The following is a 70,491-nucleotide window of genomic DNA, read 5'->3' as shown; positions in this document are numbered from 1 at the left end:
CCCGCATGTCACCCCACACCATCGCCTCCAGCTTTCCAGGCGCTGCCAGCCCCTGCCCACTCGCCCCCCAGCCCTGCCCCGGCCCCCGGTGCCTGAGCCCGTCACAGGAGAGGGCTCCCCGCCAGCCCCGGGGATGCGGGACCAGTGGCCCCATGGGCTGCACAAGGGCCGTCAGCGCTGGGGCTGGGGGCTCGGGGACGGGGGGCTGAGCCGAGCCCTGCCCATGCCCCTGCCCACGTCCCGCGCACCTGGGGATGGGCTGTCCCCACAGGGGTCCCCGCGATGGACCCCCGCGATGGACCCCCAGGGTGGAGCCCGGAAAGGAGCCCCGGACACGCAGCCCAGGCACACACAGGGCTCTGTGCCGGGCAGGGGCCGCTCCCAGCCACGCTCCGAACCGGGGTCTGCTGCCCCCACCGGGCAGGGGGCAGGGAGGGCGTGGAGGGCAGCGGGGAGCCGGTGGTGGGGGACGATGTGCACCGCCGTGACCGGAGGATGATGCCGATGGCCCCGGTGCAGCCGGCAGTGACACTGGGGTGGGTTGAGCTTGGCTGGGCGCTGGTGCCCACCCAGCCGCTCCGTCACTGCCCTCCTCAAGGGGGAGAAAACACGACAAAAGGCTCGTGGGTGGAGGTCAGGGCAGGGAGATCACTCCGCAAGTACCACCACGGGCAAAACAGGCTCGAGTCGGGGAAATTAAATAAATTTATTGCCAATTAACAAGGAAGTAGGATAATGAGAGATAAGAACAAATCTATAAACCCCTTCCCCCCACCCCTCCCTTCTCCCCAGGCTCAACTTCCCTCCCAAATTCTCCACCTCCTCCGCCCGAGCAGCGCAGGGGGATGGGGAATGGGGCTTGCGGCCAGTTCATCGCACATTGTCTCTGCCGCTCCGTCCTCCTCACGCTCTTGCCTTGCTCCAGCGTGGGGTCCCTCCCACGGGCGTCTGCTCCAGTGTGGGTCCTCACCATGGGGCACAGTCCTTCCGGAACTGACTGCTCCAGCGTGGGTCCCCCACGGGGTCACAAGTCCTGCCAGCAAACCTGCTCCAGCGCGGGCTTCCCACGGGGTCACAGCCTCCTTCGGGCGCATCTGTCCCGGTTTTGGCTGGTATATTTTTAATTTTCTTCCCAGTAGCTGGTACAGAGCTGTGTTTTGGATTTAGGAGCAGAACAATGTTGACAACACAGCGATGTTGTAGTTCTTGCGGAGCAGTGCTTACACTAGGCAAGGGCTTTTCAGCTTCCCGTGCTCTGCCGACTGAGCAGGCTGGAGGTGCGCAAGAAGCTGGGAGGGGGCACAGCCAGGACAGCTGACCCAAACCGGCCAAAGGGACATTCCATACCATGGGACATCATGCTCAGTACCTAAACTGGGGGAAGCTGGCCGGGGGGGCCGCTGCTCAGGGACTGGCTGGGCATCGGTCGGCGGGTGGTGAGCAACTGCATCGTGCATCGCTTGCTTTGTATATTCTTTTCTTATCATTGTTGCTGTTATTGTTACTCTTTTATTTTATTTCAACTCTTAAACTGTTCTTATCTCAACCCACGAGTTTTCTCTCTTTTACTCCTCCCATTCTCTCCCCCATCCCACCCAGCGAGCGGCTGCGTGGGGCTCAGTTGCCGGCTGAGGTTGAACCGCGACAGTCCTTTTTGGCGCCCAACGTGGGGCCCGAAGGGTTTGAGATAACGACAGATTAACCAGAGCGCATTAAGGAATTTATACCCGTTAGCAGTTGCGGGTCACAACATTGATTCATCTGTTCTCGATATTGGTTTGTGTGATCTGCGCCATGCCCTTTTCTTGGCTGTACACGTTAAAGATTAGTGTTGGGTTTTGCAGTTTGCTGTGGCCTGCGGTGATTAGTGATGTTTTGCCCGGGAGGTTTGTTATTAAAGCACCGGCCTTGAGCTTAACCTGGTATTTGAGCTTTGCACTGAAGCCATTCCTGTCCTTCGGGTACCACTGCGTGGGGACAATTAGCAATTACAGTTCTTCCTCTGAGAGGTTTTTTATGGAGGAGGTACAGCATGGCAGCGCCGCTACCTTCTTCTATGGTGTTTCCTCCTCCATCACAGTCACTTTTCAGTATCTTGAACATCCTTGGGTAGTTAAGATACTGCTCTTGGTACTTCTCGGGAATATTGTTTCGGTTTTGTCCGAGGTTAATAAGCAATTTAATTTTGGGAGACGGTCCTGAAGGGCAAAGGGGTCCAGGAAGGCTGGACGCTCTTCAGGAAGGAAGCCTTAAAGGCGCAGGAGCAGGCTGTCCCTGTACGCGGTAAGAAGAACGGGCGGGGAAGACGACCGGCCTGGCTGAACGGGGAGGTCTTGCTGGGACTCAGGAAAAAAAGGAGAGTTTACCGCTTGTGGAAGAAGGGGCAGGCGACTCAAGAAGAGTACAGGGATCTCGTTAGGTCGTGCAGAGAAGAAATGAGAAAGGCAAAAGCCCAGCTAGAACGCAATCTGGCCGCTGTCGTTAAAGACAACAAAAAAAGCTTTTACAAATATATTAATGACAAGAAGAGAGCCAAGGAGAATCTCCATCCCTTACTGGATGCGGGGGGGAACATTGTCACCGAGGATGAGGAAAAGGCTGAGGTCCTCAATGCCTTCTTTGCCTCAGTCTTTAACAGGCAGACCAGTTATCCTCAGGGTACTCGGCCCCCCGAGCTGGAAGACAGGGACGGCGAGCAGGATGAACCCCCCGTAATCCAAGAGGAAGCAGTCAATGACCTGCTACACCACCTGGACGCTCACAAGTCTATGGGGCCGGATGGGATCCACCCGAGAGTGCTGAGGGAGCTGGCGGAGGAGCTTGCCAAGCCGCTCTCCATCATTCATCAGCAGTCCTGGTTAACGGGGGAGGTCCCGGGCGACTGGAGGCTTGCCAATGTGACGCCCATCTACAGGAAGGGCCGGAAGGAGGATCCGGGGAACTACAGGCCTGTCAGCCTGACCTCGGTGCCGGGGAAGATGATGGAGCGGTTCATCTTGAGGGCGCTCACAAGGCATGAGCGGGACAACCAGGGGATCCGGCCTAGCCAGCACGGATTCATGAGAGGCAGGTCCTGCTTGACCTTGAGAGGAAACGGCCTCAAGTTGCGCCAGGGGAGGTTTGGAATGGACGTGAGGAAAAATGTCTTTACTGGAAGAGTGGTTAAACATTGGAAGAGGCTGCCCAGGGAAGTGGTTGAGTCCCCACCCCTGGAGGTATTTAAAAGACGTGTAGATGAGGCGCTTAGGGCCATGGTGTAGTGGGCATGGTGGTGTTGGGTCGACGGTGGGACTCGATGGTCTTAGAGGTCTTTTCCAACCGTAATGCCTCTACGATTCTCTGATTCTAGTGCCCGGGAGGCATGGAGATGGGCTGGGGACGTGGAGGTGGACTGGGACATGAAGATGGGCTGGGACATGGAGATGGGCTGGGGACGAGAAGATGGGTTGGGACATGGAGATGGGCTGGGACATGGAGATGGGTTGGGGACGTGGAGGCGGGTTGGGGACGTGGAGATGGGGGTCAGAGCCAGCACAGGAGCAGTCAGGCTGGGGCATCTCCATCCCCGGAGATGTGTGCTGGTCCTGGACACGCGCACCCATGGGACACCCCCCCCCCCCAGCAGACACGGACACCCACCCGTGGGACACGACACCAGGGGACACGCAGCCGGCGCACAGGGACACCAAGGACACGCACACCTCTCATTCAATCATTCCAGCTTTATTGATGGAGCCAGGGCCGCGGTGCTGCGGCGGCCGGGGGTCTCGGGGACACTGGCTCCGCAGACGCCCAGTGCTGGCGTCTACTCAGCGGCGAAGGCTGTGTCCCCCACGCCGCCGCCGGCTCCTTCCGGACCGGCGGCTGCGTGCCCCAGGCCGCCGGCGGCTGCTTCCATACCTGCGGCTGCGTGCCGCAGGCCGGCGGCAGCTCCTGCCATATCGGCGGCGAGGGCGTCTCTGGTGGCCCAGGCTGCGGCGGCGGCGCCGGCTTCTGCTACGGGACCTGCTGCGCCGGGACCGGGCCATGCTGGGGCTGGCCGAGTGGGGTGGCCAGCCGCCCTGCCCTGCCGCGGGTTGGCTCTGCGCCCCCACCCCGCTTTTATAGGGGTGCCGGGGCGAGGCCCTTTGTGACAGAGGCGCGTTACAGGGCCAGCATCACCAGCGGCATCACAATGTCCCCACGGTGCCGCCCGGCTGCACACAGGCGCCATGGCTACGGGCCGGCCCCAGCCCGCAGGAGGAGGGTGGCCGCCCAGCGTCACCACCGGCCCCGCGTCACCACCACCATGTGCCGGCGGGTCCGCTTGTCACCGCCCCGGCAGAGGAGACGCAAGAGGAGCCCCCGGGCCGGCTGGCAGTGCAGGCGGCTTGGCAGGAGGAGGTGGCACTGGGCAGTGCCCAGAGGTGCCGGTGCCTATGTTGGTGGCGGTAGCGGTGGTGCCGGCTGGCCCCATGGCCGAGGGGTCCCAGCTCTCGGTCCCCACAGCCGGGGCTGGGTGCGGCGACGGGCGCAGCCGCTCATCATCGCTTCTCCCCCAGGTGTCATAGCCAGGACCATCTACTACTGCAGGAGGGTCCCGTGAGCCTGGCCACAGCTGCACCCCGGGGACACCCATGGGCGCCGTCGTCACCCACCCCCACCGTGGTCCGCCAGGCTCCCAGGGACACGCCTGTCATTAAAGCCCCCGCATGTCACCCCACACCATCGCCTCCAGCTTTCCAGGCGCTGCCAGCCCCTGCCCACTCGCCCCCCAGCCCTGCCCCGGCCCCCGGTGCCTGAGCCCGTCACAGGAGAGGGCTCCCCGCCAGCCCCGGGGATGCGGGACCAGTGGCCCCATGGGCTGCACAAGGGCCGTCAGCGCTGGGGCTGGGGGCTCGGGGACGGGGGGCTGAGCCGAGCCCTGCCCATGCCCCTGCCCACGTCCCGCGCACCTGGGGATGGGCTGTCCCCACAGGGGTCCCCGCGATGGACCCCCGCGATGGACCCCCAGGGTGGAGCCCGGAAAGGAGCCCCGGACACGCAGCCCAGGCACACACAGGGCTCTGTGCCGGGCAGGGGCCGCTCCCAGCCACGCTCCGAACCGGGGTCTGCTGCCCCCACCGGGCAGGGGGCAGGGAGGGCGTGGAGGGCAGCGGGGAGCCGGTGGTGGGGGACGATGTGCACCGCCGTGACCGGAGGATGATGCCGATGGCCCCGGTGCAGCCGGCGGTGACACTGGGGTGGGTTGAGCTTGGCTGGGCGCTGGTGCCCACCCAGCCGCTCCGTCACTGCCCTCCTCAAGGGGGAGAAAACACGACAAAAGGCTCGTGGGTGGAGGTCAGGGCAGGGAGATCACTCCGCAAGTACCACCACGGGCAAAACAGGCTCGAGTCGGGGAAATTAAATAAATTTATTGCCAATTAACAAGGAAGTAGGATAATGAGAGATAAGAACAAATCTATAAACCCCTTCCCCCCACCCCTCCCTTCTCCCCAGGCTCAACTTCCCTCCCAAATTCTCCACCTCCTCCGCCCGAGCAGCGCAGGGGGACGGGGAATGGGGCTTGCGGCCAGTTCATCGCACATTGTCTCTGCCGCTCCGTCCTCCTCACGCTCTTGCCTTGCTCCAGCGTGGGGTCCCTCCCACGGGCGTCTGCTCCAGCGTGGGTCCTCACCATGGGGCACAGTCCTTCCGGAACTGACTGCTCCAGCGTGGGTCCCCCACGGGGTCACAAGTCCTGCCAGCAAACCTGCTCCAGCGCGGGCTTCCCACGGGGTCACAGCCTCCTTCGGGCGCATCTGTCCCGGTTTTGGCTGGTATATTTTTAATTTTCTTCCCAGTAGCTGGTACAGAGCTGTGTTTTGGATTTAGGACCAGAACAATGTTGACAACACAGCGATGTTGTAGTTCTTGCGGAGCAGTGCTTACACTAGGCAAGGGCTTTTCAGCTTCCCGTGCTCTGCCGACTGAGCAGGCTGGAGGTGCGCAAGAAGCTGGGAGGGGGCACAGCCAGGACAGCTGACCCAAACCGGCCAAAGGGACATTCCATACCATGGGACATCATGCTCAGTACCTAAACTGGGGGAAGCTGGCCGGGGGGGCCGCTGCTCAGGGACTGGCTGGGCATCGGTCGGCAGGTGGTGAGCAACTGCATCGTGCATCGCTTGCTTTGTATATTCTTTTCTTATCATTGTTGCTATTATTGTTACTCTTTTATTTTATTTCAACTCTTAAACTGTTCTTATCTCAACCCACGAGTTTTCTCTCTTTTACTCCTCCCATTCTCTCCCCCATCCCACCCAGCGAGCGGCTGCATGGGGCTCAGTTGCCGGCTGAGGTTGAACCGCGACAGTCCTTTTTGGCGCCCAACGTGGGGCCCGAAGGGTTTGAGATAACGACAGATTAACCAGAGCGCATTAAGGAATTTATACCCGTTAGCAGTTGCGGGTCACAACATTGATTCATCTGTTCTCGATATTGGTTTGTGTGATCTGCGCCATGCCCTTTTCTTGGCTGTACACGTTAAAGATTAGTGTTGGGTTTTGCAGTTTGCTGTGGCCTGCGGTGATTAGTGATGTTTTGCCCGGGAGGTTTGTTATTAAAGCACCGGCCTTGAGCTTAACCTGGTATTTGAGCTTTGCACTGAAGCCATTCCTGTCCTTCGGGTACCACTGCGTGGGGACAATTAGCAATTACAGTTCTTCCTCTGAGAGGTTTTTTATGGAGGAGGTACAGCATGGCAGCGCCGCTACCTTCTTCTATGGTGTTTCCTCCTCCATCACAGTCACTTTTCAGTATCTTGAACATCCTTGGGTAGTTAAGATACTGCTCTTGGTACTTCTCGGGAATATTGTTTCGGTTTTGTCCGAGGTTAATAAGCAATTTAATTTTGGGAGACGGTCCTGAAGGGCAAAGGGGTCCAGGAAGGCTGGACGCTCTTCAAGAAGGAAGCCTTAAAGGCGCAGGAGCAGGCTGTCCCTGTACGCGGTAAGAAGAACGGGCGGGGAAGACGACCGGCCTGGCTGAACGGGGAGGTCTTGCTGGGACTCAGGAAAAAAAGGAGAGTTTACCGCTTGTGGAAGAAGGGGCAGGCGACTCAAGAAGAGTACAGGGATCTCGTTAGGTCGTGCAGAGAAGAAATGAGAAAGGCAAAAGCCCAGCTAGAACGCAATCTGGCCGCTGTCGTTAAAGACAACAAAAAAAGCTTTTACAAATATATTAATGACAAGAAGAGAGCCAAGGAGAATCTCCATCCCTTACTGGATGCGGGGGGGAACATTGTCACCGAGGATGAGGAGAAGGCTGAGGTCCTCAATGCCTTCTTTGCCTCAGTCTTTAACAGGCAGACCAGTTATCCTCAGGGTACTCGGCCCCCCGAGCTGGAAGACAGGGATGGCGAGCAGGATGAACCCCCCGTAATCCAAGAGGAAGCAGTCAATGACCTGCTACACCACCTGGACGCTCACAAGTCTATGGGGCCGGATGGGATCCACCCGAGAGTGCTGAGGGAGCTGGCGGAGGAGCTTGCCAAGCCGCTCTCCATCATTCATCAGCAGTCCTGGTTAACGGGGGAGGTCCCGGGCGACTGGAGGCTTGCCAATGTGACGCCCATCTACAGGAAGGGCCGGAAGGAGGATCCGGGGAACTACAGGCCTGTCAGCCTGACCTCGGTGCCGGGGAAGATGATGGAGCGGTTCATCTTGAGGGCGCTCACAAGGCATGAGCGGGACAACCAGGGGATCCGGCCTAGCCAGCACGGATTCATGAGAGGCAGGTCCTGCTTGACCTTGAGAGGAAACGGCCTCAAGTTGCGCCAGGGGAGGTTTGGAATGGACGTGAGGAAAAATGTCTTTACTGGAAGAGTGGTTAAACATTGGAAGAGGCTGCCCAGGGAAGTGGTTGAGTCCCCACCCCTGGAGGTATTTAAAAGACGTGTAGATGAGGCGCTTAGGGCCATGGTGTAGTGGGCATGGGGGTGTTGGGTCGACGGTGGGACTCAATGGTCTTAGAGGTCTTTTCCAACCGTAATGCTTCTACGATTCTCTGATTCTAGTGCCCGGGAGGCATGGAGATGGGCTGGGGACGTGGAGGTGGACTGGGACATGAAGATGGGCTGGGACATGGAGATGGGCTGGGGACGAGAAGATGGGTTGGGACATGGAGATGGGCTGGGACATGGAGATGGGTTGGGGACGTGGAGGCGGGTTGGGGACGTGGAGATGGGGGTCAGAGCCAGCACAGGAGCAGTCAGGCTGGGGCATCTCCATCCCCGGAGATGTGTGCTGGTCCTGGACACGCGCACGCATGGGACACCCCCCCCCCCCCCCAGCAGACACGGACGCCCACCCGTGGGACACGACACCAGGGGACACGCAGCCGGCGCACAGGGACACCAAGGACACGCACACCTCTCATTCAATCATTCCAGCTTTATTGATGGAGCCAGGGCCGCGGTGCTGCGGCGGCTGGGGGTCTCGGGGACACTGGCTCCGCAGACGCCCAGTGCTGGCGTCTACTCAGCGGCGAAGGCTGTGTCCCCCACGCCGCCGCCGGCTCCTTCCGGACCGGCGGCTGCGTGCCCCAGGCCGCCGGCGGCTGCTTCCATACCTGCGGCTGCGTGCCGCAGGCCGGCGGCGTCTCCTGCCATATCGGCGGCGAGGGCGTCTCTGGTGGCCCAGGCTGCGGCGGCGGCGCCGGCTTCTGCTGCGGGACCTGCTGCGCCGGGACCGGGCCATGCTGGGGCTGGCCGAGTGGGGTGGCCAGCCGCCCTGCCCTGCCGCGGGTTGGCTCTGCGCCCCCACCCCGCTTTTATAGGGGTGCCGGGGCGAGGCCCTTTGTGACAGAGGCGCGTTACAGGGCCAGCATCACCAGCGGCATCACAATGTCCCCACGGTGCCGCCCGGCTGCACACAGGCGCCATGGCTACGGGCCGGCCCCAGCCCGCAGGAGGAGGGTGGCCGCCCAGCGTCACCACCGGCCCCGCGTCACCACCACCATGTGCCGGCGGGTCCGCTTGTCACCGCCCCGGCAGAGGAGACGCAAGAGGAGCCCCCGGGCCGGCTGGCAGTGCAGGCGGCTTGGCAGGAGGAGGTGGCACTGGGCAGAGGTGCCGGTGCCTATGTTGGTGGCGGTAGCGGTGGTGCCGGCTGGCCCCATGGCCGAGGGGTCCCAGCTCTCGGTCCCCACAGCCGGGGCTGGGTGCGGCGACGGGCGCAGCCGCTCATCATCGCTTCTCCCCCAGGTGTCATAGCCAGGACCATCTACTACTGCAGGAGGGTCCCGTGAGCCTGGCCACAGCTGCACCCCGGGGACACCCATGGGCGCCGTCGTCACCCACCCCCACCGTGGTCCGCCAGGCTCCCAGGGACACGCCTGTCATTAAAGCCCCCGCATGTCACCCCACACCATCGCCTCCAGCTTTCCAGGCGCTGCCAGCCCCTGCCCACTCGCCCCCCAGCCCTGCCCCGGCCCCCGGTGCCTGAGCCCGTCACAGGAGAGGGCTCCCCGCCAGCCCCGGGGATGCAGGACCAGTGGCCCCATGGGCTGCACAAAGGCCGTCAGCGCTGGGGCTGGGGGCTCGGGGACGGGGGGCTGAGCCGAGCCCTGCCCATGCCCCTGCCCACGTCCCGCGCACCTGGGGATGGGCTGTCCCCACAGGGGTCCCCGCGATGGACCCCCGCGATGGACCCCCAGGGTGGAGCCCGGAAAGGAGCCCCGGACACGCAGCCCAGGCACACACAGGGCTCTGTGCCGGGCAGGGGCCGCTCCCAGCCACGCTCCGAACCGGGGTCTGCTGCCCCCACCGGGCAGGGGGCAGGGAGGGCGTGGAGGGCAGCAGGGAGCCGGTGGTGGGGGACGATGTGCACCGCCGTGACCGGAGGATGATGCCGATGGCCCCGGTGCAGCCGGCGGTGACACTGGGGTGGGTTGAGCTTGGCTGGGCGCTGGTGCCCACCCAGCCGCTCCGTCACTGCCCTCCTCAAGGGGGAGAAAACACGACAAAAGGCTCGTGGGTGGAGGTCAGGGCAGGGAGATCACTCCGCAAGTACCACCACGGGCAAAACAGGCTCGAGTCGGGGAAATTAAATAAATTTATTGCCAATTAACAAGGAAGTAGGATAATGAGAGATAAGAACAAATCTATAAACCCCTTCCCCCCACCCCTCCCTTCTCCCCAGGCTCAACTTCCCTCCCAAATTCTCCACCTCCTCCGCCCGAGCAGCGCAGGGGGACGGGGAATGGGGCTTGCGGCCAGTTCATCGCACATTGTCTCTGCCGCTCCGTCCTCCTCACGCTCTTGCCTTGCTCCAGCGTGGGGTCCCTCCCACGGGCGTCTGCTCCAGCGTGGGTCCTCACCACGGGGCACAGTCCTTCCGGAACTGACTGCTCCAGCGTGGGTCCCCCACGGGGTCACAAGTCCTGCCAGCAAACCTGCTCCAGCGCGGGCTTCCCACGGGGTCACAGCCTCCTTCGGGCGCATCTGTCCCGGTTTTGGCTGGTATATTTTTAATTTTCTTCCCAGTAGCTGGTACAGAGCTGTGTTTTGGATTTAGGACCAGAACAATGTTGACAACACAGCGATGTTGTAGTTCTTGCGGAGCAGTGCTTACACTAGGCAAGGGCTTTTCAGCTTCCCGTGCTCTGCCGACTGAGCAGGCTGGAGGTGCGCAAGAAGCTGGGAGGGGGCACAGCCAGGACAGCTGACCCAAACCGGCCAAAGGGACATTCCATACCATGGGACATCATGCTCAGTACCTAAACTGGGGGAAGCTGGCCGGGGGGGCCGCTGCTCAGGGACTGGCTGGGCATCGGTCGGCGGGTGGTGAGCAACTGCATCGTGCATCGCTTGCTTTGTATATTCTTTTATTATCATTGTTGCTATTATTGTTACTCTTTTATTTTATTTCAACTCTTAAACTGTTCTTATCTCAACCCACGAGTTTTCTCTCTTTTACTCCTCCCATTCTCTCCCCCATCCCACCCAGCGAGCGGCTGCGTGGGGCTCAGTTGCCGGCTGAGGTTGAACCGCGACAGTCCTTTTTGGCGCCCAACGTGGGGCCCGAAGGGTTTGAGATAACGACAGATTAACCAGAGCGCATTAAGGAATTTATACCCGTTAGCAGTTGCGGGTCACAACATTGATTCATCTGTTCTCGATATTGGTTTGTGTGATCTGCGCCATGCCCTTTTCTTGGCTGTACACGTTAAAGATTAGTGTTGGGTTTTGCAGTTTGCTGTGGCCTGCGGTGATTAGTGATGTTTTGCCCGGGAGGTTTGTTATTAAAGCACCGGCCTTGAGCTTAACCTGGTATTTGAGCTTTGCACTGAAGCCATTCCTGTCCTTCGGGTACCACTGCGTGGGGACAATTAGCAATTACAGTTCTTCCTCTGAGAGGTTTTTTATGGAGGAGGTACAGCATGGCAGCGCCGCTACCTTCTTCTATGGTGTTTCCTCCTCCATCACAGTCACTTTTCAGTATCTTGAACATCCTTGGGTAGTTAAGATACTGCTCTTGGTACTTCTCGGGAATATTGTTTCGGTTTTGTCCGAGGTTAATAAGCAATTTAATTTTGGGAGACGGTCCTGAAGGGCAAAGGGGTCCAGGAAGGCTGGACGCTCTTCAGGAAGGAAGCCTTAAAGGCGCAGGAGCAGGCTGTCCCTGTACGCGGTAAGAAGAACGGGCGGGGAAGACGACCGGCCTGGCTGAACGGGGAGGTCTTGCTGGGACTCAGGAAAAAAAGGAGAGTTTACCGCTTGTGGAAGAAGGGGCAGGCGACTCAAGAAGAGTACAGGGATCTCGTTAGGTCGTGCAGAGAAGAAATGAGAAAGGCAAAAGCCCAGCTAGAACGCAATCTGGCCGCTGTCGTTAAAGACAACAAAAAAAGCTTTTACAAATATATTAATGACAAGAAGAGAGCCAAGGAGAATCTCCATCCCTTACTGGATGCGGGGGGGAACATTGTCACCAAGGATGAGGAGAAGGCTGAGGTCCTCAATGCCTTCTTTGCCTCAGTCTTTAACAGGCAGACCAGTTATCCTCAGGGTACTCGGCCCCCCGAGCTGGAAGACAGGGACGGCGAGCAGGATGAACCCCCCGTAATCCAAGAGGAAGCAGTCAATGACCTGCTACACCACCTGGACGCTCACAAGTCTATGGGGCCGGATGGGATCCACCCGAGAGTGCTGAGGGAGCTGGCGGAGGAGCTTGCCAAGCCGCTCTCCATCATTCATCAGCAGTCCTGGTTAACGGGGGAGGTCCCGGGCGACTGGAGGCTTGCCAATGTGACGCCCATCTACAGGAAGGGCCGGAAGGAGAATCCGGGGAACTACAGGCCTGTCAGCCTGACCTCGGTGCCGGGGAAGATGATGGAGCGGTTCATCTTGAGGGCGCTCACAAGGCATGAGCGGGACAACCAGGGGATCCGGCCTAGCCAGCACGGATTCATGAGAGGCAGGTCCTGCTTGACCTTGAGAGGAAACGGCCTCAAGTTGCGCCAGGGGAGGTTTGGAATGGACGTGAGGAAAAATGTCTTTACTGGAAGAGTGGTTAAACATTGGAAGAGGCTGCCCAGGGAAGTGGTTGAGTCCCCACCCCTGGAGGTATTTAAAAGACGTGTAGATGAGGCGCTTAGGGCCATGGTGTAGTGGGCATGGTGGTGTTGGGTCGACGGTGGGACTCGATGGTCTTAGAGGTCTTTTCCAACCGTAATGCTTCTACGATTCTCTGATTCTAGTGCCCGGGAGGCATGGAGATGGGCTGGGGACGTGGAGGTGGACTGGGACATGAAGATGGGCTGGGACATGGAGATGGGCTGGGGACGAGAAGATGGGTTGGGACATGGAGATGGGCTGGGACATGGAGATGGGTTGGGGACGTGGAGGCGGGTTGGGGACGTGGAGATGGGGGTCAGAGCCAGCACAGGAGCAGTCAGGCTGGGGCATCTCCATCCCCGGAGATGTGTGCTGGTCCTGGACACGCGCACCCATGGGACACCCCCCCCCCCCCCCAGCAGACACGGACGCCCACCCGTGGGACACGACACCAGGGGACATGCAGCCGGCGCACAGGGACACCAAGGACACGCACACCTCTCATTCAATCATTCCAGCTTTATTGATGGAGCCAGGGCCGCGGTGCTGCGGCGGCCGGGGGTCTCGGGGACACTGGCTCCGCAGACGCCCAGTGCTGGCGTCTACTCAGCGGCGAAGGCTGTGTCCCCCACGCCGCCGCCGGCTCCTTCCGGACCGGCGGCTGCGTGCCCCAGGCCGCCGGCGGCTGCTTCCATACCTGCGGCTGCGTGCCGCAGGCCGGCGGCGGCTCCTGCCATATCGGCGGCGAGGGCGTCTCTGGTGGCCCAGGCTGCGGCGGCGGCGCCGGCTTCTGCTGCGGGACCTGCTGCGCCGGGACCGGGCCATGCTGGGGCTGGCCGAGTGGGGTGGCCAGCCGCCCTGCCCTGCCGCGGGTTGGCTCTGCGCCCCCACCCCGCTTTTATAGGGGTGCCGGGGCGAGGCCCTTTGTGACAGAGGCGCGTTACAGGGCCAGCATCACCAGCGGCATCACAATGTCCCCACGGTGCCGCCCGGCTGCACACAGGCGCCATGGCTACGGGCCGGCCCCAGCCCGCAGGAGGAGGGTGGCCGCCCAGCGTCACCACCGGCCCCGCGTCACCACCACCATGTGCCGGCGGGTCCGCTTGTCACCGCCCCGGCAGAGGAGACGCAAGAGGAGCCCCCGGGCCGGCTGGCAGTGCAGGCGGCTTGGCAGGAGGAGGTGGCACTGGGCAGAGGTGTCGGTGCCTATGTTGGTGGCGGTAGCGGTGGTGCCGGCTGGCCCCATGGCCGAGGGGTCCCAGCTCTCGGTCCCCACAGCCGGGGCTGGGTGCGGCGACGGGCGCAGCCGCTCATCATCGCTTCTCCCCCAGGTGTCATAGCCAGGACCATCTACTACTGCAGGAGGGTCCCGTGAGCCTGGCCACAGCTGCACCCCGGGGACACCCATGGGCGCCGTCGTCACCCACCCCCACCGTGGTCCGCCAGGCTCCCAGGGACACGCCTGTCATTAAAGCCCCCGCATGTCACCCCACACCATCGCCTCCAGCTTTCCAGGCGCTGCCAGCCCCTGCCCACTCGCCCCCCAGCCCTGCCCCGGCCCCCGGTGCCTGAGCCCGTCACAGGAGAGGGCTCCCCGCCAGCCCCGGGGATGCGGGACCAGTGGCCCCATGGGCTGCACAAGGGCCGTCAGCGCTGGGGCTGGGGGCTCGGGGACGGGGGGCTGAGCCGAGCCCTGCCCATGCCCCTGCCCACGTCCCGCGCACCTGGGGATGGGCTGTCCCCACAGGGGTCCCCGCGATGGACCCCCGCGATGGACCCCCAGGGTGGAGCCCGGAAAGGAGCCCCGGACACGCAGCCCAGGCACACACAGGGCTCTGTGCCGGGCAGGGGCCGCTCCCAGCCACGCTCCGAACCGGGGTCTGCTGCCCCCACCGGGCAGGGGGCAGGGAGGGCGTGGAGGGCAGCGGGGAGCCGGTGGTGGGGGACGATGTGCACCGCCGTGACCGGAGGATGATGCCGATGGCCCCGGTGCAGCCGGCGGTGACACTGGGGTGGGTTGAGCTTGGCTGGGCGCTGGTGCCCACCCAGCCGCTCCGTCACTGCCCTCCTCAAGGGGGAGAAAACACGACAAAAGGCTCGTGGGTGGAGGTCAGGGCAGGGAGATCACTCCGCAAGTACCACCACGGGCAAAACAGGCTCGAGTCGGGGAAATTAAATAAATTTATTGCCAATTAACAAGGAAGTAGGATAATGAGAGATAAGAACAAATCTATAAACCCCTTCCCCCCACCCCTCCCTTCTCCCCAGGCTCAACTTCCCTCCCAAATTCTCCACCTCCTCCGCCCGAGCAGCGCAGGGGGACGGGGAATGGGGCTTGCGGCCAGTTCATCGCACATTGTCTCTGCCGCTCCGTCCTCCTCACGCTCTTGCCTTGCTCCAGCGTGGGGTCCCTCCCACGGGCGTCTGCTCCAGTGTGGGTCCTCACCACGGGGCACAGTCCTTCCGGAACTGACTGCTCCAGCGTGGGTCCCCCACGGGGTCACAAGTCCTGCCAGCAAACCTGCTCCAGCGCGGGCTTCCCACGGGGTCACAGCCTCCTTCGGGCGCATCTGTCCCGGTTTTGGCTGGTATATTTTTAATTTTCTTCCCAGTAGCTGGTACAGAGCTGTGTTTTGGATTTAGGACCAGAACAATGTTGACAACACAGCGGTGTTGTAGTTCTTGCGGAGCAGTGCTTACACTAGGCAAGGGCTTTTCAGCTTCCCGTGCTCTGCCGACTGAGCAGGCTGGAGGTGCGCAAGAAGCTGGGAGGGGGCACAGCCAGGACAGCTGACCCAAACCGGCCAGAGGGACATTCCATACCATGGGACATCATGCTCAGTACCTAAACTGGGGGAAGCTGGCCGGGGGGGCCGCTGCTCAGGGACTGGCTGGGCATCGGTCGGCGGGTGGTGAGCAACTGCATCGTGCATCGCTTGCTTTGTATATTCTTTTCTTATCATTGTTGCTATTATTGTTACTCTTTTATTTTATTTCAACTCTTAAACTGTTCTTATCTCAACCCACGAGTTTTCTCTCTTTTACTCCTCCCATTCTCTCCCCCATCCCACCCAGCGAGCGGCTGCGTGGGGCTCAGTTGCCGGCTGAGGTTGAACCGCGACAGTCCTTTTTGGCGCCCAACGTGGGGCCCGAAGGGTTTGAGATAACGACAGATTAACCAGAGCGCATTAAGGAATTTATACCCGTTAGCAGTTGCGGGTCACAACATTGATTCATCTGTTCTCGATATTGGTTTGTGTGATCTGCGCCATGCCCTTTTCTTGGCTGTACACGTTAAAGATTAGTGTTGGGTTTTGCAGTTTGCTGTGGCCTGCGGTGATTAGTGATGTTTTGCCCGGGAGGTTTGTTATTAAAGCACCGGCCTTGAGCTTAACCTGGTATTTGAGCTTTGCACTGAAGCCATTCCTGTCCTTCGGGTACCACTGCGTGGGGACAATTAGCAATTACAGTTCTTCCTCTGAGAGGTTTTTTATGGAGGAGGTACAGCATGGCAGCGCCGCTACCTTCTTCTATGGTGTTTCCTCCTCCATCACAGTCACTTTTCAGTATCTTGAACATCCTTGGGTAGTTAAGATACTGCTCTTGGTACTTCTCGGGAATATTGTTTCGGTTTTGTCCGAGGTTAATAAGCAATTTAATTTTGGGAGACGGTCCTGAAGGGCAAAGGGGTCCAGGAAGGCTGGACGCTCTTCAGGAAGGAAGCCTTAAAGGCGCAGGAGCAGGCTGTCCCTGTACGCGGTAAGAAGAACGGGCGGGGAAGACGACCGGCCTGGCTGAACAGGGAGGTCTTGCTGGGACTCAGGAAAAAAAGGAGAGTTTACCGCTTGTGGAAGAAGGGGCAGGCGACTCAAGAAGAGTACAGGGATCTCGTTAGGTCGTGCAGAGAAGAAATGAGAAAGGCAAAAGCCCAGCTAGAACGCAATCTGGCCGCTGTCGTTAAAGACAACAAAAAAAGCTTTTACAAATATATTAATGACAAGAAGAGAGCCAAGGAGAATCTCCATCCCTTACTGGATGCGGGGGGGAACATTGTCACCGAGGATGAGGAGAAGGCTGAGGTCCTCAATGCCTTCTTTGCCTCAGTCTTTAACAGGCAGACCAGTTATCCTCAGGGTACTCGGCCCCCCGAGCTGGAAGACAGGGACGGCGAGCAGGATGAACCCCCCGTAATCCAAGAGGAAGCAGTCAATGACCTGCTACACCACCTGGACGCTCACAAGTCTATGGGGCCGGATGGGATCCACCCGAGAGTGCTGAGGGAGCTGGCGGAGGAGCTTGCCAAGCCGCTCTCCATCATTCATCAGCAGTCCTGGTTAACGGGGGAGGTCCCGGGCGACTGGAGGCTTGCCAATGTGACGCCCATCTACAGGAAGGGCCGGAAGGAGGATCCGGGGAACTACAGGCCTGTCAGCCTGACCTCGGTGCCGGGGAAGATGATGGAGCGGTTCATCTTGAGGGCGCTCACAAGGCATGAGCGGGACAACCAGGGGATCCGGCCTAGCCAGCACGGATTCATGAGAGGCAGGTCCTGCTTGACCTTGAGAGGAAACGGCCTCAAGTTGCGCCAGGGGAGGTTTGGAATGGACGTGAGGAAAAATGTCTTTACTGGAAGAGTGGTTAAACATTGGAAGAGGCTGCCCAGGGAAGTGGTTGAGTCCCCACCCCTGGAGGTATTTAAAAGACGTGTAGATGAGGCGCTTAGGGCCATGGTGTAGTGGGCATGGTGGTGTTGGGTCGACGGTGGGACTCAATGGTCTTAGAGGTCTTTTCCAACCGTAATGCTTCTACGATTCTCTGATTCTAGTGCCCGGGAGGCATGGAGATGGGCTGGGGACGTGGAGGTGGACTGGGACATGAAGATGGGCTGGGACATGGAGATGGGCTGGGGACGAGAAGATGGGTTGGGACATGGAGATGGGCTGGGACATGGAGATGGGTTGGGGACGTGGAGGCGGGTTGGGGACGTGGAGATGGGGGTCAGAGCCAGCACAGGAGCAGTCAGGCTGGGGCATCTCCATCCCCGGAGATGTGTGCTGGTCCTGGACACGCGCACGCATGGGACACCCCCCCCCCCCCCAGCAGACACGGACGCCCACCCGTGGGACACGACACCAGGGGACACGCAGCCGGCGCACAGGGACACCAAGGACACGCACACCTCTCATTCAATCATTCCAGCTTTATTGATGGAGCCAGGGCCGCGGTGCTGCGGCGGCCGGGGGTCTCGGGGACACTGGCTCCGCAGACGCCCAGTGCTGGCGTCTACTCAGCGGCGAAGGCTGTGTCCCCCACGCCGCCGCCGGCTCCTTCCGGACCGGCGGCTGCGTGCCCCAGGCCGCCGGCGGCTGCTTCCATACCTGCGGCTGCGTGCCGCAGGCCGGCGGCGGCTCCTACCATATCGGCGGCGAGGGCGTCTCTGGTGGCCCAGGCTGCGGCGGCGGCGCCGGCTTCTGCTGCGGGACCTGCTGCGCCGGGACCGGGCCATGCTGGGGCTGGCCGAGTGGGGTGGCCAGCCGCCCTGCCCTGCCGCGGGTTGGCTCTGCGCCCCCACCCCGCTTTTATAGGGGTGCCGGGGCGAGGCCCTTTGTGACAGAGGCGCGTTACAGGGCCAGCATCACCAGCGGCATCACAATGTCCCCACGGTGCCGCCCGGCTGCACACAGGCGCCATGGCTACGGGCCGGCCCCAGCCCGCAGGAGGAGGGTGGCCGCCCAGCGTCACCACCGGCCCCGCGTCACCACCACCATGTGCCGGCGGGTCCGCTTGTCACCGCCCCGGCAGAGGAGACGCAAGAGGAGCCCCCGGGCCGGCTGGCAGTGCAGGCGGCTTGGCAGGAGGAAGTGGCACTGGGCAGAGGTGCCGGTGCCTATGTTGGTGGCGGTAGCGGTGGTGCCGGCTGGCCCCATGGCCGAGGGGTCCCAGCTCTCGGTCCCCACAGCCGGGGCTGGGTGCGGCGACGGGCGCAGCCGCTCATCATCGCTTCTCCCCCAGGTGTCATAGCCAGGACCATCTACTACTGCAGGAGGGTCCCGTGAGCCTGGCCACAGCTGCACCCCGGGGACACCCATGGGCGCCGTCGTCACCCACCCCCACCGTGGTCCGCCAGGCTCCCAGGGACACGCCTGTCATTAAAGCCCCCGCATGTCACCCCACACCATCGCCTCCAGCTTTCCAGGCGCTGCCAGCCCCTGCCCACTCGCCCCCCAGCCCTGCCCCGGCCCCCGGTGCCTGAGCCCGTCACAGGAGAGGGCTCCCCGCCAGCCCCGGGGATGCGGGACCAGTGGCCCCATGGGCTGCACAAGGGCCGTCAGCGCTGGGGCTGGGGGCTCGGGGACGGGGGGCTGAGCCGAGCCCTGCCCATGCCCCTGCCCACGTCCCGCGCACCTGGGGATGGGCTGTCCCCACAGGGGTCCCCGCGATGGACCCCCGCGATGGACCCCCAGGGTGGAGCCCGGAAAGGAGCCCCGGACACGCAGCCCAGGCACACACAGGGCTCTGTGCCGGGCAGGGGCCGCTCCCAGCCACGCTCCGAACCGGGGTCTGCTGCCCCCACCGGGCAGGGGGCAGGGAGGGCGTGGAGGGCAGCGGGGAGCCGGTGGTGGGGGACGATGTGCACCGCCGTGACCGGAGGATGATGCCGATGGCCCCGGTGCAGCCGGCGGTGACACTGGGGTGGGTTGAGCTTGGCTGGGCGCTGGTGCCCACCCAGCCGCTCCGTCACTGCCCTCCTCAAGGGGGAGAAAACACGACAAAAGGCTCGTGGGTGGAGGTCAGGGCAGGGAGATCACTCCGCAAGTACCATCACGGGCAAAACAGGCTCGAGTCGGGGAAATTAAATAAATTTATTGCCAATTAACAAGGAAGTAGGATAATGAGAGATAAGAACAAATCTATAAACCCCTTCCCCCCACCCCTCCCTTCTCCCCAGGCTCAACTTCCCTCCCAAATTCTCCACCTCCTCCGCCCGAGCAGCGCAGGGGGACGGGGAATGGGGCTTGCGGCCAGTTCATCGCACATTGTCTCTGCCGCTCCGTCCTCCTCACGCTCTTGCCTTGCTCCAGCGTGGGGTCCCTCCCACGGGCGTCTGCTCCAGTGTGGGTCCTCACCATGGGGCACAGTCCTTCCGGAACTGACTGCTCCAGCGTGGGTCCCCCACGGGGTCACAAGTCCTGCCAGCAAACCTGCTCCAGCGCGGGCTTCCCACGGGGTCACAGCCTCCTTCGGGCGCATCTGTCCCGGTTTTGGCTGGTATATTTTTAATTTTCTTCCCAGTAGCTGGTACAGAGCTGTGTTTTGGATTTAGGACCAGAACAATGTTGACAACACAGCGATGTTGTAGTTCTTGCGGAGCAGTGCTTACACTAGGCAAGGGCTTTTCAGCTTCCCGTGCTCTGCCGACTGAGCAGGCTGGAGGTGCGCAAGAAGCTGGGAGGGGGCACAGCCAGGACAGCTGACCCAAACCGGCCAGAGGGACATTCCATACCATGGGACATCATGCTCAGTACCTAAACTGGGGGAAGCTGGCCGGGGGGGCCGCTGCTCAGGGACTGGCTGGGCATCGGTCGGCGGGTGGTGAGCAACTGCATCGTGCATCGCTTGCTTTGTATATTCTTTTCTTATCATTGTTGCTATTATTGTTACTCTTTTATTTTATTTCAACTCTTAAACTGTTCTTATCTCAACCCACGAGTTTTCTCTCTTTTACTCCTCCCATTCTCTCCCCCATCCCACCCAGCGAGCGGCTGCGTGGGGCTCAGTTGCCGGCTGAGGTTGAACCGCGACAGTCCTTTTTGGCGCCCAACGTGGGGCCCGAAGGGTTTGAGATAACGACAGATTAACCAGAGCGCATTAAGGAATTTATACCCGTTAGCAGTTGCGGGTCACAACATTGATTCATCTGTTCTCGATATTGGTTTGTGTGATCTGCGCCATGCCCTTTTCTTGGCTGTACACGTTAAAGATTAGTGTTGGGTTTTGCAGTTTGCTGTGGCCTGCGGTGATTAGTGATGTTTTGCCCGGGAGGTTTGTTATTAAAGCACCGGCCTTGAGCTTAACCTGGTATTTGAGCTTTGCACTGAAGCCATTCCTGTCCTTCGGGTACCACTGCGTGGGGACAATTAGCAATTACAGTTCTTCCTCTGAGAGGTTTTTTATGGAGGAGGTACAGCATGGCAGCGCCGCTACCTTCTTCTATGGTGTTTCCTCCTCCATCACAGTCACTTTTCTGTATCTTGAACATCCTTGGGTAGTTAAGATACTGCTCTTGGTACTTCTCGGGAATATTGTTTCGGTTTTGTCCGAGGTTAATAAGCAATTTAATTTTGGGAGACGGTCCTGAAGGGCAAAGGGGTCCAGGAAGGCTGGACGCTCTTCAAGAAGGAAGCCTTAAAGGCGCAGGAGCAGGCTGTCCCTGTACGCGGTAAGAAGAACGGGCGGGGAAGACGACCGGCCTGGCTGAACGGGGAGGTCTTGCTGGGACTCAGGAAAAAAAGGAGAGTTTACCGCTTGTGGAAGAAGGGGCAGGCGACTCAAGAAGAGTACAGGGATCTCGTTAGGTCGTGCAGAGAAGAAATGAGAAAGGCAAAAGCCCAGCTAGAACGCAATCTGGCCGCTGTCGTTAAAGACAACAAAAAAAGCTTTTACAAATATATTAATGACAAGAAGAGAGCCAAGGAGAATCTCCATCCCTTACTGGATGCGGGGGGGAACATTGTCACCGAGGATGAGGAGAAGGCTGAGGTCCTCAATGCCTTCTTTGCCTCAGTCTTTAACAGGCAGACCAGTTATCCTCAGGGTACTTGGCCCCCCGAGCTGGAAGACAGGGACGGCGAGCAGGATGAACCCCCCGTAATCCAAGAGGAAGCAGTCAATGACCTGCTACACCACCTGGACGCTCACAAGTCTATGGGGCCGGATGGGATCCACCCGAGAGTGCTGAGGGAGCTGGCGGAGGAGCTTGCCAAGCCGCTCTCCATCATTCATCAGCAGTCCTGGTTAACGGGGGAGGTCCCGGGCGACTGGAGGCTTGCCAATGTGACGCCCATCTACAGGAAGGGCCGGAAGGAGAATCCGGGGAACTACAGGCCTGTCAGCCTGACCTCGGTGCCCGGGAAGATGATGGAGCGGTTCATCTTGAGGGCGCTCACAAGGCATGAGCGGGACAACCAGGGGATCCGGCCTAGCCAGCACGGATTCATGAGAGGCAGGTCCTGCTTGACCTTGAGAGGAAACGGCCTCAAGTTGCGCCAGGGGAGGTTTGGAATGGACGTGAGGAAAAATGTCTTTACTGGAAGAGTGGTTAAACATTGGAAGAGGCTGCCCAGGGAAGTGGTTGAGTCCCCACCCCTGGAGGTATTTAAAAGACGTGTAGATGAGGCGCTTAGGGCCATGGTGTAGTGGGCATGGTGGTGTTGGGTCGACGGTGGGACTCGATGGTCTTAGAGGTCTTTTCCAACCGTAATGCTTCTACGATTCTCTGATTCTAGTGCCCGGGAGGCATGGAGATGGGCTGGGGACGTGGAGGTGGACTGGGACATGAAGATGGGCTGGGACATGGAGATGGGCTGGGGACGAGAAGATGGGTTGGGACATGGAGATGGGCTGGGACATGGAGATGGGTTGGGGACGTGGAGGCGGGTTGGGGACGTGGAGATGGGGGTCAGAGCCAGCACAGGAGCAGTCAGGCTGGGGCATCTCCATCCCCGGAGATGTGTGCTGGTCCTGGACACGCGCACCCATGGGACACCCCCCCCCCCCCCAGCAGACACGGACGCCCACCCGTGGGACACGACACCAGGGGACACGCAGCCGGCGCACAGGGACACCAAGGACACGCACACCTCTCATTCAATCATTCCAGCTTTATTGATGGAGCCAGGGCCGCGGTGCTGCGGCGGCCGGGGGTCTCGGGGACACTGGCTCCGCAGACGCCCAGTGCTGGCGTCTACTCAGCGGCGAAGGCTGTGTCCCCCACGCCGCCGCCGGCTCCTTCCGGACCGGCGGCTGCGTGCCCCAGGCCGCCAGCGGCTGCTTCCATACCTGCGGCTGCGTGCCGCAGGCCGGCGGCGGCTCCTGCCATATCGGCGGCGAGGGCGTCTCTGGTGGCCCAGGCTGCGGCGGCGGCGCCGGCTTCTGCTGCGGGACCTGCTGCGCCGGGACCGGGCCATGCTGGGGCTGGCCGAGTGGGGTGGCCAGCCGCCCTGCCCTGCCGCGGGTTGGCTCTGCGCCCCCACCCCGCTTTTATAGGGGTGCCGGGGCGAGGCCCTTTGTGACAGAGGCGCGTTACAGGGCCAGCATCACCAGCGGCATCACAATGTCCCCACGGTGCCGCCCGGCTGCACACAGGCGCCATGGCTACGGGCCGGCCCCAGCCCGCAGGAGGAGGGTGGCCGCCCAGCGTCACCACCGGCCCCGCGTCACCACCACCATGTGCCGGCGGGTCCGCTTGTCACCGCCCCGGCAGAGGAGACGCAAGAGGAGCCCCCGGGCCGGCTGGCAGTGCAGGCGGCTTGGCAGGAGGAGGTGGCACTGGGCAGTGCCCAGAGGTGCCGGTGCCTATGTTGGTGGCAGTAGCGGTGGTGCCGGCTGGCCCCATGGCCGAGGGGTCCCAGCTCTCGGTCCCCACAGCCGGGGCTGGGTGCGGCGACGGGCGCAGCCGCTCATCATCGCTTCTCCCCCAGGTGTCATAGCCAGGACCATCTACTACTGCAGGAGGGTCCCGTGAGCCTGGCCACAGCTGCACCCCGGGGACACCCATTGGCGCCGTCGTCACCCACCCCCACCGTGGTCCGCCAGGCTCCCAGGGACACGCCTGTCATTAAAGCCCCCGCATGTCACCCCACACCATCGCCTCCAGCTTTCCAGGCGCTGCCAGCCCCTGCCCACTCACCCCCCAGCCCTGCCCCGGCCCCCGGTGCCTGAGCCCGTCACAGGAGAGGGCTCCCCGCCAGCCCCGGGGATGCGGGACCAGTGGCCCCATGGGCTGCACAAGGGCCGTCAGCGCTGGGGCTGGGGGCTCGGGGACGGGGGGCTGAGCCGAGCCCTGCCCATGCCCCTGCCCACGTCCCGCGCACCTGGGGATGGGCTGTCCCCACAGGGGTCCCTGCGATGGACCCCCGCGATGGACCCCCAGGGTGGAGCCCGGAAAGGAGCCCCGGACACGCAGCCCAGGCACACACAGGGCTCTGTGCCGGGCAGGGGCCGCTCCCAGCCACGCTCCCAACCGGGGTCTGCTGCCCCCACCGGGCAGGGGGCAGGGAGGGCGTGGAGGGCAGCGGGGAGCCGGTGGTGGGGGACGATGTGCACCGCCGTGACCGGAGGATGATGCCGATGGCCCCGGTGCAGCCAGCGGTGACACTGGGGTGGGTTGAGCTTGGCTGGGCGCTGGTGCCCACCCAGCCGCTCCGTCACTGCCCTCCTCAAGGGGGAGAAAATACGACAAAAGGCTCGTGGGTGGAGGTCAGGGCAGGGAGATCACTCCGCAAGTACCATCACGGGCAAAACAGGCTCGAGTCGGGGAAATTAAATAAATTTATTGCCAATTAACAAGGAAGTAGGATAATGAGAGATAAGAACAAATCTATAAACCCCTTCCCCCCACCCCTCCCTTCTCCCCAGGCTCAACTTCCCTCCCAAATTCTCCACCTCCTCCGCCCGAGCGGCGCAGGGGGACGGGGAATGGGGCTTGCGGCCAGTTCATCGCACATTGTCTCTGCCGCTCCGTCCTCCTCACGCTCTTGCCTTGCTCCAGCGTGGGGTCCCTCCCACGGGCGTCTGCTCCAGTGTGGGTCCTCACCATGGGGCACAGTCCTTCCGGAACTGACTGCTCCAGCGTGGGTCCCCCACGGGGTCACAAGTCCTGCCAGCAAACCTGCTCCAGCGCGGGCTTCCCACGGGGTCACAGCCTCCTTCGGGCGCATCTGTCCCGGTTTTGGCTGGTATATTTTTAATTTTCTTCCCAGTAGCTGGTACAGAGCTGTGTTTTGGATTTAGGACCAGAACAATGTTGACAACACAGCGATGTTGTAGTTCTTGCGGAGCAGTGCTTACACTAGGCAAGGGCTTTTCAGCTTCCCGTGCTCTGCCGACTGAGCAGGCTGGAGGTGCGCAAGAAGCTGGGAGGGGGCACAGCCAGGACAGCTGACCCAAACCGGCCAAAGGGACATTCCATACCATGGGACATCATGCTCAGTACCTAAACTGGGGGAAGCTGGCCGGGGGGGCCGCTGCTCAGGGACTGGCTGGGCATCGGTCGGCGGGTGGTGAGCAACTGCATCGTGCATCGCTTGCTTTGTATATTCTTTTCTTATCATTGTTGCTATTATTGTTACTCTTTTATTTTATTTCAACTCTTAAACTGTTCTTATCTCAACCCACGAGTTTTCTCTCTTTTACTCCTCCCATTCTCTCCCCCATCCCACCCAGCGAGCGGCTGCGTGGGGCTCAGTTGCCGGCTGAGGTTGAACCGCGACAGTCCTTTTTGGCGCCCAACATGGGGCCCGAAGGGTTTGAGATAACGACAGATTAACCAGAGCGCATTAAGGAATTTATACCCGTTAGCAGTTGCGGGTCACAACATTGATTCATCTGTTCTCGATATTGGTTTGTGTGATCTGCGCCATGCCCTTTTCTTGGCTGTACACGTTAAAGATTAGTGTTGGGTTTTGCAGTTTGCTGTGGCCTGCGGTGATTAGTGATGTTTTGCCCAGGAGGTTTGTTATTAAAGCACCGGCCTTGAGCTTAACCTGGTATTTGAGCTTTGCACTGAAGCCATTCCTGTCCTTCGGGTACCACTGCGTGGGGACAATTAGCAATTACAGTTCTTCCTCTGAGAGGTTTTTTATGGAGGAGGTACAGCATGGCAGCGCCGCTACCTTCTTCTATGGTGTTTCCTCCTCCATCACAGTCACTTTTCAGTATCTTGAACATCCTTGGGTAGTTAAGATACTGCTCTTGGTACTTCTCGGGAATATTGTTTCGGTTTTGTCCGAGGTTAATAAGCAATTTAATTTTGGGAGACGGTCCTGAAGGGCAAAGGGGTCCAGGAAGGCTGGACGCTCTTCAGGAAGGAAGCCTTAAAGGCGCAGGAGCAGGCTGTCCCTGTACGCGGTAAGAAGAACGGGCGGGGAAGACGACCGGCCTGGCTGAACGGGGAGGTCTTGCTGGGACTCAGGAAAAAAAGGAGAGTTTACCGCTTGTGGAAGAAGGGGCAGGCGACTCAAGAAGAGTACAGGGATCTCGTTAGGTCGTGCAGAGAAGAAATGAGAAAGGCAAAAGCCCAGCTAGAACGCAATCTGGCCGCTGTCGTTAAAGACAACAAAAAAAGCTTTTACAAATATATTAATGACAAGAAGAGAGCCAAGGAGAATCTCCATCCCTTACTGGATGCGGGGGGGAACATTGTCACCGAGGATGAGGAGAAGGCTGAGGTCCTCAATGCCTTCTTTGCCTCAGTCTTTAACAGGCAGACCAGTTATTCTCAGGGTACTCGGCCCCCCGAGCTGGAAGACAGGGACGGCGAGCAGGATGAACCCCCCGTAATCCAAGAGGAAGCAGTCAATGACCTGCTACACCACCTGGACGCTCACAAGTCTATGGGGCCGGATGGGATCCACCCGAGAGTGCTGAGGGAGCTGGCGGAGGAGCTTGCCAAGCCGCTCTCCATCATTCATCAGCAGTCCTGGTTAACGGGGGAGGTCCCGGGCGACTGGAGGCTTGCCAATGTGACGCCCATCTACAAGAAGGGCCGGAAGGAGGATCCGGGGAACTACAGGCCTGTCAGCCTGACCTCGGTGCCGGGGAAGATGATGGAGCGGTTCATCTTGAGGGCGCTCACAAGGCATGAGCGGGACAACCAGGGGATCCGGCCTAGCCAGCACGGATTCATGAGAGGCAGGTCCTGCTTGACCTTGAGAGGAAACGGCCTCAAGTTGCGCCAGGGGAGGTTTGGAATGGACGTGAGGAAAAATGTCTTTACTGGAAGAGTGGTTAAACATTGGAAGAGGCTGCCCAGGGAAGTGGTTGAGTCCCCACCCCTGGAGGTATTTAAAAGACGTGTAGATGAGGCGCTTAGGGCCATGGTGTAGTGGGCATGGTGGTGTTGGGTCGACGGTGGGACTCGATGGTCTTAGAGGTCTTTTCCAACCGTAATGCTTCTACGATTCTCTGATTCTAGTGCCCGGGAGGCATGGAGATGGGCTGGGGACGTGGAGGTGGACTGGGACATGAAGATGGGCTGGGACATGGAGATGGGCTGGGGACGAGAAGATGGGTTGGGACATGGAGATGGGCTGGGACATGGAGATGGGTTGGGGACGTGGAGGCGGGTTGGGGACGTGGAGATGGGGGTCAGAGCCAGCACAGGAGCAGTCAGGCTGGGGCATCTCCATCCCCGGAGATGTGTGCTGGTCCTGGACACGCGCACCCATGGGACACCCCCCCCCACCCCCAGCAGACACGGACGCCCACCCGTGGGACACGACACCAGGGGACACGCAGCCGGCGCACAGGGACACCAAGGACACGCACACCTCTCATTCAATCATTCCAGCTTTATTGATGGAGCCAGGGCCGCGGTGCTGCGGCGGCCGGGGGTCTCGGGGACACTGGCTCCGCAGACGCCCAGTGCTGGCGTCTACTCAGCGGCGAAGGCTGTGTCCCCCACGCCGCCGCCGGCTCCTTCCGGACCGGCGGCTGCGTGCCCCAGGCCGCCGGCGGCTGCTTCCATACCTGCGGCTGCGTGCCGCAGGCCGGCGGCTCCTGCCATATCGGCGGCGAGGGCGTCTCTGGTGGCCCAGGCTGCGGAGGCGGCGCCGGCTTCTGCTGCGGGACCTGCTGCGCCGGGACCGGGCCATGCTGGGGCTGGCCGAGTGGGGTGGCCAGCCGCCCTGCCCTGCCGCGGGTTGGCTCTGCGCCCCCACCCCGCTTTTATAGGGGTGCCGGGGCGAGGCCCTTTGTGACAGAGGCGCGTTACAGGGCCAGCATCACCAGCGGCATCACAATGTCCCCACGGTGCCGCCCGGCTGCACACAGGCGCCATGGCTACGGGCCGGCCCCAGCCCGCAGGAGGAGGGTGGCCGCCCAGCGTCACCACCGGCCCCGCGTCACCACCACCATGTGCCGGCGGGTCCGCTTGTCACCGCCCCGGCAGAGGAGACGCAAGAGGAGCCCCCGGGCCGGCTGGCAGTGCAGGCGGCTTGGCAGGAGGAGGTGGCACTGGGCAGAGGTGCCGGTGCCTATGTTGGTGGCGGTAGCGGTGGTGCCGGCTGGCCCCATGGCCGAGGGGTCCCAGCTCTCGGTCCCCACAGCCGGGGCTGGGTGCGGCGACGGGCGCAGCCGCTCATCATCGCTTCTCCCCCAGGTGTCATAGCCAGGACCATCTACTACTGCAGGAGGGTCCCGTGAGCCTGGCCACAGCTGCACCCCGGGGACACCCATGGGCGCCGTCGTCACCCACCCCCACCGTGGTCCGCCAGGCTCCCAGGGACACGCCTGTCATTAAAGCCCCCGCATGTCACCCCACACCATCGCCTCCAGCTTTCCAGGCGCTGCCAGCCCCTGCCCACTCGCCCCCCAGCCCTGCCCCGGCCCCCGGTGCCTGAGCCCGTCACAGGAGAGGGCTCCCCGCCAGCCCCGGGGATGCGGGACCAGTGGCCCCATGGGCTGCACAAGGGCCGTCAGCGCTGGGGCTGGGGGCTCGGGGACGGGGGGCTGAGCCGAGCCCTGCCCATGCCCCTGCCCACGTCCCGCGCACCTGGGGATGGGCTGTCCCCACAGGGGTCCCCGCGATGGACCCCCGCGATGGACCCCCAGGGTGGAGCCCGGAAAGGAGCCCCGGACACGCAGCCCAGGCACACACAGGGCTCTGTGCCGGGCAGGGGCCGCTCCCAGCCACGCTCCGAACCGGGGTCTGCTGCCCCCACCGGGCAGGGGGCAGGGAGGGCGTGGAGGGCAGCGGGGAGCCGGTGGTGGGGGACGATGTGCACCGCCGTGACCGGAGGATGATGCCGATGGCCCCAGTGCAGCCGGCGGTGACACTGGGGTGGGTTGAGCTTGGCTGGGCGCTGGTGCACACCCAGCCGCTCCGTCACTGCCCTCCTCAAGGGGGAGAAAACACGACAAAAGGCTCGTGGGTGGAGGTCAGGGCAGGGAGATCACTCCGCAAGTACCACCACGGGCAAAACAGGCTCGAGTCGGGGAAATTAAATAAATTTATTGCCAATTAACAAGGAAGTAGGATAATGAGAGATAAGAACAAATCTATAAACCCCTTCCCCCCACCCCTCCCTTCTCCCCAGGCTCAACTTCCCTCCCAAATTCTCCACCTCCTCCGCCCGAGCAGCGCAGGGGGACGGGGAATGGGGCTTGCGGCCAGTTCATCGCACATTGTCTCTGCCGCTCCGTCCTCCTCACGCTCTTGCCTTGCTCCAGCGTGGGGTCCCTCCCACGGGCGTCTGCTCCAGTGTGGGTCCTCACCATGGGGCACAGTCCTTCCGGAACTGACTGCTCCAGCGTGGGTCCCCCACGGGGTCACAAGTCCTGCCAGCAAACCTGCTCCAGCGCGGGCTTCCCACGGGGTCACAGCCTCCTTCGGGCGCATCTGTCCCGGTTTTGGCTGGTATATTTTTAATTTTCTTCCCAGTAGCTGGTACAGAGCTGTGTTTTGGATTTAGGACCAGAACAATGTTGACAACACAGCGATGTTGTAGTTCTTGCGGAGCAGTGCTTACACTAGGCAAGGGCTTTTCAGCTTCCCGTGCTCTGCCGACTGAGCAGGCTGGAGGTGCGCAAGAAGCTGGGAGGGGGCACAGCCAGGACAGCTGACCCAAACCGGCCAGAGGGACATTCCATACCATGGGACATCATGCTCAGTACCTAAACTGGGGGAAGCTGGCCGGGGGGGCCGCTGCTCAGGGACTGGCTGGGCATCGGTCGGCGGGTGGTGAGCAACTGCATCGTGCATCGCTTGCTTTGTATATTCTTTTCTTATCATTGTTGCTATTATTGTTACTCTTTTATTTTATTTCAACTCTTAAACTGTTCTTATCTCAACCCACGAGTTTTCTCTCTTTTACTCCTCCCATTCTCTCCCCCATCCCACCCAGCGAGCGGCTGCGTGGGGCTCAGTTGCCGGCTGAGGTTGAACCGCGACAGTCCTTTTTGGCGCCCAACATGGGGCCCGAAGGGTTTGAGATAACGACAGATTAACCAGAGCGCATTAAGGAATTTATACCCGTTAGCAGTTGCGGGTCACAACATTGATTCATCTGTTCTCGATATTGGTTTGTGTGATCTGCGCCATGCCCTTTTCTTGGCTGTACACGTTAAAGATTAGTGTTGGGTTTTGCAGTTTGCTGTGGCCTGCGGTGATTAGTGATGTTTTGCCCGGGAGGTTTGTTATTAAAGCACCGGCCTTGAGCTTAACCTGGTATTTGAGCTTTGCACTGAAGCCATTCCTGTCCTTCGGGTACCACTGCGTGGGGACAATTAGCAATTACAGTTCTTCCTCTGAGAGGTTTTTTATGGAGGAGGTACAGCATGGCAGCGCCGCTACCTTCTTCTATGGTGTTTCCTCCTCCATCACAGTCACTTTTCAGTATCTTGAACATCCTTGGGTAGTTAAGATACTGCTCTTGGTACTTCTCGGGAATATTGTTTCGGTTTTGTCCGAGGTTAATAAGCAATTTAATTTTGGGAGACGGTCCTGAAGGGCAAAGGGGTCCAGGAAGGCTGGACGCTCTTCAGGAAGGAAGCCTTAAAGGCGCAGGAGCAGGCTGTCCCTGTACGCGGTAAGAAGAACGGGCGGGGAAGACGACCGGCCTGGCTGAACGGGGAGGTCTTGCTGGGACTCAGGAAAAAAAGGAGAGTTTACCGCTTGTGGAAGAAGGGGCAGGCGACTCAAGAAGAGTACAGGGATCTCGTTAGGTCGTGCAGAGAAGAAATGAGAAAGGCAAAAGCCCAGCTAGAACGCAATCTGGCCGCTGTCGTTAAAGACAACAAAAAAAGCTTTTACAAATATATTAATGACAAGAAGAGAGCCAAGGAGAATCTCCATCCCTTACTGGATGCGGGGGGGAACATTGTCACCGAGGATGAGGAGAAGGCTGAGGTCCTCAATGCCTTCTTTGCCTCAGTCTTTAACAGGCAGACCAGTTATCCTCAGGGTACTCGGCCCCCCGAGCTGGAAGACAGGGACGGCGAGCAGGATGAACCCCCCGTAATCCAAGAGGAAGCAGTCAATGACCTGCTACACCACCTGGACGCTCACAAGTCTATGGGGCCGGATGGGATCCACCCGAGAGTGCTGAGGGAGCTGGCGGAGGAGCTTGCCAAGCCGCTCTCCATCATTCATCAGCAGTCCTGGTTAACGGGGGAGGTCCCGGGCGACTGGAGGCTTGCCAATGTGACGCCCATCTACAAGAAGGGCCGGAAGGAGAATCCGGGGAACTACAGGCCTGTCAGCCTGACCTCGGTGCCGGGGAAGATGATGGAGCGGTTCATCTTGAGGGCGCTCACAAGGCATGAGCGGGACAACCAGGGGATCCGGCCTAGCCAGCACGGATTCATGAGAGGCAGGTCCTGCTTGACCTTGAGAGGAAACGGCCTCAAGTTGCGCCAGGGGAGGTTTGGAATGGACGTGAGGAAAAATGTCTTTACTGGAAGAGTGGTTAAACATTGGAAGAGGCTGCCCAGGGAAGTGGTTGAGTCCCCACCCCTGGAGGTATTTAAAAGACGTGTAGATGAGGCGCTTAGGGCCATGGTGTAGTGGGCATGGTGGTGTTGGGTCAACGGTGGGACTCGATGGTCTTAGAGGTCTTTTCCAACCGTAATGCTTCTACGATTCTCTGATTCTAGTGCCCGGGAGGCATGGAGATGGGCTGGGGACGTGGAGGTGGACTGGGACATGAAGATGGGCTGGGACATGGAGATGGGCTGGGGACGAGAAGATGGGTTGGGACATGGAGATGGGCTGGGACATGGAGATGGGTTGGGGACGTGGAGGCGGGTTGGGGACGTGGAGATGGGGGTCAGAGCCAGCACAGGAGCAGTCAGGCTGGGGCATCTCCATCCCCGGAGATGTGTGCTGGTCCTGGACACGCGCACCCATGGGACACCCCCCCCCCCCCCCAGCAGACACGGACGCCCACCCGTGGGACACGACACCAGGGGACACGCAGCCGGCGCACAGGGACACCAAGGACACGCACACCTCTCATTCAATCATTCCAGCTTTATTGATGGAGCCAGGGCCGCGGTGCTGCGGCGGCCGGGGGTCTCGGGGACACTGGCTCCGCAGACGCCCAGTGCTGGCGTCTACTCAGCGGCGAAGGCTGTGTCCCCCACGCCGCCGCCGGCTCCTTCCGGACCGGCGGCTGCGTGCCCCAGGCCGCCGGCGGCTGCTTCCATACCTGCGGCTGCGTGCCGCAGGCCGGCGGCGGCTCCTGCCATATCGGCGGCGAGGGCGTCTCTGGTGGCCCAGGCTGCGGCGGCGGCGCCGGCTTCTGCTGCGGGACCTGCTGCGCCGGGACCGGGCCATGCTGGGGCTGGCCGAGTGGGGTGGCCAGCCGCCCTGCCCTGCCGCGGGTTGGCTCTGCGCCCCCACCCCGCTTTTATAGGGGTGCCGGGGCGAGGCCCTTTGTGACAGAGGCGCGTTACAGGGCCAGCATCACCAGCGGCATCACAATGTCCCCACGGTGCCGCCCGGCTGCACACAGGCGCCATGGCTACGGGCCGGCCCCAGCCCGCAGGAGGAGGGTGGCCGCCCAGCGTCACCACCGGCCCCGCGTCACCACCACCATGTGCCGGCGGGTCCGCTTGTCACCGCCCCGGCAGAGGAGACGCAAGAGGAGCCCCCGGGCCGGCTGGCAGTGCAGGCGGCTTGGCAGGAGGAGGTGGCACTGGGCAGTGCCCAGAGGTGCCGGTGCCTATGTTGGTGGCAGTAGCGGTGGTGCCGGCTGGCCCCATGGCCGAGGGGTCCCAGCTCTCGGTCCCCACAGCCGGGGCTGGGTGCGGCGACGGGCGCAGCCGCTCATCATCGCTTCTCCCCCAGGTGTCATAGCCAGGACCATCTACTACTGCAGGAGGGTCCCGTGAGCCTGGCCACAGCTGCACCCCGGGGACACCCATGGGCGCCGTCGTCACCCACCCCCACCGTGGTCCGCCAGGCTCCCAGGGACACGCCTGTCATTAAAGCCCCCGCATGTCACCCCACACCATCGCCTCCAGCTTTCCAGGCGCTGCCAGCCCCTGCCCACTCGCCCCCCAGCCCTGCCCCGGCCCCCGGTGCCTGAGCCCGTCACAGGAGAGGGCTCCCCGCCAGCCCCGGGGATGCGGGACCAGTGGCCCCATGGGCTGCACAAGGGCCGTCAGCGCTGGGGCTGGGGGCTCGGGGACGGGGGGCTGAGCCGAGCCCTGCCCATGCCCCTGCCCACGTCCCGCGCACCTGGGGATGGGCTGTCCCCACAGGGGTCCCCGCGATGGACCCCCGCGATGGACCCCCAGGGTGGAGCCCGGAAAGGAGCCCCGGACACGCAGCCCAGGCACACACAGGGCTCTGTGCCGGGCAGGGGCCGCTCCCAGCCACGCTCCGAACCGGGGTCTGCTGCCCCCACCGGGCAGGGGGCAGGGAGGGCGTGGAGGGCAGCGGGGAGCCGGTGGTGGGGGACGATGTGCACCGCCGTGACCGGAGGATGATGCCGATGGCCCCGGTGCAGCCAGCGGTGACACTGGGGTGGGTTGAGCTTGGCTGGGCGCTGGTGCCCACCCAGCCGCTCCGTCACTGCCCTCCTCAAGGGGGAGAAAATACGACAAAAGGCTCGTGGGTGGAGGTCAGGGCAGGGAGATCACTCCGCAAGTACCATCACGGGCAAAACAGGCTCGAGTCGGGGAAATTAAATAAATTTATTGCCAATTAACAAGGAAGTAGGATAATGAGAGATAAGAACAAATCTATAAACCCCTTCCCCCCACCCCTCCCTTCTCCCCAGGCTCAACTTCCCTCCCAAATTCTCCACCTCCTCCGCCCGAGCGGCGCAGGGGGACGGGGAATGGGGCTTGCGGCCAGTTCATCGCACATTGTCTCTGCCGCTCCGTCCTCCTCACGCTCTTGCCTTGCTCCAGCGTGGGGTCCCTCCCACGGGCGTCTGCTCCAGCGTGGGTCCTCACCACGGGGCACAGTCCTTCCGGAACTGACTGCTCCAGCGTGGGTCCCCCACGGGGTCACAAGTCCTGCCAGCAAACCTGCTCCAGCGCGGGCTTCCCACGGGGTCACAGCCTCCTTCGGGCGCATCTGTCCCGGTTTTGGCCGGTATATTTTTAATTTTCTTCCCAGTAGCTGGTACAGAGCTGTGTTTTGGATTTAGGACCAGAACAATGTTGACAACACAGCGATGTTGTAGTTCTTGCGGAGCAGTGCTTACACTAGGCAAGGGCTTTTCAGCTTCCCGTGCTCTGCCGACTGAGCAGGCTGGAGGTGCGCAAGAAGCTGGGAGGGGGCACAGCCAGGACAGCTGACCCAAACCGGCCAAAGGGACATTCCATACCATGGGACATCATGCTCAGTACCTAAACTGGGGGAAGCTGGCCGGGGGGGCCGCTGCTCAGGGACTGGCTGGGCATCGGTCGGCGGGTGGTGAGCAACTGCATCGTGCATCGCTTGCTTTGTATATTCTTTTCTTATCATTGTTGTTGTTATTGTTACTCTTTTATTTTATTTCAACTCTTAAACTGTTCTTATCTCAACCCACGAGTTTTCTCTCTTTTACTCCTCCCATTCTCTCCCCCATCCCACCCAGCGAGCAGCTGCGTGGGGCTCAGTTGCCGGCTGAGGTTGAACCGCGACAGTCCTTTTTGGCGCCCAACGTGGGGCCCGAAGGGTTTGAGATAACGACAGATTAACCAGAGCGCATTAAGGAATTTATACCCGTTAGCAGTTGCGGGTCACAACATTGATTCATCTGTTCTCGATATTGGTTTGTGTGATCTGCGCCATGCCCTTTTCTTGGCTGTACACGTTAAAGATTAGTGTTGGGTTTTGCAGTTTGCTGTGGCCTGCGGTGATTAGTGATGTTTTGCCCGGGAGGTTTGTTATTAAAGCACCGGCCTTGAGCTTAACCTGGTATTTGAGCTTTGCACTGAAGCCATTCCTGTCCTTCGGGTACCACTGCGTGGGGACAATTAGCAATTACAGTTCTTCCTCTGAGAGGTTTTTTATGGAGGAGGTACAGCATGGCAGCGCCGCTACCTTCTTCTATGGTGTTTCCTCCTCCATCACAGTCACTTTTCAGTATCTTGAACATCCTTGGGTAGTTAAGATACTGCTCTTGGTACTTCTCGGGAATATTGTTTCGGTTTTGTCCGAGGTTAATAAGCAATTTAATTTTGGGAGACGGTCCTGAAGGGCAAAGGGGTCCAGGAAGGCTGGACGCTCTTCAAGAAGGAAGCCTTAAAGGCGCAGGAGCAGGCTGTCCCTGTACGCGGTAAGAAGAACGGGCGGGGAAGACGACTGGCCTGGCTGAACGGGGAGGTCTTGCTGGGACTCAGGAAAAAAAGGAGAGTTTACCGCTTGTGGAAGAAGGGGCAGGCGACTCAAGAAGAGTACAGGGATCTCGTTAGGTCGTGCAGAGAAGAAATGAGAAAGGCAAAAGCCCAGCTAGAACGCAATCTGGCCGCTGTCGTTAAAGACAACAAAAAAAGCTTTTACAAATATATTAATGACAAGAAGAGAGCCAAGGAGAATCTCCATCCCTTACTGGATGCGGGGGGGAACATTGTCACCGAGGATGAGGAGAAGGCTGAGGTCCTCAATGCCTTCTTTGCCTCAGTCTTTAACAGGCAGACCAGTTATCCTCAGGGTACTCGGCCCCCCGAGCTGGAAGACAGGGACGGCGAGCAGGATGAACCCCCCGTAATCCAAGAGGAAGCAGTCAATGACCTGCTACACCACCTGGACGCTCACAAGTCTATGGGGCCGGATGGGATCCACCCGAGAGTGCTGAGGGAGCTGGCGGAGGAGCTTGCCAAGCCGCTCTCCATCATTCATCAGCAGTCCTGGTTAACGGGGGAGGTCCCGGGCGACTGGAGGCTTGCCAATGTGACGCCCATCTACAAGAAGGGCCGGAAGGAGGATCCGGGGAACTACAGGCCTGTCAGCCTGACCTCGGTGCCGGGGAAGATGATGGAGCGGTTCATCTTGAGGGCGCTCACAAGGCATGAGCGGGACAACCAGGGGATCCGGCCTAGCCAGCACGGATTCATGAGAGGCAGGTCCTGCTTGACCTTGAGAGGAAACGGCCTCAAGTTGCGCCAGGGGAGGTTTGGAATGGACGTGAGGAAAAATGTCTTTACTGGAAGAGTGGTTAAACATTGGAAGAGGCTGCCCAGGGAAGTGGTTGAGTCCCCACCCCTGGAGGTATTTAAAAGACGTGTAGATGAGGCGCTTAGGGCCATGGTGTAGTGGGCATGGGGGTGTTGGGTCGACGGTGGGACTCGATGGTCTTAGAGGTCTTTTCCAACCGTAATGCTTCTACGATTCTCTGATTCTAGTGCCCGGGAGGCATGGAGATGGGCTGGGGACGTGGAGGTGGACTGGGACATGAAGATGGGCTGGGACATGGAGATGGGCTGGGGACGAGAAGATGGGTTGGGACATGGAGATGGGCTGGGACATGGAGATGGGTTGGGGACGTGGAGGCGGGTTGGGGACGTGGAGATGGGGGTCAGAGCCAGCACAGGAGCAGTCAGGCTGGGGCATCTCCATCCCCGGAGATGTGTGCTGGTCCTGGACACGCGCACCCATGGGACACCCCCCCCCCCCCCCCAGCAGACACGGACGCCCACCCGTGGGACACGACACCAGGGGACACGCAGCCGGCGCACAGGGACACCAAGGACACGCACACCTCTCATTCAATCATTCCAGCTTTATTGATGGAGCCAGGGCCGCGGTGCTGCGGCGGCCGGGGGTCTCGGGGACACTGGCTCCGCAGACGCCCAGTGCTGGCGTCTACTCAGCGGCGAAGGCTGTGTCCCCCACGCCGCCGCCGGCTCCTTCCGGACCGGCGGCTGCGTGCCCCAGGCCGCCGGCGGCTGCTTCCATACCTGCGGCTGCGTGCCGCAGGCCGGCGGCGGCTCCTGCCATATCGGCGGCGAGGGCGTCTCTGGTGGCCCAGGCTGCGGCGGCGGCGCCGGCTTCTGCTGCGGGACCTGCTGCGCCGGGACCGGGCCATGCTGGGGCTGGCCGAGTGGGGTGGCCAGCCGCCCTGCCCTGCCGCGGGTTGGCTCTGCGCCCCCACCCCGCTTTTATAGGGGTGCCGGGGCGAGGCCCTTTGTGACAGAGGCGCGTTACAGGGCCAGCATCACCAGCGGCATCACAATGTCCCCACGGTGCCGCCCGGCTGCACACAGGCGCCATGGCTACGGGCCGGCCCCAGCCCGCAGGAGGAGGGTGGCCGCCCAGCGTCACCACCGGCCCCGCGTCACCACCACCATGTGCCGGCGGGTCCGCTTGTCACCGCCCCGGCAGAGGAGACGCAAGAGGAGCCCCCGGGCCGGCTGGCAGTGCAGGCGGCTTGGCAGGAGGAGGTGGCACTGGGCAGTGCCCAGAGGTGCCGGTGCCTATGTTGGTGGCAGTAGCGGTGGTGCCGGCTGGCCCCATGGCCGAGGGGTCCCAGCTCTCGGTCCCCACAGCCGGGGCTGGGTGCGGCGACGGGCGCAGCCGCTCATCATCGCTTCTCCCCCAGGTGTCATAGCCAGGACCATCTACTACTGCAGGAGGGTCCCGTGAGCCTGGCCACAGCTGCACCCCGGGGACACCCATGGGCGCCGTCGTCACCCACCCCCACCGTGGTCCGCCAGGCTCCCAGGGACACGCCTGTCATTAAAGCCCCCGCATGTCACCCCACACCATCGCCTCCAGCTTTCCAGGCGCTGCCAGCCCCTGCCCACTCGCCCCCCAGCCCTGCCCCGGCCCCCGGTGCCTGAGCCCGTCACAGGAGAGGGCTCCCCGCCAGCCCCGGGGATGCGGGACCAGTGGCCCCATGGGCTGCACAAGGGCCGTCAGCGCTGGGGCTGGGGGCTCGGGGACGGGGGGCTGAGCCGAGCCCTGCCCATGCCCCTGCCCACGTCCCGCGCACCTGGGGATGGGCTGTCCCCACAGGGGTCCCCGCGATGGACCCCCGCGATGGACCCCCAGGGTGGAGCCCGGAAAGGAGCCCCGGACACGCAGCCCAGGCACACACAGGGCTCTGTGCCGGGCAGGGGCCGCTCCCAGCCACGCTCCCAACCGGGGTCTGCTGCCCCCACCGGGCAGGGGGCAGGGAGGGCGTGGAGGGCAGCGGGGAGCCGGTGGTGGGGGACGATGTGCACCGCCGTGACCGGAGGATGATGCCGATGGCCCCGGTGCAGCCAGCGGTGACACTGGGGTGGGTTGAGCTTGGCTGGGCGCTGGTGCCCACCCAGCCGCTCCGTCACTGCCCTCCTCAAGGGGGAGAAAATACGACAAAAGGCTCGTGGGTGGAGGTCAGGGCAGGGAGATCACTCCGCAAGTACCATCACGGGCAAAACAGGCTCGAGTCGGGGAAATTAAATAAATTTATTGCCAATTAACAAGGAAGTAGGATAATGAGAGATAAGAACAAATCTATAAACCCCTTCCCCCCACCCCTCCCTTCTCCCCAGGCTCAACTTCCCTCCCAAATTCTCCACCTCCTCCGCCCGAGCGGCGCAGGGGGACGGGGAATGGGGCTTGCGGCCAGTTCATCGCACATTGTCTCTGCCGCTCCGTCCTCCTCACGCTCTTGCCTTGCTCCAGCGTGGGGTCCCTCCCACGGGCGTCTGCTCCAGCGTGGGTCCTCACCACGGGGCACAGTCCTTCCGGAACTGACTGCTCCAGCGTGGGTCCCCCACGGGGTCACAAGTCCTGCCAGCAAACCTGCTCCAGCGCGGGCTTCCCACGGGGTCACAGCCTCCTTCGGGCGCATCTGTCCCGGTTTTGGCCGGTATATTTTTAATTTTCTTCCCAGTAGCTGGTACAGAGCTGTGTTTTGGATTTAGGACCAGAACAATGTTGACAACACAGCGATGTTGTAGTTCTTGCGGAGCAGTGCTTACACTAGGCAAGGGCTTTTCAGCTTCCCGTGCTCTGCCGACTGAGCAGGCTGGAGGTGCGCAAGAAGCTGGGAGGGGGCACAGCCAGGACAGCTGACCCAAACCGGCCAGAGGGACATTCCATACCATGGGACATCATGCTCAGTACCTAAACTGGGGGAAGCTGGCCGGGGGGGCCGCTGCTCAGGGACTGGCTGGGCATCGGTCGGCGGGTGGTGAGCAACTGCATCGTGCATCGCTTGCTTTGTATATTCTTTTCTTATCATTGTTGCTATTATTGTTACTCTTTTATTTTATTTCAACTCTTAAACTGTTCTTATCTCAACCCACGAGTTTTCTCTCTTTTACTCCTCCCATTCTCTCCCCCATCCCACCCAGCGAGCAGCTGCGTGGGGCTCAGTTGCCGGCTGAGGTTGAACCGCGACAGTCCTTTTTGGCGCCCAACGTGGGGCCCGAAGGGTTTGAGATAACGACAGATTAACCAGAGCGCATTAAGGAATTAATACCCGTTAGCAGTTGCGGGTCACAACATTGATTCATCTGTTCTCGATATTGGTTTGTGTGATCTGCGCCATGCCCTTTTCTTGGCTGTACACGTTAAAGATTAGTGTTGGGTTTTGCAGTTTGCTGTGGCCTGCGGTGATTAGTGATGTTTTGCCCGGGAGGTTTGTTATTAAAGCACCGGCCTTGAGCTTAACCTGGTATTTGAGCTTTGCACTGAAGCCATTCCTGTCCTTCGGGTACCACTGCGTGGGGACAATTAGCAATTACAGTTCTTCCTCTGAGAGGTTTTTTATGGAGGAGGTACAGCATGGCAGCGCCGCTACCTTCTTCTATGGTGTTTCCTCCTCCATCACAGTCACTTTTCAGTATCTTGAACATCCTTGGGTAGTTAAGATACTGCTCTTGGTACTTCTCGGGAATATTGTTTCGGTTTTGTCCGAGGTTAATAAGCAATTTAATTTTGGGAGACGGTCCTGAAGGGCAAAGGGGTCCAGGAAGGCTGGACGCTCTTCAAGAAGGAAGCCTTAAAGGCGCAGGAGCAGGCTGTCCCTGTACGCGGTAAGAAGAACGGGCGGGGAAGACGACTGGCCTGGCTGAACGGGGAGGTCTTGCTGGGACTCAGGAAAAAAAGGAGAGTTTACCGCTTGTGGAAGAAGGGGCAGGCGACTCAAGAAGAGTACAGGGATCTCGTTAGGTCGTGCAGAGAAGAAATGAGAAAGGCAAAAGCCCAGCTAGAACGCAATCTGGCCGCTGTCGTTAAAGACAACAAAAAAAGCTTTTACAAATATATTAATGACAAGAAGAGAGCCAAGGAGAATCTCCATCCCTTACTGGATGCGGGGGGGAACATTGTCACCGAGGATGAGGAGAAGGCTGAGGTCCTCAATGCCTTCTTTGCCTCAGTCTTTAACAGGCAGACCAGTTATCCTCAGGGTACTCGGCCCCCCGAGCTGGAAGACAGGGACGGCGAGCAGGATGAACCCCCCGTAATCCAAGAGGAAGCAGTCAATGACCTGCTACACCACCTGGACGCTCACAAGTCTATGGGGCCGGATGGGATCCACCCGAGAGTGCTGAGGGAGCTGGCGGAGGAGCTTGCCAAGCCGCTCTCCATCATTCATCAGCAGTCCTGGTTAACGGGGGAGGTCCCGGGCGACTGGAGGCTTGCCAATGTGACGCCCATCTACAAGAAGGGCCGGAAGGAGGATCCGGGGAACTACAGGCCTGTCAGCCTGACCTCGGTGCCGGGGAAGATGATGGAGCGGTTCATCTTGAGGGCGCTCACAAGGCATGAGCGGGACAACCAGGGGATCCGGCCTAGCCAGCACGGATTCATGAGAGGCAGGTCCTGCTTGACCTTGAGAGGAAACGGCCTCAAGTTGCGCCAGGGGAGGTTTGGAATGGACGTGAGGAAAAATGTCTTTACTGGAAGAGTGGTTAAACATTGGAAGAGGCTGCCCAGGGAAGTGGTTGAGTCCCCACCCCTGGAGGTATTTAAAAGACGTGTAGATGAGGCGCTTAGGGCCATGGTGTAGTGGGCATGGTGGTGTTGGGTCGACGGTGGGACTCGATGGTCTTAGAGGTCTTTTCCAACCGTAATGCTTCTACGATTCTCTGATTCTAGTGCCCAGGAGGCATGGAGATGGGCTGGGGACGTGGAGGTGGACTGGGACATGAAGATGGGCTGGGACATGGAGATGGGCTGGGGACGAGAAGATGGGTTGGGACATGGAGATGGGCTGGGACATGGAGATGGGTTGGGGACGTGGAGGCGGGTTGGGGACGTGGAGATGGGGGTCAGAGCCAGCACAGGAGCAGTCAGGCTGGGGCATCTCCATCCCCGGAGATGTGTGCTGGTCCTGGACACGCGCACCCATGGGACACCCCCCCCCCCCCCCAGCAGACACGGACGCCCACCCGTGGGACACGACACCAGGGGACACGCAGCCGGCGCACAGGGACACCAAGGACACGCACACCTCTCATTCAATCATTCCAGCTTTATTGATGGAGCCAGGGCCGCGGTGCTGCGGCGGCCGGGGGTCTCGGGGACACTGGCTCCGCAGACGCCCAGTGCTGGCGTCTACTCAGCGGCGAAGGCTGTGTCCCCCACGCCGCCGCCGGCTCCTTCCGGACCGGCGGCTGCGTGCCCCAGGCCGCCGGCGGCTGCTTCCATACCCGCGGCTGCGTGCCGCAGGCCGGCGGCTCCTACCATATCGGCGGCGAGGGCGTCTCTGGTGGCCCAGGCTGCGGAGGCGGCGCCGGCTTCTGCTGCGGGACCTGCTGCGCCGGGACCGGGCCATGCTGGGGCTGGCCGAGTGGGGTGGCCAGCCGCCCTGCCCTGCCGCGGGTTGGCTCTGCGCCCCCACCCCGCTTTTATAGGGGTGCCGGGGCGAGGCCCTTTGTGACAGAGGCGCGTTACAGGGCCAGCATCACCAGCGGCATCACAATGTCCCCACGGTGCCGCCCGGCTGCACACAGGCGCCATGGCTACGGGCCGGCCCCAGCCCGCAGGAGGAGGGTGGCCGCCCAGCGTCACCACCGGCCCCGCGTCACCACCACCATGTGCCGGCGGGTCCGCTTGTCACCGCCCCGGCAGAGGAGACGCAAGAGGAGCCCCCGGGCCGGCTGGCAGTGCAGGCGGCTTGGCAGGAGGAGGTGGCACTGGGCAGAGGTGCCGGTGCCTATGTTGGTGGCGGTAGCGGTGGTGCCGGCTGGCCCCATGGCCGAGGGGTCCCAGCTCTCGGTCCCCACAGCCGGGGCTGGGTGCGGCGACGGGCGCAGCCGCTCATCATCGCTTCTCCCCCAGGTGTCATAGCCAGGACCATCTACTACTGCAGGAGGGTCCCGTGAGCCTGGCCACAGCTGCACCCCGGGGACACCCATGGGTGCCGTCGTCACCCACCCCCACCGTGGTCCGCCAGGCTCCCAGGGACACGCCTGTCATTAAAGCCCCCGCATGTCACCCCACACCATCGCCTCCAGCTTTCCAGGCGCTGCCAGCCCCTGCCCACTCGCCCCCCAGCCCTGCCCCGGCGCCCGGTGCCTGAGCCCGTCACAGGAGAGGGCTCCCCGCCAGCCCCGGGGATGCGGGACCAGTGGCCCCATGGGCTGCACAAGGGCCGTCAGCGCTGGGGCTGGGGGCTCGGGGACGGGGGGCTGAGCCGAGCCCTGCCCATGCCCCTGCCCACGTCCCGCGCACCTGGGGATGGGCTGTCCCCACAGGGGTCCCCGCGATGGACCCCCGCGATGGACCCCCAGGGTGGAGCCCGGAAAGGAGCCCCGGACACGCAGCCCAGGCACACACAGGGCTCTGTGCCGGGCAGGGGCCGCTCCCAGCCACGCTCCCAACCGGGGTCTGCTGCCCCCACCGGGCAGGGGGCAGGGAGGGCGTGGAGGGCAGCGGGGAGCCGGTGGTGGGGGACGATGTGCACCGCCGTGACCGGAGGATGATGCCGATGGCCCCGGTGCAGCCGGCGGTGACACTGGGGTGGGTTGAGCTTGGCTGGGCGCTGGTGCCCACCCAGCCGCTCCGTCACTGCCCTCCTCAAGGGGGAGAAAACACGACAAAAGGCTCGTGGGTGGAGGTCAGGGCAGGGAGATCACTCCGCAAGTACCATCACGGGCAAAACAGGCTCGAGTCGGGGAAATTAAATAAATTTATTGCCAATTAACAAGGAAGTAGGATAATGAGAGATAAGAACAAATCTATAAACCCCTTCCCCCCACCCCTCCCTTCTCCCCAGGCTCAACTTCCCTCCCAAATTCTCCACCTCCTCCGCCCGAGCGGCGCAGGGGGACGGGGAATGGGGCTTGCGGCCAGTTCATCGCACATTGTCTCTGCCGCTCCGTCCTCCTCACGCTCTTGCCCTGCTCCAGCGTGGGGTCCCTCCCACGGGCGTCTGCTCCAGCGTGGGTCCTCACCACGGGGCACAGTCCTTCCGGAACTGACTGCTCCAGCGTGGGTCCCCCACGGGGTCACAAGTCCTGCCAGCAAACCTGCTCCAGCGCGGGCTTCCCACGGGGTCACAGCCTCCTTCGGGCGCATCTGTCCCGGTTTTGGCTGGTATATTTTTAATTTTCTTCCCAGTAGCTGGTACAGAGCTGTGTTTTGGATTTAGGACCAGAACAATGTTGACAACACAGCGATGTTGTAGTTCTTGCGGAGCAGTGCTTACACTAGGCAAGGGCTTTTCAGCTTCCCGTGCTCTGCCGACTGAGCAGGCTGGAGGTGCGCAAGAAGCTGGGAGGGGGCACAGCCAGGACAGCTGACCCAAACCGGCCAGAGGGACATTCCATACCATGGGACATCATGCTCAGTACCTAAACTGGGGGAAGCTGGCCGGGGGGGCCGCTGCTCAGGGACTGGCTGGGCATCGGTCGGCGGGTGGTGAGCAACTGCATCGTGCATCGCTTGCTTTGTATATTCTTTTCTTATCATTGTTGCTATTATTGTTACTCTTTTATTTTATTTCAACTCTTAAACTGTTCTTATCTCAACCCACGAGTTTTCTCTCTTTTACTCCTCCCATTCTCTCCCCCATCCCACCCAGCGAGCGGCTGCGTGGGGCTCAGTTGCCGGCTGAGGTTGAACCGCGACAGTCCTTTTTGGCGCCCAACGTGGGGCCCGAAGGGTTTGAGATAACGACAGATTAACCAGAGCGCATTAAGGAATTTATACCCGTTAGCAGTTGCGGGTCACAACATTGATTCATCTGTTCTCGATATTGGTTTGTGTGATCTGCGCCATGCCCTTTTCTTGGCTGTACACGTTAAAGATTAGTGTTGGGTTTTGCAGTTTGCTGTGGCCTGCGGTGATTAGTGATGTTTTGCCCGGGAGGTTTGTTATTAAAGCACCGGCCTTGAGCTTAACCTGGTATTTGAGCTTTGCACTGAAGCCATTCCTGTCCTTCGGGTACCACTGCGTGGGGACAATTAGCAATTACAGTTCTTCCTCTGAGAGGTTTTTTATGGAGGAGGTACAGCATGGCAGCGCCGCTACCTTCTTCTATGGTGTTTCCTCCTCCATCACAGTCACTTTTCAGTATCTTGAACATCCTTGGGTAGTTAAGATACTGCTCTTGGTACTTCTCGGGAATATTGTTTTGGTTTTGTCCGAGGTTAATAAGCAATTTAATTTTGGGAGACGGTCCTGAAGGGCAAAGGGGTCCAGGAAGGCTGGACGCTCTTCAAGAAGGAAGCCTTAAAGGCGCAGGAGCAGGCTGTCCCTGTACGCGGTAAGAAGAACGGGCGGGGAAGACAACCGGCCTGGCTGAACGGGGAGGTCTTGCTGGGACTCAGGAAAAAAAGGAGAGTTTACCGCTTGTGGAAGAAGGGGCAGGCGACTCAAGAAGAGTACAGGGATCTCGTTAGGTCGTGCAGAGAAGAAATGAGAAAGGCAAAAGCCCAGCTAGAACGCAATCTGGCCGCTGTCGTTAAAGACAACAAAAAAAGCTTTTACAAATATATTAATGACAAGAAGAGAGCCAAGGAGAATCTCCATCCCTTACTGGATGCGGGGGGGAACATTGTCACCGAGGATGAGGAGAAGGCTGAGGTCCTCAATGCCTTCTTTGCCTCAGTCTTTAACAGGCAGACCAGTTATCCTCAGGGTACTCGGCCCCCCGAGCTGGAAGACAGGGACGGCGAGCAGGATGAACCCCCCGTAATCCAAGAGGAAGCAGTCAATGACCTGCTACACCACCTGGACGCTCACAAGTCTATGGGGCCGGATGGGATCCACCCGAGAGTGCTGAGGGAGCTGGCGGAGGAGCTTGCCAAGCCGCTCTCCATCATTCATCAGCAGTCCTGGTTAACGGGGGAGGTCCCGGGCGACTGGAGGCTTGCCAATGTGACGCCCATCTACAAGAAGGGCCGGAAGGAGGATCCGGGGAACTACAGGCCTGTCAGCCTGACCTCGGTGCCGGGGAAGATGATGGAGCGGTTCATCTTGAGGGCGCTCACAAGGCATGAGCGGGACAACCAGGGGATCCGGCCTAGCCAGCACGGATTCATGAGAGGCAGGTCCTGCTTGACCTTGAGAGGAAACGGCCTCAAGTTGCGCCAGGGGAGGTTTGGAATGGACGTGAGGAAAAATGTCTTTACTGGAAGAGTGGTTAAACATTGGAAGAGGCTGCCCAGGGAAGTGGTTGAGTCCCCACCCCTGGAGGTATTTAAAAGACGTGTAGATGAGGCGCTTAGGGCCATGGTGTAGTGGGCATGGTGGTGTTGGGTCGACGGTGGGACTCGATGGTCTTAGAGGTCTTTTCCAACCGTAATGCTTCTACGATTCTCTGATTCTAGTGCCCGGGAGGCATGGAGATGGGCTGGGGACGTGGAGGTGGACTGGGACATGAAGATGGGCTGGGACATGGAGATGGGCTGGGGACGAGAAGATGGGTTGGGACATGGAGATGGGCTGGGACATGGAGATGGGTTGGGGACGTGGAGGCGGGTTGGGGACGTGGAGATGGGGGTCAGAGCCAGCACAGGAGCAGTCAGGCTGGGGCATCTCCATCCCCGGAGATGTGTGCTGGTCCTGGACACGCGCACCCATGGGACACCCCCCCCCCCCCCAGCAGACACGGACGCCCACCCGTGGGACACGACACCAGGGGACATGCAGCCGGCGCACAGGGACACCAAGGACACGCACACCTCTCATTCAATCATTCCAGCTTTATTGATGGAGCCAGGGCCGCGGTGCTGCGGCGGCCGGGGGTCTCGGGGACACTGGCTCCGCAGACGCCCAGTGCTGGCGTCTACTCAGCGGCGAAGGCTGTGTCCCCCACGCCGCCGCCGGCTCCTTCCGGACCGGCGGCTGCGTGCCCCAGGCCGCCGGCGGCTGCTTCCATATCGGCGGCGAGGGCGTCTCTGGTGGCCCAGGCTGCGGCGGCGGCGCCGGCTTCTGCTACGGGACCTGCTGCGCCGGGACCGGGCCATGCTGGGGCTGGCCGAGTGGGGTGGCCAGCCGCCCTGCCCTGCCGCGGGTTGGCTCTGCGCCCCCACCCCGCTTTTATAGGGGTGCCGGGGCGAGGCCCTTTGTGACAGAGGCGCGTTACAGGGCCAGCATCACCAGCGGCATCACAATGTCCCCACGGTGCCGCCCGGCTGCACACAGGCGCCATGGCTACGGGCCGGCCCCAGCCCGCAGGAGGAGGGTGGCCGCCCAGCGTCACCACCGGCCCCGCGTCACCACCACCATGTGCCGGCGGGTCCGCTTGTCACCGCCCCGGCAGAGGAGACGCAAGAGGAGCCCCCGGGCCGGCTGGCAGTGCAGGCGGCTTGGCAGGAGGAGGTGGCACTGGGCAGAGGTGCCGGTGCCTATGTTGGTGGCGGTAGCGGTGGTGCCGGCTGGCCCCATGGCCGAGGGGTCCCAGCTCTCGGTCCCCACAGCCGGGGCTGGGTGCAGCGACGGGCGCAGCCGCTCATCATCGCTTCTCCCCCAGGTGTCATAGCCAGGACCATCTACTACTGCAGGAGGGTCCCGTGAGCCTGGCCACAGCTGCACCCCGGGGACACCCATGGGCGCCGTCGTCACCCACCCCCACCGTGGTCCGCCAGGCTCCCAGGGACACGCCTGTCATTAAAGCCCCCGCATGTCACCCCACACCATCGCCTCCAGCTTTCCAGGCGCTGCCAGCCCCTGCCCACTCGCCCCCCAGCCCTGCCCCGGCCCCCGGTGCCTGAGCCCGTCACAGGAGAGGGCTCCCCGCCAGCCCCGGGGATGCGGGACCAGTGGCCCCATGGGCTGCACAAGGGCCGTCAGCGCTGGGGCTGGGGGCTCGGGGACGGGGGGCTGAGCCGAGCCCTGCCCATGCCCCTGCCCACGTCCCGCGCACCTGGGGATGGGCTGTCCCCACAGGGGTCCCCGCGATGGACCCCCGCGATGGACCCCCAGGGTGGAGCCCGGAAAGGAGCCCCGGACACGCAGCCCAGGCACACACAGGGCTCTGTGCCGGGCAGGGGCCGCTCCCAGCCACGCTCCCAACCGGGGTCTGCTGCCCCCACCGGGCAGGGGGCAGGGAGGGCGTGGAGGGCAGCGGGGAGCCGGTGGTGGGGGACGATGTGCACCGCCGTGACCGGAGGATGATGCCGATGGCCCCGGTGCAGCCGGCGGTGACACTGGGGTGGGTTGAGCTTGGCTGGGCGCTGGTGCCCACCCAGCTGCTCCGTCACTGCCCTCCTCAAGGGGGAGAAAACACGACAAAAGGCTCGTGGGTGGAGGTCAGGGCAGGGAGATCACTCCGCAAGTACCATCACGGGCAAAACAGGCTCGAGTCGGGGAAATTAAATAAATTTATTGCCAATTAACAAGGAAGTAGGATAATGAGAGATAAGAACAAATCTATAAACCCCTTCCCCCCACCCCTCCCTTCTCCCCAGGCTCAACTTCCCTCCCAAATTCTCCACCTCCTCCGCCCGAGCGGCGCAGGGGGACGGGGAATGGGGCTTGCGGCCAGTTCATCGCACATTGTCTCTGCCGCTCCGTCCTCCTCACGCTCTTGCCTTGCTCCAGCGTGGGGTCCCTCCCACGGGCGTCTGCTCCAGCGTGGGTCCTCACCACGGGGCACAGTCCTTCCGGAACTGACTGCTCCAGCGTGGGTCCCCCACGGGGTCACAAGTCCTGCCAGCAAACCTGCTCCAGCGCGGGCTTCCCACGGGGTCACAGCCTCCTTCGGGCGCATCTGTCCCGGTTTTGGCTGGTATATTTTTAATTTTCTTCCCAGTAGCTGGTACAGAGCTGTGTTTTGGATTTAGGACCAGAACAATGTTGACAACACAGCGATGTTGTAGTTCTTGCGGAGCAGTGCTTACACTAGGCAAGGGCTTTTCAGCTTCCCGTGCTCTGCCGACTGAGCAGGCTGGAGGTGCACAAGAAGCTGGGAGGGGGCACGGCCAGGACAGCTGACCCAAACCGGCCAAAGGGACATTCCATACCATGGGACATCATGCTCAGTACCTAAACTGGGGGAAGCTGGCCGGGGGGGCCGCTGCTCAGGGACTGGCTGGGCATCGGTCGGCGGGTGGTGAGCAACTGCATCGTGCATCGCTTGCTTTGTATATTCTTTTATTATCATTGTTGTTGTTATTGTTACTCTTTTATTTTATTTCAACTCTTAAACTGTTCTTATCTCAACCCACGAGTTTTCTCTCTTTTACTCCTCCCATTCTCTCCCCCATCCCACCCAGCGAGCGGCTGCGTGGGGCTCAGTTGCCGGCTGAGGTTGAACCGCGACAGTCCTTTTTGGCGCCCAACGTGGGGCCCGAAGGGTTTGAGATAACGACAGATTAACCAGAGCGCATTAAGGAATTTATACCCGTTAGCAGTTGCGGGTCACAACATTGATTCATCTGTTCTCGATATTGGTTTGTGTGATCTGCACCATGCCCTTTTCTTGGCTGTACACGTTAAAGATTAGTGTTGGGTTTTGCAGTTTGCTGTGGCCTGCGGTGATTAGTGATGTTTTGCCCGGGAGGTTTGTTATTAAAGCACCGGCCTTGAGCTTAACCTGGTATTTGAGCTTTGCACTGAAGCCATTCCTGTCCTTCGGGTACCACTGCGTGGGGACAATTAGCAATTACAGTTCTTCCTCTGAGAGGTTTTTTATGGAGGAGGTACAGCATGGCAGCGCCGCTACCTTCTTCTATGGTGTTTCCTCCTCCATCACAGTCACTTTTCAGTATCTTGAACATCCTTGGGTAGTTAAGATACTGCTCTTGGTACTTCTCGGGAATATTGTTTCGGTTTTGTCCGAGGTTAATAAGCAATTTAATTTTGGGAGACGGTCCTGAAGGGCAAAGGGGTCCAGGAAGGCTGGACGCTCTTCAAGAAGGAAGCCTTAAAGGCGCAGGAGCAGGCTGTCCCTGTACGCGGTAAGAAGAACGGGCGGGGAAGACGACCGGCCTGGCTGAACGGGGAGGTCTTGCTGGGACTCAGGAAAAAAAGGAGAGTTTACCGCTTGTGGAAGAAGGGGCAGGCGACTCAAGAAGAGTACAGGGATCTCGTTAGGTCGTGCAGAGAAGAAATGAGAAAGGCAAAAGCCCAGCTAGAACGCAATCTGGCCGCTGTCGTTAAAGACAACAAAAAAAGCTTTTACAAATATATTAATGACAAGAAGAGAGCCAAGGAGAATCTCCATCCCTTACTGGATGCGGGGGGGAACATTGTCACCGAGGATGAGGAGAAGGCTGAGGTCCTCAATGCCTTCTTTGCCTCAGTCTTTAACAGGCAGACCAGTTATCCTCAGGGTACTCGGCCCCCCGAGCTGGAAGACAGGGACGGCGAGCAGGATGAACCCCCCGTAATCCAAGAGGAAGCAGTCAATGACCTGCTACACCACCTGGACGCTCACAAGTCTATGGGGCCGGATGGGATCCACCCGAGAGTGCTGAGGGAGCTGGCGGAGGAGCTTGCCAAGCCGCTCTCCATCATTCATCAGCAGTCCTGGTTAACGGGGGAGGTCCCGGGCGACTGGAGGCTTGCCAATGTGACGCCCATCTACAAGAAGGGCCGGAAGGAGGATCCGGGGAACTACAGGCCTGTCAGCCTGACCTCGGTGCCGGGGAAGATGATGGAGCGGTTCATCTTGAGGGCGCTCACAAGGCATGAGCGGGACAACCAGGGGATCCGGCCTAGCCAGCACGGATTCATGAGAGGCAGGTCCTGCTTGACCTTGAGAGGAAACGGCCTCAAGTTGCGCCAGGGGAGGTTTGGAATGGACGTGAGGAAAAATGTCTTTACTGGAAGAGTGGTTAAACATTGGAAGAGGCTGCCCAGGGAAGTGGTTGAGTCCCCACCCCTGGAGGTATTTAAAAGACGTGTAGATGAGGCGCTTAGGGCCATGGTGTAGTGGGCATGGTGGTGTTGGGTCGACGGTGGGACTCGATGGTCTTAGAGGTCTTTTCCAACCGTAATGCTTCTACGATTCTCTGATTCTAGTGCCCGGGAGGCATGGAGATGGGCTGGGGACGTGGAGGTGGACTGGGACATGAAGATGGGCTGGGACATGGAGATGGGCTGGGGACGAGAAGATGGGTTGGGACATGGAGATGGGCTGGGACATGGAGATGGGTTGGGGACGTGGAGGCGGGTTGGGGACGTGGAGATGGGGGTCAGAGCCAGCACAGGAGCAGTCAGGCTGGGGCATCTCCATCCCCGGAGATGTGTGCTGGTCCTGGACACGCGCACCCATGGGACACCCCCCCCCCCCCCAGCAGACACGGACGCCCACCCGTGGGACACGACACCAGGGGACATGCAGCCGGCGCACAGGGACACCAAGGACACGCACACCTCTCATTCAATCATTCCAGCTTTATTGATGGAGCCAGGGCCGCGGTGCTGCGGCGGCCGGGGGTCTCGGGGACACTGGCTCCGCAGACGCCCAGTGCTGGCGTCTACTCAGCGGCGAAGGCTGTGTCCCCCACGCCGCCGCCGGCTCCTTCCGGACCGGCGGCTGCGTGCCCCAGGCCGCCGGCGGCTGCTTCCATATCGGCGGCGAGGGCGTCTCTGGTGGCCCAGGCTGCGGCGGCGGCGCCGGCTTCTGCTACGGGACCTGCTGCGCCGGGACCGGGCCATGCTGGGGCTGGCCGAGTGGGGTGGCCAGCCGCCCTGCCCTGCCGCGGGTTGGCTCTGCGCCCCCACCCCGCTTTTATAGGGGTGCCGGGGCGAGGCCCTTTGTGACAGAGGCGCGTTACAGGGCCAGCATCACCAGCGGCATCACAATGTCCCCACGGTGCCGCCCGGCTGCACACAGGCGCCATGGCTACGGGCCGGCCCCAGCCCGCAGGAGGAGGGTGGCCGCCCAGCGTCACCACCGGCCCCGCGTCACCACCACCATGTGCCGGCGGGTCCGCTTGTCACCGCCCCGGCAGAGGAGACGCAAGAGGAGCCCCCGGGCCGGCTGGCAGTGCAGGCGGCTTGGCAGGAGGAGGTGGCACTGGGCAGAGGTGCCGGTGCCTATGTTGGTGGCGGTAGCGGTGGTGCCGGCTGGCCCCATGGCCGAGGGGTCCCAGCTCTCGGTCCCCACAGCCGGGGCTGGGTGCAGCGACGGGCGCAGCCGCTCATCATCGCTTCTCCCCCAGGTGTCATAGCCAGGACCATCTACTACTGCAGGAGGGTCCCGTGAGCCTGGCCACAGCTGCACCCCGGGGACACCCATGGGCGCCGTCGTCACCCACCCCCACCGTGGTCCGCCAGGCTCCCAGGGACACGCCTGTCATTAAAGCCCCCGCATGTCACCCCACACCATCGCCTCCAGCTTTCCAGGCGCTGCCAGCCCCTGCCCACTCGCCCCCCAGCCCTGCCCCGGCCCCCGGTGCCTGAGCCCGTCACAGGAGAGGGCTCCCCGCCAGCCCCGGGGATGCGGGACCAGTGGCCCCATGGGCTGCACAAGGGCCGTCAGCGCTGGGGCTGGGGGCTCGGGGACGGGGGGCTGAGCCGAGCCCTGCCCATGCCCCTGCCCACGTCCCGCGCACCTGGGGATGGGCTGTCCCCACAGGGGTCCCCGCGATGGACCCCCGCGATGGACCCCCAGGGTGGAGCCCGGAAAGGAGCCCCGGACACGCAGCCCAGGCACACACAGGGCTCTGTGCCGGGCAGGGGCCGCTCCCAGCCACGCTCCCAACCGGGGTCTGCTGCCCCCACCGGGCAGGGGGCAGGGAGGGCGTGGAGGGCAGCGGGGAGCCGGTGGTGGGGGACGATGTGCACCGCCGTGACCGGAGGATGATGCCGATGGCCCCGGTGCAGCCGGCGGTGACACTGGGGTGGGTTGAGCTTGGCTGGGCGCTGGTGCCCACCCAGCTGCTCCGTCACTGCCCTCCTCAAGGGGGAGAAAACACGACAAAAGGCTCGTGGGTGGAGGTCAGGGCAGGGAGATCACTCCGCAAGTACCATCACGGGCAAAACAGGCTCGAGTCGGGGAAATTAAATAAATTTATTGCCAATTAACAAGGAAGTAGGATAATGAGAGATAAGAACAAATCTATAAACCCCTTCCCCCCACCCCTCCCTTCTCCCCAGGCTCAACTTCCCTCCCAAATTCTCCACCTCCTCCGCCCGAGCGGCGCAGGGGGACGGGGAATGGGGCTTGCGGCCAGTTCATCGCACATTGTCTCTGCCGCTCCGTCCTCCTCACGCTCTTGCCTTGCTCCAGCGTGGGGTCCCTCCCACGGGCGTCTGCTCCAGCGTGGGTCCTCACCACGGGGCACAGTCCTTCCGGAACTGACTGCTCCAGCGTGGGTCCCCCACGGGGTCACAAGTCCTGCCAGCAAACCTGCTCCAGCGCGGGCTTCCCACGGGGTCACAGCCTCCTTCGGGCGCATCTGTCCCGGTTTTGGCTGGTATATTTTTAATTTTCTTCCCAGTAGCTGGTACAGAGCTGTGTTTTGGATTTAGGACCAGAACAATGTTGACAACACAGCGATGTTGTAGTTCTTGCGGAGCAGTGCTTACACTAGGCAAGGGCTTTTCAGCTTCCCGTGCTCTGCCGACTGAGCAGGCTGGAGGTGCACAAGAAGCTGGGAGGGGGCACGGCCAGGACAGCTGACCCAAACCGGCCAAAGGGACATTCCATACCATGGGACATCATGCTCAGTACCTAAACTGGGGGAAGCTGGCCGGGGGGGCCGCTGCTCAGGGACTGGCTGGGCATCGGTCGGCGGGTGGTGAGCAACTGCATCGTGCATCGCTTGCTTTGTATATTCTTTTATTATCATTGTTGTTGTTATTGTTACTCTTTTATTTTATTTCAACTCTTAAACTGTTCTTATCTCAACCCACGAGTTTTCTCTCTTTTACTCCTCCCATTCTCTCCCCCATCCCACCCAGCGAGCGGCTGCGTGGGGCTCAGTTGCCGGCTGAGGTTGAACCGCGACAGTCCTTTTTGGCGCCCAACGTGGGGCCCGAAGGGTTTGAGATAACGACAGATTAACCAGAGCGCATTAAGGAATTTATACCCGTTAGCAGTTGCGGGTCACAACATTGATTCATCTGTTCTCGATATTGGTTTGTGTGATCTGCACCATGCCCTTTTCTTGGCTGTACACGTTAAAGATTAGTGTTGGGTTTTGCAGTTTGCTGTGGCCTGCGGTGATTAGTGATGTTTTGCCCGGGAGGTTTGTTATTAAAGCACCGGCCTTGAGCTTAACCTGGTATTTGAGCTTTGCACTGAAGCCATTCCTGTCCTTCGGGTACCACTGCGTGGGGACAATTAGCAATTACAGTTCTTCCTCTGAGAGGTTTTTTATGGAGGAGGTACAGCATGGCAGCGCCGCTACCTTCTTCTATGGTGTTTCCTCCTCCATCACAGTCACTTTTCAGTATCTTGAACATCCTTGGGTAGTTAAGATACTGCTCTTGGTACTTCTCGGGAATATTGTTTCGGTTTTGTCCGAGGTTAATAAGCAATTTAATTTTGGGAGACGGTCCTGAAGGGCAAAGGGGTCCAGGAAGGCTGGACGCTCTTCAAGAAGGAAGCCTTAAAGGCGCAGGAGCAGGCTGTCCCTGTACGCGGTAAGAAGAACGGGCGGGGAAGACGACCGGCCTGGCTGAACGGGGAGGTCTTGCTGGGACTCAGGAAAAAAAGGAGAGTTTACCGCTTGTGGAAGAAGGGGCAGGCGACTCAAGAAGAGTACAGGGATCTCGTTAGGTCGTGCAGAGAAGAAATGAGAAAGGCAAAAGCCCAGCTAGAACGCAATCTGGCCGCTGTCGTTAAAGACAACAAAAAAAGCTTTTACAAATATATTAATGACAAGAAGAGAGCCAAGGAGAATCTCCATCCCTTACTGGATGCGGGGGGGAACATTGTCACCGAGGATGAGGAGAAGGCTGAGGTCCTCAATGCCTTCTTTGCCTCAGTCTTTAACAGGCAGACCAGTTATCCTCAGGGTACTCGGCCCCCCGAGCTGGAAGACAGGGACGGCGAGCAGGATGAACCCCCCGTAATCCAAGAGGAAGCAGTCAATGACCTGCTACACCACCTGGACGCTCACAAGTCTATGGGGCCGGATGGGATCCACCCGAGAGTGCTGAGGGAGCTGGCGGAGGAGCTTGCCAAGCCGCTCTCCATCATTCATCAGCAGTCCTGGTTAACGGGGGAGGTCCCGGGCGACTGGAGGCTTGCCAATGTGACGCCCATCTACAAGAAGGGCCGGAAGGAGGATCCGGGGAACTACAGGCCTGTCAGCCTGACCTCGGTGCCGGGGAAGATGATGGAGCGGTTCATCTTGAGGGCGCTCACAAGGCATGAGCGGGACAACCAGGGGATCCGGCCTAGCCAGCACGGATTCATGAGAGGCAGGTCCTGCTTGACCTTGAGAGGAAACGGCCTCAAGTTGCGCCAGGGGAGGTTTGGAATGGACGTGAGGAAAAATGTCTTTACTGGAAGAGTGGTTAAACATTGGAAGAGGCTGCCCAGGGAAGTGGTTGAGTCCCCACCCCTGGAGGTATTTAAAAGACGTGTAGATGAGGCGCTTAGGGCCATGGTGTAGTGGGCATGGTGGTGTTGGGTCGACGGTGGGACTCGATGGTCTTAGAGGTCTTTTCCAACCGTAATGCTTCTACGATTCTCTGATTCTAGTGCCCGGGAGGCATGGAGATGGGCTGGGGACGTGGAGGTGGACTGGGACATGAAGATGGGCTGGGACATGGAGATGGGCTGGGGACGAGAAGATGGGTTGGGACATGGAGATGGGCTGGGACATGGAGATGGGTTGGGGACGTGGAGGCGGGTTGGGGACGTGGAGATGGGGGTCAGAGCCAGCACAGGAGCAGTCAGGCTGGGGCATCTCCATCCCCGGAGATGTGTGCTGGTCCTGGACACGCGCACCCATGGGACACCCCCCCCCCCCCCCCAGCAGACACGGACGCCCACCCGTGGGACACGACACCAGGGGACATGCAGCCGGCGCACAGGGACACCAAGGACACGCACACCTCTCATTCAATCATTCCAGCTTTATTGATGGAGCCAGGGCCGCGGTGCTGCGGCGGCCGGGGGTCTCGGGGACACCGGCTCCGCAGACGCCCAGTGCTGGCGTCTACTCAGCGGCGAAGGCTGTGTCCCCCACGCCGCCGCCGGCTCCTTCCGGACCGGCGGCTGCGTGCCCCAGGCCGCCGGCGGCTGCTTCCATACCTGCGGCTGCGTGCCGCAGGCCGGCGGCGGCTCCTGCCATATCGGCGGCGAGGGCGTCTCTGGTGGCCCAGGCTGCGGCGGCGGCGCCGGCTTCTGCTGCGGGACCTGCTGCGCCGGGACCGGGCCATGCTGGGGCTGGCCGAGTGGGGTGGCCAGCCGCCCTGCCCTGCCGCGGGTTGGCTCTGCGCCCCCACCCCGCTTTTATAGGGGTGCCGGGGCGAGGCCCTTTGTGACAGAGGCGCGTTACAGGGCCAGCATCACCAGCGGCATCACAATGTCCCCACGGTGCCGCCCGGCTGCACACAGGCGCCATGGCTACGGGCCGGCCCCAGCCCGCAGGAGGAGGGTGGCCGCCCAGCGTCACCACCGGCCCCGCGTCACCACCACCATGTGCCGGCGGGTCCGCTTGTCACCGCCCCGGCAGAGGAGACGCAAGAGGAGCCCCCGGGCCGGCTGGCAGTGCAGGCGGCTTGGCAGGAGGAGGTGGCACTGGGCAGTGCCCAGAGGTGCCGGTGCCTATGTTGGTGGCGGTAGCGGTGGTGCCGGCTGGCCCCATGGCCAAGGGGTCCCAGCTCTCGGTCCCCACAGCCGGGGCTGGGTGCGGCGACGGGCGCAGCCGCTCATCATCGCTTCTCCCCCAGGTGTCATAGCCAGGACCATCTACTACTGCAGGAGGGTCCCGTGAGCCTGGCCACAGCTGCACCCCGGGGACACCCATGGGCGCCGTCGTCACCCACCCCCACCGTGGTCCGCCAGGCTCCCAGGGACACGCCTGTCATTAAAGCCCCCGCATGTCACCCCACACCATCGCCTCCAGCTTTCCAGGCGCTGCCAGCCCCTGCCCACTCGCCCCCCAGCCCTGCCCCGGCCCCCGGTGCCTGAGCCCGTCACAGGAGAGGGCTCCCCGCCAGCCCCGGGGATGCAGGACCAGTGGCCCCATGGGCTGCACAAGGGCCGTCAGCGCTGGGGCTGGGGGCTCGGGGACGGGGGGCTGAGCCGAGCCCTGCCCATGCCCCTGCCCACGTCCCGCGCACCTGGGGATGGGCTGTCCCCACAGGGGTCCCCGCGATGGACCCCCGCGATGGACCCCCAGGGTGGAGCCCGGAAAGGAGCCCCGGACACGCAGCCCAGGCACACACAGGGCTCTGTGCCGGGCAGGGGCCGCTCCCAGCCACGCTCCCAACCGGGGTCTGCTGCCCCCACCGGGCAGGGGGCAGGGAGGGCGTGGAGGGCAGCGGGGAGCCGGTGGTGGGGGACGATGTGCACCGCCGTGACCGGAGGATGATGCCGATGGCCCCGGTGCAGCCGGCAGTGACACTGGGGTGGGTTGAGCTTGGCTGGGCGCTGGTGCCCACCCAGCCGCTCCGTCACTGCCCTCCTCAAGGGGGAGAAAACACGACAAAAGGCTCGTGGGTGGAGGTCAGGGCAGGGAGATCACTCCGCAAGTACCATCACGGGCAAAACAGGCTCGAGTCGGGGAAATTAAATAAATTTATTGCCAATTAACAAGGAAGTAGGATAATGAGAGATAAGAACAAATCTATAAACCCCTTCCCCCCACCCCTCCCTTCTCCCCAGGCTCAACTTCCCTCCCAAATTCTCCACCTCCTCCGCCCGAGCGGCGCAGGGGGACGGGGAATGGGGCTTGCGGCCAGTTCATCGCACATTGTCTCTGCCGCTCCGTCCTCCTCACGCTCTTGCCCTGCTCCAGCGTGGGGTCCCTCCCACGGGCGTCTGCTCCAGCGTGGGTCCTCACCACGGGGCACAGTCCTTCCGGAACTGACTGCTCCAGCGTGGGTCCCCCACGGGGTCACAAGTCCTGCCAGCAAACCTGCTCCAGCGCGGGCTTCCCACGGGGTCACAGCCTCCTTCGGGCGCATCTGTCCCGGTTTTGGCTGGTATATTTTTAATTTTCTTCCCAGTAGCTGGTACAGAGCTGTGTTTTGGATTTAGGACCAGAACAATGTTGACAACACAGCGATGTTGTAGTTCTTGCGGAGCAGTGCTTACACTAGGCAAGGGCTTTTCAGCTTCCCGTGCTCTGCCGACTGAGCAGGCTGGAGGTGCACAAGAAGCTGGGAGGGGGCACGGCCAGGACAGCTGACCCAAACCGGCCAAAGGGACATTCCATACCATGGGACATCATGCTCAGTACCTAAACTGGGGGAAGCTGGCCGGGGGGGCCGCTGCTCAGGGACTGGCTGGGCATCGGTCGGCGGGTGGTGAGCAACTGCATCGTGCATCGCTTGCTTTGTATATTCTTTTATTATCATTGTTGTTGTTATTGTTACTCTTTTATTTTATTTCAACTCTTAAACTGTTCTTATCTCAACCCACGAGTTTTCTCTCTTTTACTCCTCCCATTCTCTCCCCCATCCCACCCAGCGAGCGGCTGCGTGGGGCTCAGTTGCCGGCTGAGGTTGAACCGCGACAGTCCTTTTTGGCGCCCAACGTGGGGCCCGAAGGGTTTGAGATAACGACAGATTAACCAGAGCGCATTAAGGAATTTATACCCGTTAGCAGTTGCGGGTCACAACATTGATTCATCTGTTCTCGATATTGGTTTGTGTGATCTGCACCATGCCCTTTTCTTGGCTGTACACGTTAAAGATTAGTGTTGGGTTTTGCAGTTTGCTGTGGCCTGCGGTGATTAGTGATGTTTTGCCCGGGAGGTTTGTTATTAAAGCACCGGCCTTGAGCTTAACCTGGTATTTGAGCTTTGCACTGAAGCCATTCCTGTCCTTCGGGTACCACTGCGTGGGGACAATTAGCAATTACAGTTCTTCCTCTGAGAGGTTTTTTATGGAGGAGGTACAGCATGGCAGCGCCGCTACCTTCTTCTATGGTGTTTCCTCCTCCATCACAGTCACTTTTCAGTATCTTGAACATCCTTGGGTAGTTAAGATACTGCTCTTGGTACTTCTCGGGAATATTGTTTCGGTTTTGTCCGAGGTTAATAAGCAATTTAATTTTGGGAGACGGTCCTGAAGGGCAAAGGGGTCCAGGAAGGCTGGACGCTCTTCAAGAAGGAAGCCTTAAAGGCGCAGGAGCAGGCTGTCCCTGTACGCGGTAAGAAGAACGGGCGGGGAAGACGACCGGCCTGGCTGAACGGGGAGGTCTTGCTGGGACTCAGGAAAAAAAGGAGAGTTTACCGCTTGTGGAAGAAGGGGCAGGCGACTCAAGAAGAGTACAGGGATCTCGTTAGGTCGTGCAGAGAAGAAATGAGAAAGGCAAAAGCCCAGCTAGAACGCAATCTGGCCGCTGTCGTTAAAGACAACAAAAAAAGCTTTTACAAATATATTAATGACAAGAAGAGAGCCAAGGAGAATCTCCATCCCTTACTGGATGCGGGGGGGAACATTGTCACCGAGGATGAGGAGAAGGCTGAGGTCCTCAATGCCTTCTTTGCCTCAGTCTTTAACAGGCAGACCAGTTATCCTCAGGGTACTCGGCCCCCCGAGCTGGAAGACAGGGACGGCGAGCAGGATGAACCCCCCGTAATCCAAGAGGAAGCAGTCAATGACCTGCTACACCACCTGGACGCTCACAAGTCTATGGGGCCGGATGGGATCCACCCGAGAGTGCTGAGGGAGCTGGCGGAGGAGCTTGCCAAGCCGCTCTCCATCATTCATCAGCAGTCCTGGTTAACGGGGGAGGTCCCGGGCGACTGGAGGCTTGCCAATGTGACGCCCATCTACAAGAAGGGCCGGAAGGAGGATCCGGGGAACTACAGGCCTGTCAGCCTGACCTCGGTGCCGGGGAAGATGATGGAGCGGTTCATCTTGAGGGCGCTCACAAGGCATGAGCGGGACAACCAGGGGATCCGGCCTAGCCAGCACGGATTCATGAGAGGCAGGTCCTGCTTGACCTTGAGAGGAAACGGCCTCAAGTTGCGCCAGGGGAGGTTTGGAATGGACGTGAGGAAAAATGTCTTTACTGGAAGAGTGGTTAAACATTGGAAGAGGCTGCCCAGGGAAGTGGTTGAGTCCCCACCCCTGGAGGTATTTAAAAGACGTGTAGATGAGGCGCTTAGGGCCATGGTGTAGTGGGCATGGTGGTGTTGGGTCGACGGTGGGACTCGATGGTCTTAGAGGTCTTTTCCAACCGTAATGCTTCTACGATTCTCTGATTCTAGTGCCCGGGAGGCATGGAGATGGGCTGGGGACGTGGAGGTGGACTGGGACATGAAGATGGGCTGGGACATGGAGATGGGCTGGGGACGAGAAGATGGGTTGGGACATGGAGATGGGCTGGGACATGGAGATGGGTTGGGGACGTGGAGGCGGGTTGGGGACGTGGAGATGGGGGTCAGAGCCAGCACAGGAGCAGTCAGGCTGGGGCATCTCCATCCCCGGAGATGTGTGCTGGTCCTGGACACGCGCACCCATGGGACACCCCCCCCCCCCCCCCAGCAGACACGGACGCCCACCCGTGGGACACGACACCAGGGGACATGCAGCCGGCGCACAGGGACACCAAGGACACGCACACCTCTCATTCAATCATTCCAGCTTTATTGATGGAGCCAGGGCCGCGGTGCTGCGGCGGCCGGGGGTCTCGGGGACACCGGCTCCGCAGACGCCCAGTGCTGGCGTCTACTCAGCGGCGAAGGCTGTGTCCCCCACGCCGCCGCCGGCTCCTTCCGGACCGGCGGCTGCGTGCCCCAGGCCGCCGGCGGCTGCTTCCATACCTGCGGCTGCGTGCCGCAGGCCGGCGGCGGCTCCTGCCATATCGGCGGCGAGGGCGTCTCTGGTGGCCCAGGCTGCGGCGGCGGCGCCGGCTTCTGCTGCGGGACCTGCTGCGCCGGGACCGGGCCATGCTGGGGCTGGCCGAGTGGGGTGGCCAGCCGCCCTGCCCTGCCGCGGGTTGGCTCTGCGCCCCCACCCCGCTTTTATAGGGGTGCCGGGGCGAGGCCCTTTGTGACAGAGGCGCGTTACAGGGCCAGCATCACCAGCGGCATCACAATGTCCCCACGGTGCCGCCCGGCTGCACACAGGCGCCATGGCTACGGGCCGGCCCCAGCCCGCAGGAGGAGGGTGGCCGCCCAGCGTCACCACCGGCCCCGCGTCACCACCACCATGTGCCGGCGGGTCCGCTTGTCACCGCCCCGGCAGAGGAGACGCAAGAGGAGCCCCCGGGCCGGCTGGCAGTGCAGGCGGCTTGGCAGGAGGAGGTGGCACTGGGCAGTGCCCAGAGGTGCCGGTGCCTATGTTGGTGGCGGTAGCGGTGGTGCCGGCTGGCCCCATGGCCAAGGGGTCCCAGCTCTCGGTCCCCACAGCCGGGGCTGGGTGCGGCGACGGGCGCAGCCGCTCATCATCGCTTCTCCCCCAGGTGTCATAGCCAGGACCATCTACTACTGCAGGAGGGTCCCGTGAGCCTGGCCACAGCTGCACCCCGGGGACACCCATGGGCGCCGTCGTCACCCACCCCCACCGTGGTCCGCCAGGCTCCCAGGGACACGCCTGTCATTAAAGCCCCCGCATGTCACCCCACACCATCGCCTCCAGCTTTCCAGGCGCTGCCAGCCCCTGCCCACTCGCCCCCCAGCCCTGCCCCGGCCCCCGGTGCCTGAGCCCGTCACAGGAGAGGGCTCCCCGCCAGCCCCGGGGATGCAGGACCAGTGGCCCCATGGGCTGCACAAGGGCCGTCAGCGCTGGGGCTGGGGGCTCGGGGACGGGGGGCTGAGCCGAGCCCTGCCCATGCCCCTGCCCACGTCCCGCGCACCTGGGGATGGGCTGTCCCCACAGGGGTCCCCGCGATGGACCCCCGCGATGGACCCCCAGGGTGGAGCCCGGAAAGGAGCCCCGGACACGCAGCCCAGGCACACACAGGGCTCTGTGCCGGGCAGGGGCCGCTCCCAGCCACGCTCCCAACCGGGGTCTGCTGCCCCCACCGGGCAGGGGGCAGGGAGGGCGTGGAGGGCAGCGGGGAGCCGGTGGTGGGGGACGATGTGCACCGCCGTGACCGGAGGATGATGCCGATGGCCCCGGTGCAGCCGGCAGTGACACTGGGGTGGGTTGAGCTTGGCTGGGCGCTGGTGCCCACCCAGCCGCTCCGTCACTGCCCTCCTCAAGGGGGAGAAAACACGACAAAAGGCTCGTGGGTGGAGGTCAGGGCAGGGAGATCACTCCGCAAGTACCATCACGGGCAAAACAGGCTCGAGTCGGGGAAATTAAATAAATTTATTGCCAATTAACAAGGAAGTAGGATAATGAGAGATAAGAACAAATCTATAAACCCCTTCCCCCCACCCCTCCCTTCTCCCCAGGCTCAACTTCCCTCCCAAATTCTCCACCTCCTCCGCCCGAGCGGCGCAGGGGGACGGGGAATGGGGCTTGCGGCCAGTTCATCGCACATTGTCTCTGCCGCTCCGTCCTCCTCACGCTCTTGCCCTGCTCCAGCGTGGGGTCCCTCCCACGGGCGTCTGCTCCAGCGTGGGTCCTCACCACGGGGCACAGTCCTTCCGGAACTGACTGCTCCAGCGTGGGTCCCCCACGGGGTCACAAGTCCTGCCAGCAAACCTGCTCCAGCGCGGGCTTCCCACGGGGTCACAGCCTCCTTCGGGCGCATCTGTCCCGGTTTTGGCTGGTATATTTTTAATTTTCTTCCCAGTAGCTGGTACAGAGCTGTGTTTTGGATTTAGGACCAGAACAATGTTGACAACACAGCGATGTTGTAGTTCTTGCGGAGCAGTGCTTACACTAGGCAAGGGCTTTTCAGCTTCCCGTGCTCTGCCGACTGAGCAGGCTGGAGGTGCGCAAGAAGCTGGGAGGGGGCACGGCCAGGACAGCTGACCCAAACCGGCCAGAGGGACATTCCATACCATGGGACATCATGCTCAGTACCTAAACTGGGGGAAGCTGGCCAGGGGGGCCGCTGCTCAGGGACTGGCTGGGCATCGGTCGGCGGGTGGTGAGCAACTGCATCATGCATCGCTTGCTTTGTATATTCTTTTCTTATCATTGTTGTTGTTATTGTTACTCTTTTATTTTATTTCAACTCTTAAACTGTTCTTATCTCAACCCACGAGTTTTCTCTCTTTTACTCCTCCCATTCTCTCCCCCATCCCACCCAGCGAGCGGCTGCGTGGGGCTCAGTTGCCGGCTGAGGTTGAACCGCGACAGTCCTTTTTGGCGCCCAACGTGGGGCCCGAAGGGTTTGAGATAACGACAGATTAACCAGAGCGCATTAAGGAATTTATACCCGTTAGCAGTTGCGGGTCACAACATTGATTCATCTGTTCTCGATATTGGTTTGTGTGATCTGCACCATGCCCTTTTCTTGGCTGTACACGTTAAAGATTAGTGTTGGGTTTTGCAGTTTGCTGTGGCCTGCGGTGATTAGTGATGTTTTGCCCGGGAGGTTTGTTATTAAAGCACCGGCCTTGAGCTTAACCTGGTATTTGAGCTTTGCACTGAAGCCATTCCTGTCCTTCGGGTACCACTGCGTGGGGACAATTAGCAATTACAGTTCTTCCTCTGAGAGGTTTTTTATGGAGGAGGTACAGCATGGCAGCGCCGCTACCTTCTTCTATGGTGTTTCCTCCTCCATCACAGTCACTTTTCAGTATCTTGAACATCCTTGGGTAGTTAAGATACTGCTCTTGGTACTTCTCGGGAATATTGTTTCGGTTTTGTCCGAGGTTAATAAGCAATTTAATTTTGGGAGACGGTCCTGAAGGGCAAAGGGGTCCAGGAAGGCTGGACGCTCTTCAAGAAGGAAGCCTTAAAGGCGCAGGAGCAGGCTGTCCCTGTATCGGTAAGAAGAACGGGCGGGGAAGACGACCGGCCTGGCTGAACAGGGAGGTCTTGCTGGGACTCAGGAAAAAAAGGAGAGTTTACCGCTTGTGGAAGAAGGGGCAGGCGACTCAAGAAGAGTACAGGGATCTCGTTAGGTCGTGCAGAGAAGAAATGAGAAAGGCAAAAGCCCAGCTAGAACGCAATCTGGCCGCTGTCGTTAAAGACAACAAAAAAAGCTTTTACAAATATATTAATGACAAGAAGAGAGCCAAGGAGAATCTCCATCCCTTACTGGATGCGGGGGGGAACATTGTCACCGAGGATGAGGAGAAGGCTGAGGTCCTCAATGCCTTCTTTGCCTCAGTCTTTAACAGGCAGACCAGTTATCCTCAGGGTACTCGGCCCCCCGAGCTGGAAGACAGGGACGGCGAGCAGGATGAACCCCCCGTAATCCAAGAGGAAGCAGTCAATGACCTGCTACACCACCTGGACGCTCACAAGTCTATGGGGCCGGATGGGATCCACCCGAGAGTGCTGAGGGAGCTGGCGGAGGAGCTTGCCAAGCCGCTCTCCATCATTCATCAGCAGTCCTGGTTAACGGGGGAGGTCCCGGGCGACTGGAGGCTTGCCAATGTGACGCCCATCTACAAGAAGGGCCGGAAGGAGGATCCGGGGAACTACAGGCCTGTCAGCCTGACCTCGGTGCCGGGGAAGATGATGGAGCGGTTCATCTTGAGGGCGCTCACAAGGCATGAGCGGGACAACCAGGGGATCCGGCCTAGCCAGCACGGATTCATGAGAGGCAGGTCCTGCTTGACCTTGAGAGGAAACGGCCTCAAGTTGCGCCAGGGGAGGTTTGGAATGGACGTGAGGAAAAATGTCTTTACTGGAAGAGTGGTTAAACATTGGAAGAGGCTGCCCAGGGAAGTGGTTGAGTCCCCACCCCTGGAGGTATTTAAAAGACGTGTAGATGAGGCGCTTAGGGCCATGGTGTAGTGGGCATGGTGGTGTTGGGTCGACGGTGGGACTCGATGGTCTTAGAGGTCTTTTCCAACCGTAATGCTTCTACGATTCTCTGATTCTAGTGCCCGGGAGGCATGGAGATGGGCTGGGGACGTGGAGGTGGACTGGGACATGAAGATGGGCTGGGACATGGAGATGGGCTGGGGACGAGAAGATGGGTTGGGACATGGAGATGGGCTGGGACATGGAGATGGGTTGGGGACGTGGAGGCGGGTTGGGGACGTGGAGATGGGGGTCAGAGCCAGCACAGGAGCAGTCAGGCTGGGGCATCTCCATCCCCGGAGATGTGTGCTGGTCCTGGACACGCGCACCCATGGGACACCCCCCCCCCCCCCAGCAGACACGGACGCCCACCCGTGGGACACGACACCAGGGGACATGCAGCCGGCGCACAGGGACACCAAGGACACGCACACCTCTCATTCAATCATTCCAGCTTTATTGATGGAGCCAGGGCCGCGGTGCTGCGGCGGCCGGGGGTCTCGGGGACACTGGCTCCGCAGACGCCCAGTGCTGGCGTCTACTCAGCGGCGAAGGCTGTGTCCCCCACGCCGCCGCCGGCTCCTTCCGGACCGGCGGCTGCGTGCCCCAGGCCGCCGGCGGCTGCTTCCATACCTGCGGCTGCGTGCCGCAGGCCGGCGGCGGCTCCTGCCATATCGGCGGCGAGGGCGTCTCTGGTGGCCCAGGCTGCGGCGGCGGCGCCGGCTTCTGCTGCGGGACCTGCTGCGCCGGGACCGGGCCATGCTGGGGCTGGCCGAGTGGGGTGGCCAGCCGCCCTGCCCTGCCGCGGGTTGGCTCTGCGCCCCCACCCCGCTTTTATAGGGGTGCCGGGGCGAGGCCCTTTGTGACAGAGGCGCGTTACAGGGCCAGCATCACCAGCGGCATCACAATGTCCCCACGGTGCCGCCCGGCTGCACACAGGCGCCATGGCTACGGGCCGGCCCCAGCCCGCAGGAGGAGGGTGGCCGCCCAGCGTCACCACCGGCCCCGCGTCACCACCACCATGTGCCGGCGGGTCCGCTTGTCACCGCCCCGGCAGAGGAGACGCAAGAGGAGCCCCCGGGCCGGCTGGCAGTGCAGGCGGCTTGGCAGGAGGAGGTGGCACTGGGCAGTGCCCAGAGGTGCCGGTGCCTATGTTGGTGGCGGTAGCGGTGGTGCCGGCTGGCCCCATGGCCGAGGGGTCCCAGCTCTCGGTCCCCACAGCCGGGGCTGGGTGCGGCGACGGGCGCAGCCGCTCATCATCGCTTCTCCCCCAGGTGTCATAGCCAGGACCATCTACTACTGCAGGAGGGTCCCGTGAGCCTGGCCACAGCTGCACCCCGGGGACACCCATGGGCGCCGTCGTCACCCACCCCCACCGTGGTCCGCCAGGCTCCCAGGGACACGCCTGTCATTAAAGCCCCCGCATGTCACCCCACACCATCGCCTCCAGCTTTCCAGGCGCTGCCAGCCCCTGCCCACTCGCCCCCCAGCCCTGCCCCGGCCCCCGGTGCCTGAGCCCGTCACAGGAGAGGGCTCCCCGCCAGCCCCGGGGATGCAGGACCAGTGGCCCCATGGGCTGCACAAGGGCCGTCAGCGCTGGGGCTGGGGGCTCGGGGACGGGGGGCTGAGCCGAGCCCTGCCCATGCCCCTGCCCACGTCCCGCGCACCTGGGGATGGGCTGTCCCCACAGGGGTCCCCGCGATGGACCCCCGCGATGGACCCCCAGGGTGGAGCCCGGAAAGGAGCCCCGGACACGCAGCCCAGGCACACACAGGGCTCTGTGCCGGGCAGGGGCCGCTCCCAGCCACGCTCCCAACCGGGGTCTGCTGCCCCCACCGGGCAGGGGGCAGGGAGGGCGTGGAGGGCAGCGGGGAGCCGGTGGTGGGGGACGATGTGCACCGCCGTGACCGGAGGATGATGCCGATGGCCCCGGTGCAGCCGGCGGTGACACTGGGGTGGGTTGAGCTTGGCTGGGCGCTGGTGCCCACCCAGCCGCTCCGTCACTGCCCTCCTCAAGGGGGAGAAAACACGACAAAAGGCTCGTGGGTGGAGGTCAGGGCAGGGAGATCACTCCGCAAGTACCATCACGGGCAAAACAGGCTCGAGTCGGGGAAATTAAATAAATTTATTGCCTACAAGGAAGTAGGATAATGAGAGATAAGAACAAATCTATAAACCCCTTCCCCCCACCCCTCCCTTCTCCCCAGGCTCAACTTCCCTCCCAAATTCTCCACCTCCTCCGCCCGAGTGGCGCAGGGGGACGGGGAATGGGGCTTGCGGCCAGTTCATCGCACATTGTCTCTGCCGCTCCGTCCTCCTCACGCTCTTGCCCTGCTCCAGCGTGGGGTCCCTCCCACGGGCGTCTGCTCCAGCGTGGGTCCTCACCACGGGGCACAGTCCTTCCGGAACTGACTGCTCCAGCGTGGGTCCCCCACGGGGTCACAAGTCCTGCCAGCAAACCTGCTCCAGCGCGGGCTTCCCACGGGGTCACAGCCTCCTTCGGGCGCATCTGTCCCGGTTTTGGCTGGTATATTTTTAATTTTCTTCCCAGTAGCTGGTACAGAGCTGTGTTTTGGATTTAGGACCAGAACAATGTTGACAACACAGCGATGTTGTAGTTCTTGCGGAGCAGTGCTTACACTAGGCAAGGGCTTTTCAGCTTCCCGTGCTCTGCCGACTGAGCAGGCTGGAGGTGCGCAAGAAGCTGGGAGGGGGCACAGCCAGGACAGCTGACCCAAACCGGCCAAAGGGACATTCCATACCATGGGACATCATGCTCAGTACCTAAACTGGGGGAAGCTGGCCGGGGGGGCCGCTGCTCAGGGACTGGCTGGGCATCGGTCGGCGGGTGGTGAGCAACTGCATCGTGCATCGCTTGCTTTGTATATTCTTTTCTTATCATTGTTGCTATTATTGTTACTCTTTTATTTTATTTCAACTCTTAAACTGTTCTTATCTCAACCCACGAGTTTTCTCTCTTTTACTCCTCCCATTCTCTCCCCCATCCCACCCAGCGAGCGGCTGCGTGGGGCTCAGTTGCCGGCTGAGGTTGAACCGCGACAGTCCTTTTTGGCGCCCAACGTGGGGCCCGAAGGGTTTGAGATAACGACAGATTAACCAGAGCGCATTAAGGAATTTATACCCGTTAGCAGTTGCGGGTCACAACATTGATTCATCTGTTCTCGATATTGGTTTGTGTGATCTGCGCCATGCCCTTTTCTTGGCTGTACACGTTAAAGATTAGTGTTGGGTTTTGCAGTTTGCTGTGGCCTGCGGTGATTAGTGATGTTTTGCCCGGGAGGTTTGTTATTAAAGCACCGGCCTTGAGCTTAACCTGGTATTTGAGCTTTGCACTGAAGCCATTCCTGTCCTTCGGGTACCACTGCGTGGGGACAATTAGCAATTACAGTTCTTCCTCTGAGAGGTTTTTTATGGAGGAGGTACAGCATGGCAGCGCCGCTACCTTCTTCTATGGTGTTTCCTCCTCCATCACAGTCACTTTTCAGTATCTTGAACATCCTTGGGTAGTTAAGATACTGCTCTTGGTACTTCTCGGGAATATTGTTTCGGTTTTGTCCGAGGTTAATAAGCAATTTAATTTTGGGAGACGGTCCTGAAGGGCAAAGGGGTCCAGGAAGGCTGGACGCTCTTCAAGAAGGAAGCCTTAAAGGCGCAGGAGCAGGCTGTCCCTGTACGCGGTAAGAAGAACGGGCGGGGAAGACGACCGGCCTGGCTGAACGGGGAGGTCTTGCTGGGACTCAGGAAAAAAAGGAGAGTTTACCGCTTGTGGAAGAAGGGGCAGGCGACTCAAGAAGAGTACAGGGATCTCGTTAGGTCGTGCAGAGAAGAAATGAGAAAGGCAAAAGCCCAGCTAGAACGCAATCTGGCCGCTGTCGTTAAAGACAACAAAAAAAGCTTTTACAAATATATTAATGACAAGAAGAGAGCCAAGGAGAATCTCCATCCCTTACTGGATGCGGGGGGGAACATTGTCACCGAGGATGAGGAGAAGGCTGAGGTCCTCAATGCCTTCTTTGCCTCAGTCTTTAACAGGCAGACCAGTTATCCTCAGGGTACTCGGCCCCCCGAGCTGGAAGACAGGGACGGCGAGCAGGATGAACCCCCCGTAATCCAAGAGGAAGCAGTCAATGACCTGCTACACCACCTGGACGCTCACAAGTCTATGGGGCCGGATGGGATCCACCCGAGAGTGCTGAGGGAGCTGGCGGAGGAGCTTGCCAAGCCGCTCTCCATCATTCATCAGCAGTCCTGGTTAACGGGGGAGGTCCCGGGCGACTGGAGGCTTGCCAATGTGACGCCCATCTACAAGAAGGGCCGGAAGGAGGATCCGGGGAACTACAGGCCTGTCAGCCTGACCTCGGTGCCGGGGAAGATGATGGAGCGGTTCATCTTGAGGGCGCTCACAAGGCATGAGCGGGACAACCAGGGGATCCGGCCTAGCCAGCACGGATTCATGAGAGGCAGGTCCTGCTTGACCTTGAGAGGAAACGGCCTCAAGTTGCGCCAGGGGAGGTTTGGAATGGACGTGAGGAAAAATGTCTTTACTGGAAGAGTGGTTAAACATTGGAAGAGGCTGCCCAGGGAAGTGGTTGAGTCCCCACCCCTGGAGGTATTTAAAAGACGTGTAGATGAGGCGCTTAGGGCCACGGTGTAGTGGGCATGGTGGTGTTGGGTCGACGGTGGGACTCGATGGTCTTAGAGGTCTTTTCCAACCGTAATGCTTCTACGATTCTCTGATTCTAGTGCCCGGGAGGCATGGAGATGGGCTGGGGACGTGGAGGTGGACTGGGACATGAAGATGGGCTGGGACATGGAGATGGGCTGGGGACGAGAAGATGGGTTGGGACATGGAGATGGGCTGGGACATGGAGATGGGTTGGGGACGTGGAGGCGGGTTGGGGACGTGGAGATGGGGGTCAGAGCCAGCACAGGAGCAGTCAGGCTGGGGCATCTCCATCCCCGGAGATGTGTGCTGGTCCTGGACACGCGCACCCATGGGACACCCCCCCCCCCCCCAGCAGACACGGACGCCCACCCGTGGGACACGACACCAGGGGACATGCAGCCGGCGCACAGGGACACCAAGGACACGCACACCTCTCATTCAATCATTCCAGCTTTATTGATGGAGCCAGGGCCGCGGTGCTGCGGCGGCCGGGGGTCTCGGGGACACTGGCTCCGCAGACGCCCAGTGCTGGCGTCTACTCAGCGGCGAAGGCTGTGTCCCCCACGCCGCCGCCGGCTCCTTCCGGACCGGCGGCTGCGTGCCCCAGGCCGCCGGCGGCTGCTTCCATACCTGCGGCTGCGTGCCGCAGGCCGGCGGCGGCTCCTGCCATATCGGCGGCGAGGGCGTCTCTGGTGGCCCAGGCTGCGGCGGCGGCGCCGGCTTCTGCTACGGGACCTGCTGCGCCGGGACCGGGCCATGCTGGGGCTGGCCGAGTGGGGTGGCCAGCCGCCCTGCCCTGCCGCGGGTTGGCTCTGCGCCCCCACCCCGCTTTTATAGGGGTGCCGGGGCGAGGCCCTTTGTGACAGAGGCGCGTTACAGGGCCAGCATCACCAGCGGCATCACAATGTCCCCACGGTGCCGCCCGGCTGCACACAGGCGCCATGGCTACGGGCCGGCCCCAGCCCGCAGGAGGAGGGTGGCCGCCCAGCGTCACCACCGGCCCCGCGTCACCACCACCATGTGCCGGCGGGTCCGCTTGTCACCGCCCCGGCAGAGGAGACGCAAGAGGAGCCCCCGGGCCGGCTGGCAGTGCAGGCGGCTTGGCAGGAGGAGGTGGCACTGGGCAGTGCCCAGAGGTGCCGGTGCCTATGTTGGTGGCGGTAGCGGTGGTGCCGGCTGGCCCCATGGCCGAGGGGTCCCAGCTCTCGGTCCCCACAGCCGGGGCTGGGTGCGGCGACGGGCGCAGCCGCTCATCATCGCTTCTCCCCCAGGTGTCATAGCCAGGACCATCTACTACTGCAGGAGGGTCCCGTGAGCCTGGCCACAGCTGCACCCCGGGGACACCCATGGGCGCCGTCGTCACCCACCCCCACCGTGGTCCGCCAGGCTCCCAGGGACACGCCTGTCATTAAAGCCCCCGCATGTCACCCCACACCATCGCCTCCAGCTTTCCAGGCGCTGCCAGCCCCTGCCCACTCGCCCCCCAGCCCTGCCCCGGCCCCCGGTGCCTGAGCCCGTCACAGGAGAGGGCTCCCCGCCAGCCCCGGGGATGCGGGACCAGTGGCCCCATGGGCTGCACAAGGGCCGTCAGCGCTGGGGCTGGGGGCTCGGGGACGGGGGGCTGAGCCGAGCCCTGCCCATGCCCCTGCCCACGTCCCGCGCACCTGGGGATGGGCTGTCCCCACAGGGGTCCCCGCGATGGACCCCCGCGATGGACCCCCA

Source organism: Aptenodytes patagonicus, unplaced genomic scaffold (assembly GCF_965638725.1).
Source record: "Aptenodytes patagonicus unplaced genomic scaffold, bAptPat1.pri.cur scaffold_60, whole genome shotgun sequence".
In the NCBI taxonomy this organism is placed as follows: Eukaryota; Metazoa; Chordata; class Aves; order Sphenisciformes; family Spheniscidae; genus Aptenodytes; species Aptenodytes patagonicus.
Note: the sequence above shows the minus strand (reverse complement) of the source record.